The 72,089-nt window shown below is 37.1% G+C and overlaps 1 long non-coding RNA gene across 1 annotated transcript; it reads right to left on the bottom strand.

The window, feature by feature from the left end:
* Positions 1–35,693: 35,693 nt before the first annotated feature.
* LOC139039502 (uncharacterized) lies at positions 35,694–62,341 on the bottom strand. The gene is made up of 3 exons (XR_011492805.1): positions 62,151–62,341; positions 50,809–50,927; positions 35,694–37,258 (listed from the first exon to the last, which is right to left on the bottom strand). It is a non-coding gene; the product is annotated as an uncharacterized lncRNA (long non-coding RNA).
* Between the last annotated feature and the right edge of the window lie 9,748 nt (positions 62,342–72,089).

The following is a 72,089-nucleotide window of genomic DNA, read 5'->3' as shown; positions in this document are numbered from 1 at the left end:
TGATCTTCTTGCTGTCCAAGGAACTCTCAAGAGTCTTCTCCAGCACCACAGTTCAAAAGCATAAATTCTTTGGCACTCAGCCTTCTTTATGGTCCAGCTCTCACATACCTGTGTGACCACTGGAAAAACTATAGCTTTGACTATATGTATCTTTGTTGGCAAAGTGATGTCTCTGCTTTTTAATACTGCTGCCTACGTTTGTCATAGCTTTTCTTCCAAGGAGCAAGCATCGTTTAATTTCAGGGCCACAGTCACCATCTGCAGTGATTTTGGAGCCCCAAAAAATAAAGTCTGTCACTGTTTCCACTTTTCCCCATCTATTTGCCATGAAGAGATGGGACCAGATGCCATGATCTTAGTTTTTTTGAATATTGAGTTTTAAGCCAGTTTTCTCACTCTCCTCTTTCACCTTCATCAAGAGGCTCTTTAGTTCCTCTTCACCTTCTGCCATAGGGTGGTGTCATCTGCATATCTGAAATTATTGATATTTCTCCTGGCAATCTTGATTCCAGCTTGTGAGTCATCCAGCCAATCATTTTTCATGATGTACTCTGCATATAAGTTAAATAAGCAGGGTGACAATATATATCCTTGATATACTCCTTTTTCAATTTTAAACCATTCTGTTGTTCCATGTCTGGTTCTAAATGTTACTTCTTGGTACTGTAGGCTACAGATAAAACCACTTTCAGTATCTGACTCCTAGAGACACATGTAACTGATGTCAGTAATGACATGTGTTCCAAGGTCAACATTTGACCGAAACAAAACTGACCATCACTACTGTGAGATAGTTTGAGATTCTTTTCGATAATCTGTAGGAAATTTACTAATTTAAATTATTCTTTGGAGGCTTCAATCTGCATTTTAGTGATATAAATAAAAACAAAGGGCAGCGGTGGTGTGAAAGTGTCAGATGACTCTATACTATGTATTGTATCCAGTTAGAGCACTGACATTTAGCTCCATTTCACTTTTAGCACCTAAAGAAGTAAACCAATTTGTATATTTGGCTGACTTATGTATATATACTTAGCCAAGTGCCGAAGATTTATAAAAAGAGCATGAACTCTAAAGACCCCCCAAGGGGTCAATTAATAAATGAAATTTTTATGTTAACAATTACTATCTAGCTTTTCAGTAGGCAAGTACTTAGAGTCTCATGGATTTTAGTAATTTTCCTTCTCATTTGTTTAGTTTCTGTCTCTTTCATTTTTATTATCACCTTGCTAGGTCAAATTCTTACCATTTCAGAAATGTATCATTAACATAGCTTCGGAACTGGCTTGACTGCCTTCAAGCTTTCCCTGGAACTTCTGAATTAATTATCTTAAAACCAAGCTTTATATCATGATTTCACTCTGCTCAAAATTTGTTTTGGCACCACACTTACTAAAGGAGAAAATTCAAATTCTAACTTTCTTCTGCCATTCTAATTTCATGTCTACTTCCTCCTCTAACCAAACTTGATATGAGCTATCCTTTGAATCGTTCATGTTTATTGCTTTTGCTTTTATTTACACTATGTCCTTGCTCAGAATGTCCTTTCTTCAATTTGATGTCTCAAGTTCTAATTTAAGGTCAACCTTCTTCCACAACAATCTCTATTTTTTCTGATGTGCTGTGAAATAATAACCACCCACTTTGGATTATTGATTTATTTTGCTTATGGACCTCATAACCCTAGCTTGACTGTAAATTTATGGAGAACAAGAACTTGATCTTGCAAAATCTTTTTATTCCCCAAGTAGTGTTTGTCCACAATTAGCATGAAGAAACAATTCCTTCTTTATGAATGTTTGAACTGCTTTATTAGTATAGGGTTATCAGGAAGAATGCTCTTTCGTTGAGATAATTTCAGTTTCCTAAAGAACAAAGTCATTCAATAACTCATGGTGGGGATGGGCTCTCCAACCTGAACTAGACATGAAGGGCAAAATCTATGCACATGGCAGAAAAAAAGCATGGTCATTTTCTCTTGTTTTCCACTCTCAACAGTCTATTTATCTGATAAGGGATTCTTACTTAGAGTATCTGTCACATGAAAAACCCAACAGGGAAAGAGCGACAGCTGGCTTCAATGAATTAGCCGTAGTATATAACAGAGACTGTCTAGATCCTACTGTTAGCTTCCTGTTGCTATCCTCAAGCCTTTAGTAAAGTTATGCAGAATGTTACAACCATGTGTTAGATAAACTATGGGAAAATAAAGAAATGGTCATCTATTCCGTGTTAAAAGGTGAGTTTTTTCCCATTTGTCATCAGTGTGATGATAGCGAGTGGATAGAGAAACGTATCAATCCAAGAAATATGGTGTCCAGAGTTCCTCCTCACTGGAAGGCATCAAAATTAAGTCTTGGGGTTTACATTACTTTTAGTTTATTAATAAGAGTAGCATTTTCTCTTTAAATTCTTATTAAAAGATATATAATATTGAGGATGAATTAACACATTATTATTATTATTCACATACTGATTTAAGTGTATTTGTTTTAAAATCGATGACCTATAAAACAGATATATAAAGAGATATTTTCATTTTCTGCAATAATATCTGTTCATAAGCTCCTATTTCTGCCTACTTATGGAAGGAGTTTAAAATTTCCTAATGAAGTAATTAGTCACTTTTGGTTTAAGTTTTGATTAAGAGTTTTCCAATTTAAATCAGACTTCTTAGGTGAATACTCAGTTCACCTTTTCTGCCTATCTTTTCCTTTCTCTTCATGCAGTATCTGGGCACAGAAGATATCCCCTTAATGTCTTAGAATTGAGGGACACGGTACACCACTAGTCTGTGATTCTCTACCTCACATCATATTAAAAAATTAACTTTAAAAAAACAGTCCCAAAATGTAAGTGCCGAAACTAAAAAGAAAATCTACCAGTAATATAGGAGAAAATCTTTGTGCTTTGTCATCAGGCAGAGATTTCTTAGAAAAGACAAGTGCAGAAACTATTAAATAAAAATATTGATATATTAAATTTTATCGAAGATACAAAACTCTACCAAAGACTCTGTTGGGAACATAAAGAGACAAGTCATAGACTGGAAGATAATGTGTGTAAAACACTTATGAAAACCTGTGTCCTGAATATGTAAAGAATTATTACAACTAAATAGTAAGAAAAAAATAAAGAATGAGATGATTTACCAAAGAAGTGATACAAATGTCAAATAAGCATATAAAAAGATGCCAAACATCATTACTCATTAGGAAAATCAAGCTTAAAATCACAATGAGATACCACTTTTAATAATGGCTAAAATCAGTGACAGGCGATGTCAGTGTTGTGAGGATGTTGGGAGTATACAATAGTACAGCAGCTCTGGAAACAGTTTGTAGTTTCTTAAAAAGCAGGCAGTTTGTCGAAGTGAGGGAGAGGCTTCCAGTGTCTCCCCCCATCTCCATTCTCCAATGCTCCCATAGTGATAGTTGGAAGTGTAAATAGCCTTGGTCAGAAGACCAAGACCAATATTCTGCAATCTCCCTTACTAGGTACCCATGGGGCTGACTTCTTGTCAATGAAATGTAAGCAGGATTTGGGTGGGGATCCCAAGGAAGCTGTTTAAAACATAGTGTTCAACAGAAATATTAATAGAAAGAAGGCCACAAATGAGAGCCACATATATAATTTACATTTTTCTAGTAGCTACATTAAAAATAAGATGACATTAATAGTATACTTCCACCCAGTAGAGCCAAAATATTACCATTTCAACACAAAATCAACAAAACAAATTATCAATGAGATAATTTACATGCTTTTTTTTTGTAGGAAGTCTTCCAAGTTCTAGTGCATATTTTATACATTCAGAACATCTCAGTTCAGACTAACCACGTTTCAAACTCTCAGTAGCCATATGTAGCTGGTAGTTTCTATATTAGCGCAGTTTTAGATAAATGAGCATTTTTTGCTCTTCTGCTTTTCTTACTTCTTCTAAGATGAAATATATCTGTGTTGGCTGGAATTTCACCAACTCTGCTAGATAATGAATCTTCCTTAAGATTACAAACTATGGAACAGAAAGATAAAAGAAATCTCATTCTGGATCCTGTACAATTCCCTTACCAGCCATGGGCTGCCAAATTCTGCACATCTTTTTAATGGCTACAGTAATATCAGACAATATAAACCATAGTAGAATATACTCTTAATGATAAAGAAGACCACTAGATAATAACAGAATTTAGAAGACAATGTAGTATATCGGTTAAAAGTACACTTTGGGGAGCATATATCTAGAGGCAGATCCTGATATTACCATGTACTGATGTGTCATTAGGGTTAAGTTATTTAAAGCTCTGCAAAATTAAATTCTTGCCTTAAGTATTTAATGATGGTAATGATATCATTCTCCTAAAGTTATTGTAAAAGGACTAAAAAAGCTAATATATGTAACATAGTTAGGTATGTGTATGTGTACACATACACGTACTATGTGTATCTCATAGTAAGTTTAATGAAAGTGAAAATCGCTCTGTCGTGTCCAACTCTTCGCGACCCCATGGACTATATATGGAATTCTCCAGGCCAGAATACTGGAGTGTGTAGCCGTTCTCGTCTCCAGGGGATCTTTCCAACCCAAGGATCGAACCCAGGTCTCCCACATTGCAGACAGATTCTTTACCAGCTAAGCCATAAGGGAAGCCCAGTAAGTTTAGAGTCAGCTGTTATCCATTAGAAAAATATAATGATGCTTAACTTGTATACACCTAAGTGTAAGCTTCATCTATATAAAGCAAAACTGCCAAATTCTACAGGATGGTGGATAAATCTACAATCCTAGTTCAAGAGTTTGACACATTTCCCTAGAACTGACAAACGGAGCAGACCAAAAATGAAAAATTTGAATAAATGAATGTGATTAGCAAGCCTTGGATAAACTTCAAATTCTGTGATCCTCACATTTGAATCTGAGCTTCCTGGAAATTCTTACAAATATGAAAACATATCAGCTTGAATGATTTTTATTATTTGGAAAAGGGGAATGCTACTTAGTTTGGTTTACAATGTTACTTATATTAAAGGAATCGTGGTGGATGAAATATCTCTTATGCTCTGCATTTTCATTTCCTTCCATTACATTCACACACTAAATATATAAAACATGTATTTTAATTTGAAATTAATCATTAATTTCATGAATTGTTTATCACATAAACATGGCATTTATGGTTGCAAACTTTTAACTCACTTTGTATATTCCTTAGCAAAACAGCACGAGCAAATGAGTGGATAATGCATTCTTTAGAGGCTGATGAATGTTCTCTCCAGTGGAAAATTTCTAGCACACTTTTGTTTTTCACCCTCTGGGCAGCTATTTCCTTAGACTAGCTCCTAGAGAGACACAGCAGGTGGAAATAAACCCAAACTTCCTAAGTTTAAAATGCTTGCAACGATTCCTGTTAATAATATCTCCTTTAAAGTTTGAATGTTTTCCACCCCAGCTTTGACTGTCTTTTAAAACATTACTATTTGTTTGTTTGTTTCAATGAGATAATTTTCATCATTTGTGAAGAATTGCATGGAACAGGATTTTTATTTTTTAAAAATGTAAGCATTGGCTAACTATTAGACTAGAGTCAGAGAGATGGAAAAAGAAACAAGGTTCAGCTCAAGCTTACTAAACAATCTCAATGGTACAGGAACTCCAGGCAACTAAAATACCCTCTGGAGAGTAACATTTCATGCATAGGAAGAAGTTATTTACTTCATGCAGGAAAGTACTTTGCTCCAAAGAGGGGCCCTGGCTCACCATAATATTGGGTTTGGCCTATCATGGGACTAGACTTAAAATATTTTATGCTCTCAATTTATTTTCTCTCACATCTGGATTAAGGATAATTTTTCTAGGCCTGAATTATGGAGAATTTTTCTTTTCAAATATATATGCCATATTCTTGACTGTAAACATATTGGTCTAATTGCACCACATACCACTGGGAAAGCTAATTATTTAAGGTGTGGGTCCAAAGTAGAATTTCCCTGCCTTTATGTAAACCACAAACCCATATCTCTGGGGATTTGAAGTGCTGAACTTCACTGCCTGGCCAAGAAGCATCTCGTGCGGCACCCTCCCATGGGGAGGCTTAGGCCTTTGGCTGGGGGCTGTTTTCACAGGCTGGAACCTTTTTTCCTGCTTGTGGAGGTCTTCTTGGACCCAGGGGAATTGTGGTGACCCTTTGAGGTTGCAGAGGGAATTATTTGAGTGCTTCCTTTCAGTTTCTCTCGTATCCCCGTGCCTAGCAGGAACAGGGAGCCCTTTCTCTCGTCAAGGGCTTCTTTGGCAGCGCCTTAGGCCCAGCTAGTGCTAGACTGCCTCCCACCTATACCCTCATGCTTGCTGGAGCCAAGAGAGCAGAAGAGAGGGATTCCCTTCGAGCTCTGTGCCAGGTGTTTCTACAGTTCTGTTTTTGTTTTTCATACTAGGCAAAGATTACAAGCTTTTATTGTCTCAAAGTACCACTACTCAAGCTCTAAATTTAATGCATAAAAATAATCATGCATATCACCAAAATAGAAATAATATAGTTTTTATTTTAAAAAGACAATGACAAAGCAGATAGCAAGTATGAGTGCTTATCCAAGACAGATTTCAATTTGTCATGTATGGAATGAAACTTTATATATAACTTAGTATATATTCATTAGACACATACTCTGTACTAGATCCTGTCTTAAGCACAAAAACTGTGAAAATCAATATTACCTGGTCCTTCTCTGAAAATACAAGCTCTCCTGGAATATGTGTGTAAGGAGGTGCATGCATGTGTGCTAAATCTCTAGGCGTGTCCGACTCTGGGGGACCCTATGGACTGCAGCCCACCAAGCCCCTCTCTCCATGGGGATTCTCCAGGCAAGAATACTGGAGTGGGTTGCCAGGTTCTCCTCCAGGGGATCTTCCCAACCCAAGGGTCAAACCCACATCTCTTATGTCTCCTGCATTGGTAGGCAGGTTCTTTTACCACTCATGCCACCCTGGAAGTAAGGAGGTGACAGGTATGCAAATATATAATTATAATGGAATATACTATTGTAATTCAGAGAAAGAATAAAACCTGATTACTTTTGCCTTACAACAATTTCGTAGAGAAGGTGATACTGATGAGGTTCTGGAAAGGTAAGTGGAATTATAAGAAGGAGAAGAGAACTCTTTCTAGGAAATGGAGACAGTATGTAAAAAAGGAACAGAGACCAAAAATAGCCTGGAATATTTGAGAAATGGATAGTATTTCGGTATGAACAGCAGTTAGGGTTTAGTGGATGGAGTGATGCTAAGTGAGTCTGTAAAGGAAAATAATATCCAGGTGATAGTGCATATTAGATAAAACATTAAGGTTTTGGGACTTTGTTATTTAGGCAAAAGTGGAGGAGTAATAAGATCCTTTATTGATCACTTGAAATATGCCATATGTTGTTCTAACTACTCTAGATAAATTTACTCATATACTCCTCACTACATCCACGTGAGAGAAGGTCTACAGTGATTTTCACTTTATAGATGACCCTGAGCAAGCCATCAGTTTCCCTGTATCTTCAAAGTAATCTATAGGTACTACACAACCCCAGTCAAAATCATAGCAGGCTTATTTTGGTAGAGATTGACAAGCTGATTCTAAATTCATATAGAAATACAAATGTTATAGCATAGACAGAACAAATTTTAAAAAGAAGAACAAAGTGGGAAGATTTATAGTACTTAATTTCATGATTTGTTGTGAAACTATAATAGTAAAGGCAGTGTGATATTTGCATCAAGACTGATAAGTAGAACAGAGTCCAAATATATATACATACATATATGTATATATATGTATGTATGTATAGTATATATGTATTTATATATAGAGAGCCATCCTAGTCTTTTCCATAGATTGTTAGAATTAGTCTCAATCTCAAAGAGATAAGATGGAGATTTATTGGGCCTCTCTCCTTATTCAAATTTGCCTATTTCCTCCCCAGAAGTTTGTATAACAGAATGAAGGGCATTTATTTACTAAGTCAAACAAAGGTTCCATACACATTTTTCCCAGGGCCAATAGCCTGCTTCCCTTACACTTACAAAACTGAGAAGGGTCCATTAATATCTGCCCCAAATTGATGACCTTAACCATGAATGCTTGGTTACTTCTATTAGTATAAAAGAAAGTAAATTCTCATGGGATATCTCATTTCATTACAATTTTATTGAATGTTATATTCCAATTAACATTTTTCCCCCCAATTTATCCCATTATAAATGAATCACACAGAGGCTGCATTTTATTTTTTATGTTTAAATATTGTGCCTTGGGAGGCTGAATACACTTTTCGTTGATAATCACTGGTGAGGGAAGTATGCTGGCCCCTGCAGTAATTCAACAAATAGACTACCCAGAATTTCCTGTGGAAGACGTAAGCAAACAGAAGGTAGTCTTCTTGTGTTTCTTGTAACTAACTTTAAGAGAACCAAGGCAGTAATTAGAATTCATTTTCTCTCCTTATCAAGACCCTCTGCTGAGAAAGCCTTTACAAGAGATGACATTTTTAATCAGTGATTGATAGCACCCACAGCTTTAAGAACAAGCTGAAATGTTCTTAGTGACCTCAGCAGACTTGAGGTACTGAGTTATGTTTCAAAAGCTTGACGGTGCTAAGATGTCTAAGCTTGGGAAGTTTCAAGACCAACATTACCATGAATTAGTTGATGGTTTCAAAATGGAGATTAGCTCTGATGATGGATTGGAAGCTACAGGAAGAAAGAGTAGATCTGAGTTAAAAAAAGCTTTTTATTCTATTTTTTAATTGACCAAGCTTCTTTCATTGTCTGTAATCTTTAAAGTGGCCTCCTTGGATTTTCCCTGAGTTTCCCAATTTTGTCCTTGACCTCACATCATCTTTCTCCATCTCTCTTTTATCTTGGTGTTCCCATATGTGCCCATCTCTTAAAATACTTAACCCTTATGTGAATGACTCCAAAGTCTGTCTCTTCAGAAACTCGATTATGCTTTTAGCTACCTATTGTATGCTCCCGCATACAGTAGGGGGTAGGTACTTAAAACTCCACATGCCTAAAGCTAACTAACCACCCTGCCTTCCAAATACCTTGCTCTTTGTGAATGTCATCATATACTAGTCATATATGCCCTACGACAAAAACTCATCCCCTTTTCCTTATACTGCCAGAAAGCATATTTCTTCAAGTTGCCAGGGACCATATTTCATCATCCAATCAGGGACAGTGTTCTGTGGGTTGCTTCTCTATTACATTGCCACCTCAGCCGCAGCAGCATCCCTCACCTGGATTGTGCTGCTGCTGCTGCTAAGTCACTTCAGTCCTGTCCGACTCTTCGTGACCCCATGGACCACAGCCTACCAGGCTCCTCCATCCATGGGATTTTCCAGGCAAGAGTATTGGAGTGGGGTGCCATTGCCTTCTCCACTGGATTGTGCAGTAATATCTAAATTGGCCCGTCTGCCACAATTGTCTAATCTCTTTTTTAACCCTTTGCATTACTACAGAAATTAGCTTTCTAAATGAAACCTGATTTTATTGTGTCCTCATCCTGCTTTAATATTTAATGTTTCTTTTGACCACCAGTCTGGCACTTGGCACCCATATATTGTTGATGAAGTGTTTACTCACTTGAGGGAAAACTCTCTCGCCATCAGGAATGCATCTCAACTCACACAAAGGGGTTTCTCTTCCTATTTACATTGCCATCCACATTACAACTCCTATTTTTTTAAAGTGTTACCTAACCTTCAACTAATTTCATTTATTTTATTTAACAAAACTTTACTATATACCATGTGCTCACCTAAGCACTTTATAAATTTTAACTCATTTAACTCATTGAAGTTTGAAACAATCTAAAAACAAATTTCCCTGAAACTAAGTTGAAATATATATGCATGACACTACATAGAGACAGCCACAAAAACATTTTACTACCAAATATTATCCATCATCTATGTGAGGAATTCTTAGAAAACCTGAGAGTTTAGGATGTTGTCAGAACTTAATCTTCGGATTTGAAATTCCTTCTATTAATGTAGTCCCCTTCCCTGTTCCCATCTGGCAGGCTTCTACTTATTAACTGTGTATTGAGGATACTGAATTCAGTGGATTATAAACATAAATCACTTTAAACATAAATTGCTATATACTTTCTAAACATTGCTTTAAAAATAAGGTGGCATGTAATTTGAAGCATGTAAATTAACCTCCCTGTGCCTTTGTTTCCCTTCTTAAAGACAGGACAAATCATGTTACCTACCTCATAGAGTTGATTTAAAGTTTAAATGTGTTAATACATATAAAATGTCTAAAGCAGTAGCTGGCACATAGTAAGCACTCAATAAAATTGGCCATAATTTTTATGCTCCTATCTCCCTCTCTCGACCACAAGCTTCCTTGACTCCCAAGAGCTTAGACAGTGTCTGGCACATGTTCATACATGCTCAGTCATGTCTGGCTCTTTGTGACCCCATGGACTGTAGCCCACCAGGCTCCTCTGTCCAGGGGATTTTCCAGGCAAGAATACTGGAGCAGGTTCTGGCATGAAATATTGGTATAATAATGGATAAAAAAATCATCAAAATAAGGATTCTAGGAATTAAACAGAACTGAAGTTGATTTGAACACAAATGCCTTTTTCCATAAGGATTCCAAAATGCATTCAAATAATATTTTATTCTTTTAAGAGGCAATGACTATAGACAATATCTCTATGACAGAGAGTATAATATAACTAGATTCAATCACAGAGAGATTAAGTTTCCTGAGACTAATGGAAGAATTTGAAATGGCTACTTCATTGGAAAATAGTAAGAATTCTAAATACTTTAAGATGGCAGAATTAACTTTTGTATATCTTTTAATGGTTTTATGCCAGATATTTTTTTTTAAAGAGTGGCAATGGAAAAGATTTTAAAGATAATAATTGCACAGAGCTCTGCAGGATTGTATAAGATGCTTTTTTAACCAGGTGCTTTGGAAAGCAAGTAGATCAAGTTGCTTACTTCCCATAGGCATTTTCCAGGTACTCAGATGGCATCAGAGCTCAGTTGTATCACAATACAACAAAAAAGAAAAAAAACTTAAAAGTGTTTTCCACTACTACCAACCCCACCCTCCATCTCAACACCCTGCCCCTGCCCACCCCCCATATTCCAACAAATAAACAGAACTGCTAGGTGGGTATGGTTTAAGTTGTCATCAGATAAGTGTCCTCCATGACTGTTTCTTTGAAGGTCATGAAAACAAAGCAAAAATTAAAGAGGAAGAGTGAAATCAATCATAGTTATCTTTGCAAACAGTCAAATATTAGCCATATATAAACTAAACATCTAGGGGATAGTTCAACTTTTCCTCACTTTTTATGCATACTTCTACCCAAAGATTGAACCCTATATGGCAAGCTCAACCATTAGCCTACAAAAGCTGAATCAACAGAGTTAATCATCATAGAAAGTATAGTCACTTATTGAATTAGAGGTGGTCATAGGGTGAGAAAATGAGAAAACCTTAGCCAAAGTCAATGGTTTTGTGGTTGGATTTTTCTGGATTTATACTAATGAAAAAAAATGTGCTTCTGTCCAGAAGACCAATTCCAAAACAAATAAAAACACTGTCACACTAGCCTTAAAGATATGCCCTCACTTTCAATAAGGGCCTGGGAGGAGGAAGGTCCTTGGAGAATTATCTAGGAGTGGATGACATACAATTTTGTTTGCTAAACATTCTTGACCTTACGTCCTCTATAAAAATAGTTTCTTTCATTGCAGCTGAGAAAGCTGTGATTTTGCTGTCTCAACAGTCTATGCTAGGCTCCTTCATCTCGGTGAAGATGGGTGTGACTTTATAAAAGAAAAAGGTGGTGAGTTTAGCCATCTCCTATTCTAATGACTTAAATGCACTGCTTCCTCCTATCCCAATTTAGAACACTCAACCAAGAAAGTGCATCATATGATTCAAGCTCAAAGTTTTTGAGCATGTCTAGATCCAGAATATAAAACATTTCTCTATTCCTGTTTTTTTTGACCCCCTTTTCCTACCCCTGACTTATGAGGTTCCACACTGCCAGGGAGCCCTGTGGTATCAGGCTGAACATTTTGATGTAATCCCACCACTGTTGCTCTAGCTATCTAAGCTAGAGGATTTATTAGTTGTGAACATTCATTTTTGTTTTTGCTGGTCCAGTGCCAGTAAATAAGTCACCCAAACCATGGCTGAGTGTCATTTGATAGGAAAAGGCTGGGATCACAAGGAAGCCTTCTGTCTTTCAACTAAAAAAAAAAAAGTTGCTGAGGTAAGCAGTGTCAAGCCCAGCTGCATCAACATGATGGTGGTAAGACAAATGTGAGCTTTCACTGCTGGATATGAGGCTAGAGGACAACCAGCCTGTAAACCTTCTGCAAGCCCAGGAACAGCTGAATTAATGCAAGTAGCAAAGTAGCAAAGGATTGCTTTTTCAAACTACTTGCTCAGAGAAGGAAAATTCCCCCGCCATTGCCATCTCTCTAGTACATAAACACAGTTCATCTGAAAGGACTAGAGATGAAAATTTCCTGTACACACATAAATGCATACACACACTGTTGTTTCAGCTCCATTAGAAGAATCTGACGAAATTATCCCCCTCTGTGTGCTGGTGACCAGCTGGAAGGGTGTGGAGCAGGAAGACCAGAATAGGACATGGGTTTGTGAGAGGCCCTTAGCAGACCCAGGATGGGAGTAGCAAGGAGGAGGAGAAGCGAGAGGAGGTCTGAACTTGGGAGGGGACCTCTCTCTCTCCCTCTTTCTCTCTCTCTCCCTCTCTCTCACCACAGGCGCGCCAGCTCCCTGTGACTGTTGCCTGGGCGATGGTTGAGGGATTATAGGAATGCTTGGAGCCCAGTAACCTTCTTTTGGACTCCTGGATGGAGCAGAAGGGGGTGGATGGCTTTTTTCTTTCTGTTCGGTCCTTTCATATTCAGCAGATTAGAGCAGGCGGGTTGCTGTGGCGACGACACGGAGGCGGGCTCCCCGCACACCTGCCCCACAAACGGGGAGCCCGCCAGCGTGGACTTCGGCTCTCCCAAAGGCTTTTTTTTTTTTTTATTTGCTGTGAGAAACACAACAACAACAACAGCAAAAAGCTGAAGGAACAGTGAGGGACATGGAGGAAGGGAAGGGAAAAAGGGAGGGAGACAAGGAAGAAAACACACCCCGAGTTCAAGCGATGGCGGTGACTGTGATGTGCTTCCATGAAACAGAATAGGAATCCGTGTGATGCAGAGATGGTGCCCCAGAACCTCAGCCCAAGTAGCCTTGTGGGGCTGTTTGGGGATGACAGGAGGTGGGGAGACATATCCCCATATTCTGGAACCACCAACTACATAGAACATGGAGGAATGATAGCCTAAACGCAGGGAAAACTTGAAAGCTACAGCTCTTAACTTAAAGTAGAGGGCTGAGTGGAAAGATACTCTGTGAATATCCAAAACTAAGAGATTTACCATTTCTGCAGGCCAGCTTTCTAATGGAAAGGAATGCTTTCTAATGTGGAAAAAAATAAGATTATATGCTTTCTTTTTAAGTTGAGAGAGAGAGAAGAGGGGAAGTGGGGGCAGGGGAGAGAGGGGCTGATGGGCTGCCGAAGTCGAGAGTAGTCGTTCGGAATGTGCTGGCCTGACTCCAGATTCTGCTAATGAAGAAGTCAGCTCCACACAGTGTCCCGGCCTCACCTCTCTCACACACCCTAGTCTCTGCCTTCCGTCTGTCTCTCCCTCATCTGCCTCCTCCTCTTCCTGTCTGGTGATGGCTTTCTGCATTACTGTCTCTGTGTCCACTAACAAAACATCACAACGCATTAGCCCGTCCAAAGCACTGTACATGACAATATTTACAGAAGGTTAACTAAAATATGGATAGAGTGATTGATAGCGAACATGCCATAGACCTTTTGAACTTAGAGCATGCTGGCTGTGTTTGTTTTTTAAGCCTGATTCTCCAGGCTGCTTCAGCTATTTTATTATATCTCAAACAATCCACTTACAGGAAGAGATGATTAAAGAGAAACATTCTTTTAATTTTTTTTCCTCTTTTTCAAGCAACATGATTAGCAGTCAGTGGGCCTTATGTCTTCCACTTTCAGTCTGGTTAAAACCAAGAGCATTTTCTTGGGAAACTATGCTACAACAGATGGAGATGAGACAATTGACTGTTCCATCAGCACATATACAAATGACTGTATTCTTGTTCCTAAAGTCTTTACCTACCCTCATATTCACTCCAACTGAATGAATGTAGGAAGATGATCTAATTTCAGAGTATAGCTTTTTTTGTGTGTGGACGTATATATTTGTCTGTTTCTTTCATTGCGAGTCTATAAAATATTTTCACAAGAAAAATAGATACATGTTAGATCAGGGCTTGGCAAACTTTCTCTGTAAAGAGCTAAGTACTTTAAGTGTTGTGGTCCTTCCAGTCTGTAGCAACAAAGTTCTGTTATTGACAACATGTAAATGAATGGCATAGCAATGTTTCAATAAAGCTTTATTTACAAAAATAGGCAGCAGGTCCATTTGGCCTGTATGCCATAGTTTGCCAACCCCTGGCACTAGATCCGTCTTCTAGTTGTAAGATACTGAATAGGTTCGAAATCTCTGTAAATCTCTCAGAAGAATTTCACTATTCTGTATCATTCTTTTTAGTTCCTAATCTTACACTGATATTCAGTAACCAAGAACAAATAAGCAGCGAACTAATTCAACTGAAGTAAGTATCCAATCTGCTCAGAGACTAGAATCTCCTGATTCTGTGTTTAAAAAATCAAATAAGAATACACTTTAAAAGGATAGAGTATGTTTTTGAACTGTTGCTGTACATGGCTATTTAGTCTTATTAATATAATGCCTGATCCCTACGTATATAAATGATCATTTATATACATTTACATTTAGAAAGAGTAGAATTTGCCCTTCTTGATGGTCATGAATTTCAGATATCTATTTAGTACCCAATTTTCTACAGTCTTGTGCCAAAATGTCTTTTATCACAGAGAAGTAAGTAGTGCATTTAAACCTTGTTCAGTGGGTACTGTATGTAAAAGTGACCAGAACTCCCTGCCAATTCTCTCAGAGGGGAGGATTTGTCTCCAAAGATTCAAGCATTTTGCAGTGCAATTCACGTTAGAGAAGTCAGCAAGTAAGGAGTTGCATGTGTAATTCTATATTTCATTCTGAAAATGGTTTCTTTTCTAAATAAGGGTTTTCATTATTACCATCTCTGAAATTTATCCTTTATTTTTAAGAGTTTTATGTGTTATGTTTGCTATAATTTTGCATACAGACAGCAGTGAGGACTTATGTTCAACTCATTCCAGTGTATGAATTCCAGTGTGGATTGTAATGTTGAGGCCCCATATGTGGCCTTGTTCATGACTAAAGAGCCCATTCTTTGGGAATTACATTGATACCTGATTGTAGAGTTTTGAAAATTTGCTTTAGTGAAAACCTAGAGAAAGGTTACCTTTGTTCATAGAGATGGAATTTGTCCAGAGGAACACTGCTACTGTCTATCACTGGGCAATACATAAAAATTGGAAAGGCATTATGACAAGCAGAGTTATCGTAATCCACAGCATTCCCATAAGACTTGGTGGTAAGAAGAAACAAGAAAAGATGGGAAGAATGGATCTGAATTTCTTGAGGAACATCCCAGAAACACCCAGATTAGAAACTTGAGGAAAATCTAGGGTTTTGCTTTTGTTTTTGTTTTAGCCAATTTGCAATTAAAATTATGGCAATTCTTCCCAACCTGACAAATTCAGGAACTTCAAGTTATATTACTTACTATGGTCCTTCCCTGAGATGAACCAGCTTAAACATATTCCCTTGTTGCGGCATAAAGACCCAGGACTACTTCGTCTGGGACATCAATGCAGACAAAGTAGCCATTTAATCAGTAATATATGCTAATATGAGGATGATATAGGAGAAGGGAATGGGTTTTGTTTTCTGAAAATATGAAGTGTACTAAAAGGTTCCAAATAGGAGCTTCCTCTCCCCCTACTGACAGTTTTTAAAGAAGTAGGAAGATGCAAGAACTCAATCCTACTTTTCTAGTCAATTAGTATTAAATGTAAGGTTGAACTAAGTTAACCAGAATATTATGCATAAAAGCCAAGTGACGCTTTCATTTTTGATTTGTGATAAGCACAAAATAATTTGGGATTAAGATTAAATCTAGATAATACCTGTAATTTAGGTTAAAATGATGAGGAATTTTGAAATGGGATCCATTCCAATAAGTCATTTTCCAAGATGGACTTATAATGTCTTTGGACAGATATTTTTGATGTCACTGATAAAGTCATATATCAGTAAAGCCTTCCTCTTGGAAATATTATGGGTCTTTTGATGCTTTCCTGGGAAAATTTAAATTGTGTTTAGGATAGGGAGGATTGCATCTAAAAGTTATCATTTATGGAAATGGGTTATAAGACAAAATACAATGTTAGTGTGTTGGTATTTCTTTCCCTGTATTTTGTCAGGTGAACTTTGGGCAAGATACCCGGTGAATTATTGTCTAGTAGGAGGGATTGCTTTCAGCAAGTGCATACCACTTATAATCTCCCGATAATCTTCCACCCAGTTCTGTCACACAGTGGACTGAATTGCTACTGAGGGTCAGGATTATGCCTCTAATTGCTATTCCTATCTGTTATAAAAAATGAAAGAAATGTTTCTTCTTTTTGATAAAATCAGGACAAATGATAAGTAGTATGCCAAAAGAAAAACCACTTTTCTGTCAGTCCTAACACCAAATCATCAAACCACTTGCAAGGGGATCAGTTTGGAACTAAGAAATGAGTTTAGGCAACTGAAGCTGGATTCTTCAATTTAGGGGCTAAAACACTATTTTGAGTAATGTCTAATGGAGAATGTCTTGCTGGGGAAAAGTAGAAAGGGAAAGGCAAAGAAAACCACACTTACTGTTTACCAATTGCATGCCAGGCACATTTAAAAGCATCTCTAATTAAGAAATAGCTGAGACCACTCTGTTTACAGACATAAAAACTGGAGCTCAGGTGACATACAGAATTTCCCCAGACCTACAGTGAGCAAACAGGGATTCTAGGAAAATTTGTGAATTGGAAGTCTTTTGGCCAGTCTGTCAACAAGGGTAATGATTTCCTAGCTTCAGTAAATCTTGTACAAATGCAACTATTTGCAAAGGAATTTAAAAGACATCATCTCTGACAGTCAACCAGAAATACCTTAAGAGTCAAAGAATTCTCTGTTTCATAAACACAGAATTACAACTGACAACAAAATATAAATATGTTCCTGGTTCATTAATTTGCTGATAATATTACTGCATTAATGACCCCAGTCCAAGTTCACCATTTACTGAGACAGAGTGATATACATAAATAGCAACAGACAGAAAAAATACCATTGTTTTCCAGGAAGAATTAAGATGAAGAGCACATTTTTTTTTTAATTGTGTAATGTAGGCTTCCCTGATGGCTCAGTGGTAAAAGATTCCTCCTGCAGTGCAGAAGATGTGGGTCCACAGGTTCTTTTCCTGGGTTGGGAGGATTCCACTGGAGAAGGAAATGGCAACCCACTCCAGTATTCTTGCCTGGGAAATCTCACGGATAGAGGAGTCTGGCGGGCTACAATATATGGAGTCCAAGAGTTGGAAACAATATAGCGACTAAAACACCACCACTATTACAAAACTGCTATGATATAGGACATATTAAGAATGACCTAAAAAGGGCTAAGAATTAAGTGTGGTTCTACTAAAAACATAATTTAAATGATTTTAATTTTTGTTAAGAAAAAAGAATGACTTATTGGATCATACAGGAGCCACTGGAAAGAAGTCCATTTTCTTTAGTAAGGTGTAAAAACTATGCATTGAAAATATATTATCAACATTCCTTTAAAACCTCAATAAAAGGAGCAATAAATTTTTCTTGAAATATGCAGTGTCCAAAAATATGAAGTTAGAAGTTCTAAAGCATCTGTTCATTTCCTTGTGGGGGAGAAACAGCCAAGTGGAACTCAAACTGCTTTGTCCTTGAGATTCTAACCACAGGCTAAGTGAGGTTTCCAAGGACCCCACTAGTATATGAAACACATACTGCGAAGTTGTAAAATACTGGGTATAGTCCTGGTGACTTTGTCCATCGAGGCTACAGGTTCTGAGTGTGGAGTAAGGCTCCTGAATGTTCCTCTCTGTAGTGGGGAGGTCAGAGAAATGGGGTGGGTTAATGAGCAGTCTAAGCGCTGGAAATATTTGCCTCATTTCTCTTACCTTCAGACTCCGTATCCTTATGTTTTCCTTCTTCAATCTGAATCCCCTCACATGGGTGAAGCCTGTTGTCAGGTACAATTCAAAATCACTGAATTGATAGGAATAGTCTCTGTACTTAGGAATTGCAAAGAGTCTGGGAAAGAGCAAGGAAAAAGTTTGCCTCTAAAAATATTGCAGGCCCAGGGCAAGACTGCAAACCATATGTCTAAATAATTCAAATATGGAACTCAAGTTAATGACTTTTAAATTAAATGTATCTTCAAATCTTGAAAAAAAAATCTTTATAATGATCCGGAAGACAAGGTACATGCTAACAAGTTTGAGATTCCTTAGAGACACTGCAAGGAAAATGGTGGCTTTCAGAGAGTGGAAACTGGATCTCCAGTCTATTCGGGGCTGCTTCCTGCCTCATGAGGGTCCTTATACAGCAGCAGATATTCTAGTCTATTCTCACAAGCTCTGTCTATTGCTTTCCTTCATGAACATTCCCTTAGACCTAGTGCCAAGTACATTCCATCCTCCTGAGAGAAGGACCTGAAAAAGAGGCCAGCACAGGCCTGCCACAGGGAATTCTGGGGAAGAAATTCTGAAGTCTCGAGTATCTGGAATAAGTTTAGAAGCGGAGATGTAGATGACAGATGAGAAAGAACCCTTGAGCCTCACTCACCTGCCTTGGTGGAGGGGGGGGCATGGCTTAGGAAGGCCAGCTTTGGGCACTCCCAATATGGAGCCCAGGATAGAGGCCCTCTTGCTAGGTGGGGCCTGAGAGCAGTATTGGCAAGCCAGGCATTAAAATTGGACTAATATAGTTCTTCATTTATCAAAAGACTCCATCGCAGCTTAAATTTCATTAGATTAATATTGCTCAACTTTGTACTCACCCTCAAACCTGCATGTACAAAGATATGTAGCTGTTCTGGTAACTCAGTTTTTGATAATTGTAACAATCCCAATCATCATGTGATTTTTTTTTCTTTAGAAATTTTAGGATGCCAGTTCATTTTTAGAAACATATCTTCAACCATGAGACTTCTACATGTTTTTTTTTTTCATAGTAACTGGAGCAGAAATTTCTCTAAATATCTTCAAAATTTCCTCTTTTTAGACTTATTTCATTGTACTTTCCCCTTTCTGTTCATCATGTCTACTCATTTTATGACTTTAGTCTTGGCCTTTCCAAATCTTTGATCACAATGTTTGGTGACTTTCAGGTACACTAGTCTCCAAATGGTATAATCACTCCATTGTCCTTGTTTTGAATTACCCCTTCTTTCTCTAAATTTTTCCGAAAATCTAGTCTTAATTCCCAATACTGACTTTTCTTGTCCCAGTTTCAATTTCATGTTATATCCTTTTCTGCAATATTACCCTGTAAATCAACCAAGATTAGCTTGACTTTATGCCTCTTTTTTCCTAGACATAACTTTTTGTATTAATAACATTAAGTTTCTCTACCTACAGGTATAGTCATCTGTAATTTAAGAACGGCTATTCAAAAATTTAAATATATTCTTCCAAGTCATTTATTATTGTTGAACCCCCACTCTATAGCTCTGATTTCTAAAAATGGATTTGCAAATTTCATTAATTCTTTGTTTGGCATACTCATGCTCCTTACCAAGTACATGAGTTTGGGAAGAAAATGATTTCTCATTTTGTCAACAATTTTTAATGTGATATTGGATAAGACCTTTATCACTAATTGCAATCTAGTTGTATTAAATTTGAGCCTACCCAGTTCCTCTGTCACTACCTGGTATAGTCTATAATGAATTCAAGGTAGATAAATTATATTGTGTGATGACATAGCATTAATAGTATATGAATTTTGGTTTGGTTTGGAAAAGTAAATTAGGTGAAATAAAGCACCAAGTTCAGAGTAAGGGTGGGTCCTTTGGTAAAGTAGGTAGAAGAGGTACAACCTACAAAGTCTCACCTAAGTGTGGCCACTGACTCCTCCCCTGTCCTCCCCTCCCCTCCCTTTGAAGGTATTAAGGATTACTAGTCTTGGATTCCGGTCCAAATTTCATTTCTGACCTATAGAAATTTCCAGATTGAAAGTGCAAGTGAAAGTTGCTCAGTTGTGTCAGATGTTGTGACCCCATGGACTGTAGCCTCCCAGGCTCCTTGTCCATGGAATTCTCTAGGCAAAAATACTGGAGTAGGTAGCCATCCTCTTCTTCAGGGAATCTTCCCAACCCAGGGACTGAACCCAGGTCTCCTGCATTGCAGGCAGATTCTTTACTCTCTGAGTCACTGGGAAGTCCATGAATACTGGAGTGGGTAGCCTATCCCTTCTCCAGGGGATCTTCCCAACTCAGGAATCAAATTCGGGTCTCCTGCATTGCAGGTGGGTTCTTTACCAGCTGACCTACATTAGGACAAATTATCTCACCTCTTTGGGCCTCAATATCAGTAGACTATAAAATGGAATATTAGATTATCTTAAAAGTCACTTTTATAAACCATTCCTCACATCTATCAGGTCTTTTCTCCATTAATTACTAATGAGTCACTGAATGTTGGACCACAAAAATTGGAGCCTTATCTTTCTACTTCCACAGTTAAGATGCATTTTAATAGAATTTTAAAACACAGAGCATTTTAACAGAATTTCAGTCTTGATTGAAATTTGAATTTCTGTCTGTGGTTGGTTGAATCTGCAGATGCTGAACCTTCAGCTACAGAGGCTCAGCTATATGCGGGGACAGTTTATGAAAGAGACTCTCGCAAATTTTGCTATCTACATGGATCTGGGAAGCAATGCCCCTCAGATACCAACAGGCAACTGTATTTTCAGTTTAAGGACTTGAGTTACTAGAAGTACAGAGTAGGGCTGAGAACCCAGCAGCTTGAGAACATAGAATCAGGAATGGTGGACAAAGGGAGCGAAGAGGAGAGCATCAGAGGAAAGTGAGGTGCCCCCAAAGACATCCCAGCGAGGAACCTTCCTGGTGAAAGCGATCTGCCAGACATGGCACGCTTGGAGGCGGCCAAGTCAACATGACTGAGATAATCAATAGTTACTGTGATAATATTATCCATTTCTGTCTTTTGGTTTGGTAGAAAATAAAATTTAAAAGTACGAGAATATTTTTCTCTTGAGTCTGCTTTGCTCAGCCCAGGAAAGCCTGTCTACAACTAATCCTATGCTGCCTAACTGAGAGGCCCAAAGTGCTCCTTCCCACACTCTTTATCAGCAAGAAACTGTATGTCATCAATGCTCAAATCCAAGGCTAATTTCTTCAAGTCTTCGCTCAGGTGTCACGAGGCAGAGTTAACCTCCTCTTCCTCGCCTGCTGTCAGCACGTTACCACCACTTCTGTTTCTTTTTTTCATTCTGCTCTACATTAGCTGGAGCAGATGAGGTCCCTGTCTCCCTCTCACCTTGCCCACCTCTGCCTGCCATCTGCGTGAACACCTTAAGAAGGGCAGCAATCCCGCTCTGGTTCTTTTCAATCTGTGCTCTCCTACCCTCCAGGCCTTTCCTGAAGATTCTCTAGAGCATCATTGGTAAGGCCAATCATGAGCATAAACTGTGTCTTTTCCCTACTTCCCTGCTGTTATAATCCAAGCTCACCTTCAGTAGACACAAATAGTTCTGACTCATTAGAGCAAGATTGGAAAATGAAAAGAAGAACTGTACAAAGATGAATATTTCTCCATCTTGCTACATTTTGTGACAAACTTGGGTTCCCAGTCTCTGGTCTTTTTTTTTTTTTTTTTTGGTAGTTTTGGTAGGTAGCATCTTAAACAGGGATCTCCAGCCTGAAAATTGTCAAGTAGGTTTTTAAAATCTACATACCTCATCCCAATGCTGGAGATCCTGATTCAGGAGATCAGGGCTAGGTCTGGTATCCACATAGAGAAAGCTCCCTGTGAAACTTATGCACAGCACAGTATTAGGTGAGAACTTCTTATAACTTAAAGCTCAGGGCTTTGCAGCTACAGACTTGATTGTGACCTTGGGCAAGTTGTTTACCTTGTCTGAATATTATATATATATTCATTTTTGCATATTTAATGTTTATATGTATTATATATATATCAAAATTTATATATTATATATATATTTAAGTATCTGCTTTTTAATTGTGTATAATTTTCATCTGAGAACATTTGAATAGATGGAAATACCAGTTTGTTTCAGGGAACAAATTCCACTTTGTGCTTAAAGCAAACATCTGAAAACAAGTGCTAGTTTTATTGTTGTCATTGTTTCCAGTTTTATTGTGATTTAAGTAACATACAACTTAATTTTATTTACAATCAAAATTTAATTTGGTCTGATATATACCACTAATCAGTTTTGGATTTAACAAAATAACATAGTTTGTTCAGGTTCACCTCCCCATCAATCTCTGTTTTACACCATGTCTGCCTAGAATTAACACACCAACACTGACATATTTAACAATAAGTTAGTTTTTTCCCCTAAAAGATTGTTTAGAAGAACTCTCATTCTGTAATATTTGTACCTTTGAAGGAATATGCACAGATTGATATTTCTTCACACGGGTGAATATTTCTCTTTGTGAATCCACTTCCATTTACTTTCTCAAATGTTTCACACTTCCCAGAAACACTGTTTTTAGTACGTGTGTGTAGTTTGCATATGTGTGTCTGTGTGTAACCAGAGATCTCTTCTGCAATTGTGTTAATAGTTTTCTGATTCCCCAATTTGAACAGGTGAATTTTTTAAATTATTTTCCACTTCTTTATAAGCTTTCCTTTTCTGACTGAGGGCGCTCCTGCCTGATATTCTATCTAAATTTTCCCTATTCTTCAGGTCCCATTTTTTTTTTATAAAATTTTCTCTGATCCATTCTGCTCCAGGAAGCCTTTCTTTCACTTTTGTCTATGAGTTACTGTCTGTACTGTGCCTTGAACACGTATACTGTGTCATTGTTTAATATATTGCTTTATTGCTTTAGGAGTAATTTAAGAACTCTTCCTAATTCTTCTAAGCATTATACTAATGGAGTCTCTATGGAATATTTCTATATCTTCTCCTCATTGTCAAGCAGTACTTTGCAAATAGCATGTGCTTTTATCCTCTGAGGAGTGCAGAAAAAGGAATATTGTTCTTATATGTAGGAAATAATCATACAAGATAATATTCAAAAATATATCAGAGCATTTTTTTTATTAGGCAGAAACATAGGATCCCTTCCTATTAATTCTGACTATTTTGGCCTAACATGCTACACTGAGAAGTATCTTGCAAACTTAATCACAGGAAAAATCAAGATTATCTACCCTTGACATTAGGACTAACTTGGCTCATCTCAATTATTCAGATTAAGAGACCCATGTTGTGTCTTCTTCCCTTTCTTGTAAACAAAGAAAAAAAAAAAAAGACCTTTGGGTCTAATTCCCAGCATGCCATTTCAATCAATGTTCAATAATATTTACTGCTCTCCCTAAATGCTAAACACCTAGGTCTTTGTTTTGTCCTGGTTTGATCACTCTTCCCTCTGTCCAAAGTTGAGGCTACCCTGTACATTCCTAGAAGTGTATTTCTTATCTACTTCCTTTCCCAAGGCCACTTTACACTGTGGCCAGAGCTGCTCATGCAGTTCCTGATATTGTTCCTTGTTCCTTTTCGGGAGGCAGGGAAAGCAAGCCATCTGTTATTTAAAGGGTCACAGTTGCTAAGGGTGGGGGCGGGGAGGGCACTGACTTACGAGCAAGTGAGAGTCTTTCTCACTGAAACTCTGTGCAGAATTATCTGCTTATAAAGTCATTGTTCTCCTCAGCCCTGTAGTCTTAGCACCCATCCCTCTGCATACCGTGCAGTCGGCAATTGACAAGCAGCACTTGGTGAAGAAACCCGGGAGATCAGATGCTCTCTCTCCCAGGAAGCCTTCCCAGATCCACCAGTAGAAATGCTGTTTCCTCCTCTGTGCCCCGTGGCACCGGGCACCCCCTACTGTTACTGAATTCTTTGTATCCTATAGATTTATCTTTCTCAGTGATCTCTTGGTAGCAAGGCCTGTCTTAGTATTTTTCTCTCTAATACCAAGTAGACACAATGCTTAAAGAAATAATCTTGTGAAACTACTGTGTATCTTCTATAAAGATATCATTAGAAGCATTATTCATTACATTTCAAAGCATCCTTTTTTCTTTGTTTCTTTAATTAAAGTATAGTTGATTTATAGCAGTGTGTTCATTTCTGGTGTACAGCAAAGTGATTCACACACACACACACACACACACACATATATATATATATCTTCTTTTTCATATTCTTTTCCATTACAGTTTATTACATGATATTGAATATAGTTCACTGGGCTATATAGTAGGACTTTGTTGTTTATGTATTTTATATATAATAGTTTGTATTTGTTAATCCCAAACTCCTAATTTATTCCTTCCCCACCTGCTATCCCCTTTGGTCATTGTAAGGTTTTTTCCTATATGTATGAGTCTGTTTCTGTTTTGTAAATAAGTTCATTTGTGTCATGTATTAGACTCCACATATAAGTAATATCATATGGTATTTGTCTTTCTCAGCCTGACTTACTTTCTTAGTAGGATAATTTCCAGGTCCATCCATATTGCTGCAAATAGCATTATTTCATTCTTTCTTATGGCAGAGTAGTATTCCATTGTATATACGTAGCACATCTTCTTTATCCATTCATCTTCCAATGGACATTTCGGTCATTTCCATGACTTGGCTATTGTAAATAGTGTTGCTGTAAACATTGGTGTGTATATATATATTTTTTTTCATATTATAGTTTTCTCTAGATTATAAGCCCAGTAGTTATATTCACAGCATCCTTTTTAGAATATTTCTCAAAAAATCTCTCTGTAATTATATCCAAAATACATGTGTTTCTTTTAGACTAGATGCTTGCTTTCATTTCATAATCATTGTATTTTGTGTCTTACCAGTTACATTTGAACTCAACCATAGTAAGAACTCAGTGGCAAAAGCTTTTATATTAGCCTTAATTCTGGGTCCAGTTCAGGTACCTATGTTCCTTTGCATTTCCCACCTACTTCTGATATATGCTATTTTTTTTGTATTTATGTATCATATAACCTTCCTTATATATATTCTAAAGTCCCTCTTTGAGAATAGGTAGAGTAAAAGTAATCACCTATAAAATATGTTGTCAAATAAATTTGCTCATTCATTCAAAAAAATGGATCTAGGAATAAATCAGAACCAAATACAATACACTGCCTTAAATTCATTCAACTTGAAAAGTTAAATCAATGAAATTTGGGATAGATGAAATATGAGATTGAGGAATTAGGAGGTGTCAAAGTTCATGCAACTATTTGGATGATGCCATTTTCTGAATTGCAGAGAGAGGAAGAAGGCCAGAGTTGAGAAGGCTTTTCAAAATAATTGTAATGTAAGTAATAATAATGTAAATAATAATAATTATGACTTGTTAGTACATATCTGCCTGGGTCACAAAGCACTCTAACACAAGTAATAGTTACAAGAATAAACCACTGTATAGTGATCTAAAGCTCATAAAGTTTAGTTTGTTTCTTAAAGGATGTGAGTTCACAAGGACCAATATAATGTCATTCACATTTTGTAGATGAGAAATTTAAGTTTCAGAGGGGTTAAAGATGTAGAAGGAAACGTTGGAAGGAGGTCTTGGGGCTTATGATTTGCAGTCCTAAAGTCTACTCCTCATTGTTCTGCTTCTTCTAGAATCAGAAACATATCACAGTTAGAGTGAGGAGTACAGTGGTAAGATAGCTCTCTTGCTTTGTAAAACAAGACAACTTGTAAATCAGGTATTACAACTAAAGTTGTCCTCATTACTCAAAATTGTATTACCCAATGATGATTTTCTGTGAACTGCCTGGAACTTTGAGCTGCTCACTGTGGCTTTCTCTCAGTCTTCTGGGTAGGAGCCCTATTCAGTCGACATGATCCCTTAACGGCATTCTTAATTCTAGTTAGTTAGTGTTAGTCACTCAGTTGTGTCTGACTCTTTGCAACCCCATTGACTGTAGCCATCCAGACAAGAATACTGCATTGGGTAACCATTTCCTTCTCCAGGGGCTCTTCCCCCCCAGGGATCAAGCCCAGGTCAGGAAGAGCCCCTAGAGAAGGATCTTAAACAAAAGTAATAAAATGACATTTCTGACACAATTCACCTGCTTTTGAGTAAAGTATGAGCAACCTGTGATAAGCATTAAATACCAATTGATTAACAGGTAAATTTCATAGAGAATACTAATTGATGACCAAGCCTTGGAAATAATGTTAAAACTTCTGGCTAGAGATGTTTGTACACACCATAAGCGTATTATAATTATCAGCATGCATGTGTTTCAATAGAAATGGATAACTTCCCAGTTTGATCTTGGTGCCTCTATAGTAGATGACCAAAAAAGAAGAAATCAAACTCAGAGGAAAAACAGGGGAGTGTAAAGACCATGACATGATTATACTTCCATTGTATGGCCTATTCTTGGGAAGGACATTTCCTGATTATCTTATCCATATTCCTGGATCAAATACTAAGTGCAAACCCTCATTTGTCAAAAACCCCAAGTTCATACACCTTCTGATATGAGAGTATAATTATTGCAAGATGGCCACCACCATCAGAGTGTGCCTGTATTGTTCTCTATGTGCTCTCTTTAGATAGATTTTGAACTCCAGATCTGAGAAACAGATGATTAAGAAACACTTGCATGTGCTGATTCTTATCCCTGAATCACAAAAGACCATGGATTCATTAGATAAAATACAATGCTGATTTGGTTTTCAGACAGATTTTCTGGAACTGTGTGACCTCCACCAATCTTTTTTTTTTTTTTTTTTAATATAAAGTACCATACATTTCTGCATGCTTGGGCCAGGTTCTCTTAGTCAGTTCTGTATTTTTCTTACCACCCAGAGACTGAAGCATTTGGCATACGTGGGATCCTAGTATTTTAGAGCTGGAAGGGAAGTTCTCCCACCCTGGTTTTATCTGTAGGCTGGATAAAGGTTTGGGATTTAGCAATAGGCTTTGCTAGCTCAGCTTGTGAAAATCACATTCTTTATCAACTCCCCAGATGGTTTAGATCATTAAAAACACAACAAAACAAAACAAAAGCTCTTCAGAGTGTACACTGTGAAGATATTCTCTAATTTCCAAGAAAAATAAATATATGTTGAATTTCTCACAGATTTCTCACACTTTCTCAGTCTCCAGCCTGAATCGCTGTGCTGAATGAAGAATGTAAAGCCATCGTTTTTTGAAACTGCAAAGCTTTGTGCTGAATACTTAACTTCCAGCAACCCCTTTGCCTTTCCAGCTTGTCCTTCAGCCCCCAACTTGAAGTCAGTATTTATCATTTGGGGCTTAGCTTCGACTGAGACATGGATGTCTCTATTCAATGAATTTGGGGCAACTGACTCTCAATAAGCAACAAAAACAAAAAGGCTGTTTCAAGTCAAAGAGACCTCAAGAAACTATCCCACCATCTGCTGAGGAGAGAGAAATGAGCCTGTGGGCCGAGAGCTTTGATTGAATAGAATAAATAGTATTGTCATCTAAATTTTCTGCAAGACTCTTTGGATCAAAATATTATAATCACAGCAAATAGATGCAGCAAATAGATGCGGCCACACTTAATGGATACTCAAAGGGCCAGACCACTGCTTGGCTGGGATCGTTTACTGTCATTTGGAAGGAAAACTGGGGGGCTGATGGGATCGGGGTTGGAGGGAGACAGGGAGACCTGACGTTCAGCTGGCATGCACCAGTGGATAAATGGCTGGCATTTGCAGAGCTGCATTGCAGGGGAGCTTTTAGCAGTTTGCCACTGCCAGCTGATGTCTCTGTGAACATCGGTGCCAAGAAGCCAAAAATGAAAGCAGGTGCAGGGGCAGAGGAACTGAATGTTGGGGCGGGGGGAGTGGGGGATTCAGCAACAGAACTTCTGTTGTGAAAAACTGGTTGCCTTCATTAAAACCTAAACAATACCTCACTTTAACTCTGCATAACATTTTTAGCCCACTAGAGTCCTACACACACACTTAAGGCAAGCCTCTTACATTTATGCACTGGCTGGGCGAAGAGACGGTTTTGTTGGTCTCTCTCCAAAGCTGTGGATTGTCTGCAAGACTGCTGAACTCTGATTAGAGCGGCTTTCCATCTGAAGCTGGGAGCATCTGCTTCTGAAAGTGCCCTTTGCCGCCCCTCCCTCCCAAGTGCCCCCTCTTCAGAAAGTCCCACTTCTACACAACTGGGGCCTGGGAACAGGGAATATTCCTGGACTCGGCTTGTCTTTGCAGGCCCTGTCATCAGTGCAGCGCTCTGAAATGCTGCTTTCCGATGAGAAAGCAGACGGAACGCAGTGCTGCCTGCCATTTACATTTCCCTCAAAAGCTCTGTGTTCCCCAAGCCCACTGCAAATGACAGCAGGACAAGAAACAATGGGATAAGTGAAGAGGGAAAAAGCGATAGAAAGGTAAAGGTTCAGGACCAACTGAGGCAAAGAACTAAGGCTTGCCACAGGGCACACTACAAGTCAAGAATAAAACAGAAAAATGTCTGCTGCCCACTCTGCAGCCTTGCCTGGCTGAGCCACTCCCAGCAGGAATTTGGTCACTGCAGGGTGTGAAAGTCATCTTTCACGGAGATGGGACAAAAATACAGATCACAGGCAGCCGTATCTCAACTGGGATGGAGAGGGAGCAAAGCAGGACAAGAAGAAACTGTAGGCAATCTGTACTTGGTAGAAAATAGTGGGTTTTTTTTTTTCCCCTAATGGATATTAGTGCAATAAGAGAAATAAAAAATGTTTGTTTGCTTTTATAGGCTTTTAGAAAAAATAGACATACAAGTCTATTTGTATGTGACAAATAGAGTGTGTCTATTGTATGTGACATCTACAAGTCAGATGTTCCATACGAACTAGAAAATTCCATCTATTAAAACTATCATGCCACAACTTTGGGGTCAGCAATTTTAATTATAAGATGAATAAGTATAGTGACTCTTGGCGAATGGTAGTGAGAATTAGGTTTGTTTCATGACCTTAGGCTTGGGTAGAGTTTATATTCAATCTCTTTTGCTTCTACCACCAAGTGCTACTGTCTTTCCACATGTAAGCTTGATTATTATAAGCTTTTAAAACCCAGAGAAAGTTTAACAAGTCAAACCAGAAACATAAATGAGGTCACATGCCAAAAGAGTCAGTGGGTGAAAAGGAAGTTAGTTCATAAAGCAAGCAGAGTCTGGGTTTTAGTTGGAATGAAATTGAGTTGAGATAACAGGAGACAGCAAAGCAGAGAAGTCTGAGAGAAGTAAAATGCTCTAATGGGGGTGGGGGGGGTGGGAAATTGGCCAAGCCTAGGAAGAGGCATTCCAAAAAAAGAAACAGAGATAGCTAATAGTATAAAGCAAAGTTCAAGCTCCAGACTAAAAAAAATAGCATTTGAAAGAAAAAGACTTTTCAACTACAATATGTACAGATTTTTAAAAAGTATTCTTAACATTGTTGAGGATTTGAGCAAAATAAACTCAAATCTTGAAATTGAAAAAAATGTGAATTGAAAACTTTAAACTTTTTAACTTACTTGAATTTGTCTTGCTCAAGAATTGAGGGATATATTTATATACACAAGAACTTATTGTGGTACTTTTTAAATATTTATAGAAATTTTCTATTTGTAAAATTATAAGAGACTGGTTGAGGAAATTATAGTATATCCATAAATCATGCTTTAGAAAAATATTCTCCAGCATGGGAATCTTCTTGCAAATATATTTGCTTAGTGAAAAAAGAAATAATTGTGAAGTAATATATCTGAGATGATCTTAATTATATGTGAAGCACCTACCTTAAAATGTTAAAAGTAATCCGAATTCCAGGATTATGGTTGATTTTTATTCTGAATTTTCTTCCTACATCCTTTTTTTTTCAAATTTTTCAGATTTTAAAAATTTATATTTTTGAGTCTTTTTATTGAAGAGTACTCTGTATATGGAAAAGTACACAAGTAAGAATACAGCTTAATGAATTCTAAGAAATTGAAGACAGCCACGTAACCAGCACACTCATCAGAAAAGAGAATATTCCTAACTCCTGGAACTTTCTTCTTGCTCCTTCCTTATCTCTACTGCTCCCACCTCGTAAACTCCGTCTCTGCCTGTAACAAAACTCATGTATGATTTTTGCCTTTTCTGTAGGGTAAATAAAGGAATCTTTCATAGAGGATCTTTTGTGTCCAGCTTCTTCCACTCAGCATTGAAATAGATCTTGTTTTAAGCCAGGAGGAACTAAGAGCAAGTTGATACTATTTGTGCAGGGCAGTTTGTTATATCAGGGCTTCTTGGGATTGCTACCAGCCCCATTCCTATCCACCTCCCTCGTGTGTACTTTGAATTCAGTACTGGGTCTAAACCTATTGAGATCTCTCAGTTACATTTTTTTTTTCCTTTTCTGAAGTCTCATACTATGTGCATCTTCTATTAGGAAATTAATGGGTACCATATTATTTACTGTTGCATGAAATTTTCAATCATTTCCTCTATGTTTAATTTGTCATGTCTTGTTCGTATTTAACTACTAGTTGGATGCCTAACATGTGCCAGATACATTATGTCTGTAACATAAAGCTATCTTCATTTTACAGAGAAGGCAAGTAATTTTCCCTAGGTAGTAAATCTAGAAGGTGATGGAATACGCATCTCTACCAAGGTCCCTGGATGCTCTGTTGAATGGCCTCTCTACTATACTCGATTCTCTCATTTGCTCACATTTTATTTCTTCACTGGGTTTTAACATCCTGGAGAATAAAAAAATACATATTTCCCTTTCTTTGGATTTCCCCTCTAACGCAGTGCTTGACATGTAATAGTACAGTGTTTGATTACTGAGCAGAAGAGTGATGATTTTTTTGGTTTGATTTTCCTAGTAGCACAGTACTCTTTATAAATCTTTTTCTTTGATTACACTTTATATCATAATGCTCTACAGTGTTGCTCACCATCAGGGCCTGGGATTGTTCTCATTCCAGGCATTCTGTGGGAGAAAATAGGTTTAATAACTGGTGTGGCCAGTAACTCTAAGTAGCAAGTAAATAAGGTGAACCAGTGGCAATAGCATAACCAGTGTATTTGGCATCAAGAAGGTATCACCATCTAAACATCATCCTCCTTCATATAATAAAAATTTACCTAATAATTATGATATAAAATGAATTAAAGTAATGATCATAACATACCTGAAGAAATAAAATATATATTTCAGTAAAAAACTGGTAGTGATTTAAAACTTTTTTTAACATTAACAAATTTTTTATATGAAAAGGTGAAAGTTTCTACATAGATGTTAGTATGTTGTAAGAGTTAATAATATTATAGTTTAATTACTCAAGCTTTGATTGTATAGATTCATTGATGGCTTTGTTAAAATTGATCTTCACATGTCATGTTCAACATACAGAATAGGAAAATTTGTCAACCTATTTTTGTGTATAGTTGATAAAAGAACACATTTTATAAACTCAAAATGGATTAAAAATCTAAATGTAAGACCAGAAACTATAAAACTCCTAGAGAAAAACATGGGCAGAACACTCTCTGACATAAATCATAGCAAGATCCCCTATGACCCACCTCTCAGAGTAATGGACATTAAAAGCAAAAATAAACAAATGGGACCTAATGAAACTTAAAAGCTTTTGCAGAACGAAGGAAACTATAAGCAAAGTAAAAAGACAGCCTTCAGAATGGGAGAAAATAATAGCAAATGAAGCAACTGACAAAGAATCTCAAAAATATATAAGCAGCTCATGCAGCTCAGTACCAGAAAAATAAATGACCCAATCCAAAAATGGGCCAAAGAACTAAACAGACATTTCTCCAAAGAAGACATACAGATGGCTAACAAACACATGAAAAAATGCTCAACATCACTCATTATCAGAGAAATGCAAATCAAAACCACAATGACCATCTCATGACGTTCAGAATGGCTGCTATCAAAAAGTCTACAAATAATAAGTGCTGGAGAGGGTATGGAAAAGGAAAGGGAACCCTCTTACACTGTTGGTGGGAATGCAAACTAGTACAGCCACTATGGAGAACAGTGTGGAGATCCCTTAAAAAACTGGAAATAGAACTGCCATATGACCCAGCAATCCCACTGCTGGGCATACACACTCCAAGGAAACCAGAATTGAAAGATACATGTGTACCCCAATGTTCATCACAGCACTGTTTACAATAGTCAGGACATGGAAGCAACCTAGATGTCCATCAACAGATGAATGAATAAGAAAGTTGTGGTACATATACACAATGGAATATTACTCAGCTATTAAAAAGGACACATTTAAATCAGTTCTAAAGAGGTGGATGAAACTGGAGCCCATTATACAGAGTGAAGTAAGTCAGAAAGAAAAACACCAATACAGTATATTAATGCATATATATGGAATTTAGAAAGATGGTAATGAAGACCTTATGTGCAAGACAACAAAAGAGACACAGATATAAAGAACAGATTTTTGGACTCTGTGGAAGAAGACGAAGGTGGGATGATTTGAGAGAATTGCATTGAAACATGTATATTACCATATATGAAATAGATGACCAGTCCAAGCTTGACGCATGAAACAGGGCCCTCAAAGCCAGTGCGCTGGGACAACCCAGAGGGGTGGGATGGGGAGGGAGGTGGCAGGAGGGTTTGGGACAGAGGGACACATGCACGCTCATGACTGACTCATGTCAATGTATGGCAAAAACCATCACAATAATTTTTTTTTTAAAGAGCACATTTTATTGAGTTTTAAGTTGGCTTAAAGCTCAACACTCAGAAAACTAAGATCATGGCATCCGGTCCCGTCACTTCATGGCAAATAGATGGGGAAAGAGTGGAAACAATGGCTGACTTTACTTTTGGGGGCTCCAAAATCACTGCAGATGGTGATTGCAGCCATGAAATTAAAAGATGCTTACTCCTTGGAAGGAAAGTTATGACCAACCTAGACAGCATATTAAAAAGCAGAGACATTACTTTGCCAACAAAGATCCATCTAGTTAAGGCTATAGTTTGTCCAGTAGTCATGTATGGATGTTAGAGTTGGACTATTAAGAAAGCTGAGCACCGAAGAATTGATGCTTTTGAACTGTGTTGGAGAAGACTCTTGAGAGTCCCGCGAAATGCAAGAAGGTCCAACCAGTCCATCCTAAAGGAAATCAGTCCTGAATATTCATTGGAAGGACTGATGCTGCAGCTGAAACTCCAATCCTTTGTCCAACTCATGTGAAGAACTGACTCATTTGAAAAGACCCTGATGCTGGGAAAGATTGAGGGCAGGAGGAGAAGGGACAACAGAGGATGAGATGGTTGGATGGCATCACCAACTCAATGGACATGGGTTTGGGTAGACTCCGGCAGTTGGTGATGAACAGGGAGACCTGGCGTGCTGTGGTTCATGGGGTCACAAGGAGTCACACACCACTAAGCAACTGAACTGAACTGAATTTCAATAAGTTTCTTTCAGATAAATTAACATGAAATAATACATGGAATTCCAAATATTATTTTCCTACTTGTGCCTCCAGGATCAATTCCCACAGGTTTCAAATATTATAAGTCAAATAATTTTAAATACATATTTTATCCTTTTGTTTAAATATTTTCCTAACTATTAGTATTGAAGGAAATTAAGTTTGATAATTTTATGTTTACAACCACTGGGCTTTCATTGTCTAGTTCACATCTGCTTTTTAAATTCAGGAAAATATGTTATGATAGGGTCTATTTAAAACCTAAATTTTTAATGTCAGGAAGAGTTTGTTTGGGGCAAAAACAAGGAGTATTCTACTTTAGGCATGTGGAGTTTGAGATAAAAATGTGGCTAGTAAATAGTTAGAGATGATGGGATTTTGTGTGTGTTGCAGCCAGGAATTTGTTAACAGAATAGTTCAAATATGGAAATGAACATGATTACTCAAGAAATATGGAGAAAGGAAAAGATGAAAGGCCCACACCTGCTGGGAGAAGGAACCAGGAACTATTTCTGTTTCTCACTCTACATAGATGAGCACATGCACACATGCACACACATACCACATGCACACTCACACACACACACATGAATTTTGTTCCTTAGATTCATATAAACGTTTCTCTTTCTCCTTTTCATGTGTGTGGAAGCAATTCCCAAGTGTGTATTGGGAGATTTTGAGACAGGTGCTACATAGTAGCTTGTATCCAGTCCAACATGCCTATCTTCCCCCTTCATTTCATCTGCACTAAAATCTGAAGAATTAGCACACAAATACAGGTCTACCACTTTTTCTTGTAATTCTATCTGTGCTCATAAAGAAATAACTTTCCCAAGGGTAAATACTCTCCATTTCAGCCTCTATATTTGTCAATTAAGAGAAAGCTTACTCAACCCTATAATGATTTTTAGAATAAAAATATTTAATTTTAGAATTAAAAATCCCTTGAACAGTTTGTAAAACTGTGCCATTTGTATTAAACTTTAAATTCATTTCATTTTATGTTGTAAAGCTAATGTAAAGAAAATAGAGAAATATGTCTTTCAAAGTGCTCACTTTTGTAAATTCACAGATCAGCATACTAAATGCAAAGAGGAAATATTTTTCTGAACTTGAGCTGATCTAATCAGTTCATGGGTATTTTTCAACAAATAGGTTGTTACAACCCCTAAAATATGAATGTTACCATATAGGAGTAGAAGTGTTACATTGATCAGATCTTAGTGGGATTTCCTTTTAGTTTGTATTTTGTAAGAAAGCAGCTGTTCCACCTTCAGTTCAGTTCAGTTCAGTCACTCAGTCATGTCTGATTCTTTGCAACCCCATGAATCGCAGCACACCAGGCCTCCCTGTCCATCACCAACTCCCAGAGTCCACCCAAACCCATGTCCATCGAGTTGGTGATGCCATCCAGCCATCTCATCTTCTGTCGTCCCCTTCTCCTCCTACCCCCAACCTCTCCCAGCATCAGGGTCTTTTCCAATGGGTCAACTCTTCACATGAGGTGGCCAAAGTATTGGAGTTTCAGCTTCAGCATCAGTCCTTCCAATGAACACCCAGGACTGATCTCCTTCAGGATGGACTGGTTGGATCTCTTTGTAGTCCAAGGGACTCTCAAGAGTCTTCTCCAACACCACAGTTCAAAAGCATCAATTCTTCAGCACTCAGCTTTCTTCACAGTCCAACTCTCACATCCATACATTACCACTGGAAAAACCATAGCCTTGACCAGACGGACCTTTGTTGGCAAAGTAATGTCTCTGCTTTTTAATATGCTATCTAGGTTGGTCATAACTTTCCTTCCAAGGAGTAAGTGTCTTTTAATTTCATGGCTGCAGTCACCATCTGCAGTGATTTTGGAACCCAGAAAAATAAAGTCAGCCACTGTTTCCACTGTCTCCCCATCCTATTTCCCATGAAGTGATGGGACCAGATGCCATGATCTTAGTTTTCTGAATGTTGAGCTTTAAGTCAACTTTTTCACTCTCCTCTTTTACTTTCATCAAGAGGTTGTTTAGTTCTTCTTCACTTTCTGCCATAAGTGTGGTGTCATCTGCATATCTGAGGTTATTGATATTTCTCCTGGCAATCTTGATTCCAGCTTGTGCTTCTTCCAACCCAGTGTTTCTCTCATGATATACTCTGCATATAAGTTAAATAAGCAGGGTGACAATATACAGCCTGGATGTACTCCTTTTCTTATTTGGAACCAGTTTGTTCCATGTCCATTTCTAACTGTTGATTCCTGACCTGCATACAGGTTTCTCAAGAGGCAGGTCAGGTGGTCTGGTATTCCCATCTCTTTCAGAATTTTCCACAGTTTATTGTGATCCACACAGTCAAAGGCTTTGGCATAGTCAATAAAGCAGAAATAGATGTTTTTCTGGAACTCTCTTGCTTTTTTGATGATCCAGCAAATGTTGGCAATTTGATCTCTGGCTTCTCTGCCTTTTCTAAAAGCAGCTTGAACATCTGGAAGTTCATGGTTCACATATTGCTGAAGCCTGGCTTGGAGAATTTTGGGCATTACTTTGCTAGCGTGTGAGATGAGTGCAATTGTGCAGTAGTTTGAGCGTTCTTTGGCATTGCCTTTCTTTGGGATTGGAATGAAAACTAGCCTTTTCCAGTCCTGTGGCCAATGCTGAGTTTTTAAAATTTGCTGGCATATGGAGTGCAACACTTTCACAGCATCATCTTTTAGGATTTGAAATAGCTCAACTGGAATTCCATCACCTCCACTAGCTTTATTCGTAGTGATGCTTTCTAAGGCCCACTTGACTTCACATTCCAGGATGTCTGGCTCTAGGTGACTGATCAAACCATCGTGATTATCTTAGTCATGAAGATCTTTTTTTACAGTTCTTCTGTGTATTCTTGCCACCAGTTCTTAATATCTTCTGCTTCTGTTAGGCTCAGATAGTAAAAGCGTCTGTCTACAATGCAAGAGACCCGGGTTCGATCCCTGGTTCAGGAAGATCCCCTGGAGAAGGAAATGGCAACCCAGTCCAGTACTCTTGCCTGGAAAATCCCATGGACAGAGAAGCCTGGTAGACTACAATCCATGGGGTCACAAAGAGTTGGACACGACTGAGCAACTTCACTCTGTTAGGTCCGTACCATTTCTGTCCTTTATCGAGCCCATCTTTGCATGAAATGTTCCCTTGGTGTCTCTAATTTTCTTGAAAAGGTCTCTAGTCTTTCCAATTCTGTTGTTTTCCTCTATTTCTTTGCATTGATTGCTGAGGAAGGCTTTCTTATCTCTCCTTGCTATTCTTTGAAACTCTGCATTCAAATGGAAATATCTTTCCTTTTCTCCTTTGCTTTTTGCTTCTCTTCTTTTCACAGGTATTTGTAAGGCCTCCTCAGACAGCCATTTTGCTTTTTTGCATTTCTTTTCCATTGGGATGGTCTTGATCCCTGTCTCCTATACAATTTCACGAACAAACCATCTTCTCTTAGGTATTACAAAATTGGGGTGATTCAGAAGGGGAGCAAATAGAGAAAGAAAGTGAGAGAGAAGGAAAGTTAATATTAATGGACTCTACCACTATTTTGCACTTATACCTGCCTATACATATTTAATACTCTAGGCAATTTTCCTGTTAGTTATTATTATCCAATTTCAGATTGTGTAACTGAGTTCTAGAGACATTAGTAAATGTAATCAGTCATACAGGGTAAACTCAGGTTTGTGTTGACTCCAAAGCCCACTCTCTTTCATTTACATCATTGTGTACAAGTAAAAAATATGGCAGTATGTTAATCCAGAAGAAGATTCATCTATTCCTCCATCTCTTATTTAACACCTTCAATTTAATCTTCAAATCGAACTCTCTCTAGCTGTCAGTAGATTTGTTAACACTTTCTTTATACCTGATAGGAAATTAGACAGTTTGGGTTACAAGTCCCGCCATTACTCTTTTCATATGTTTCCTTTACTTACTGCTTAGCATAATACTTGGAACTGTCATACTGCATTTTTCTAAAATGTAAATTTATTTTATTATTTGGTAAATACAATTATAATTTGATTTTCCACTAGTCATTATTATTTGACAAATATAATTTCCTTGTATTATACTTTTAACTGATTACTGGTTTGTAACAATCTTATGAAAAGCTATATTTTTAGTAATGGTCTTCTTTATACTTTTTGAAGTGTAGTTGATTTACAATATTGTGTTAGTTTCAAGTATACAGCATAGCAATGTAGTATTTTTACACATTGGATTCCATTACAAGTAATTATGAGATGATGGATGTAATACTTCGTGCTATTCAGTATATCCTTGTTATCTATTTTGCATATAGTAGTTTGTATCTGTTAATCCTATACTCCTAATTTGCCCCTTCCCCTTTCCTTCTCCCCTTTGGTAACCACAGGTTTCTTTTCTATATCTGTGCATCCGTTTGTTTTATATATACATTCAGTAGTATTATTTTTTTAATAATGTATATCCACATGTAAGTGATATCATACAGTGTTTATCTCTCTGACTTACTTCACTAAGCATAACATTCTCTAGTACATCCACATTGCTGCAAATGGCAGTATTTCATTTTTTTTATGTCTGATATTCCATTGTGTATGTATACTACATCTTCTTAATCCAGTCATCCAGTGATGGGGAATTGGGTTGCTTTTATGTCTTGGCTATTGTAAATAGTGCTGCTATGAATATTGGAGTACATATATCTTTTAGGATTAGTGCTTTCTTTTTTTCTGGATATATGCCCAGGAGTAGAATTGCTCAATCATATAGTAGTTCTATTTTTAGTTTTTAAAGGATCCTCCATCATGTTTTCCATAATAGCTGCACCAATTTATATTCCCAGAAACACTGTATTGGGATTCTCCTTTCTCCATATCCTCTTCTTCATGTGTTATTTTTAGGCTTTTTGAATGGTTGACTTTTCTCCTTTTAAAGTGAGAGCTCTGAAGATCAGTTAGGAAATAGTTCTTATTTCCTGCTATTACCTCTGCATCTCTGACCTAACACAGGGTAGATAATCAATAAATCATCACTCTTACTACCCCTCAGGGTACTCCTCTTGCTCTTATCTTTTCTGCTTGCAACCACATGAAATAAAATGAGTTTGATATCACACAAAATATCTGATTTATTTTGTTAGCTAGTACAGGTGTCTGAGCCTTCAATGTGTATTATTACATTGAATTTTCACATTTCCAAGAGGTCGGTACTCTGATTATGATCATTTATTATTATTTGTCATTTAGCAAAACCAAAGCTTAAGAAGGTTAGCAAGAATTTTTTATTTGAACTCTGACCTTGACTTCTGAGACTCATGAACCCTTGTTCATATCCACAACAATAAACTGTGTTCTCTCAGAGAAGTAGGAAGCTGGCTACTTGATGAAGTCACCAGGGCTTAGCGGAACAATTGAATAACAAATTGAGTAAGAAAACAAAGGTAAAGCAAACAAAAAATCTCCTACAGAAAAATCCTCGTAAGAATAAATAATGGAGCCCTAGTTCTCTTTAGTGTCTTCTCTCTCTTGGCATCTAATTTGGTGGAAGGATGAGAAAAGCAGCAGAGAAGGTTGTGATGGGGCTGGAAGGAACTCACCAACTCTCGTCACTGCATCCATGAACCTGGTTAACAGCCAGTCTCTCCTGATTAATATAATAGTTCTGTTACTTCACTGTCACTTAGCAACCCTTCCTCACTACAGTTGGTAACATTCACATGACGTCTTTAGTCCCAAGTAGTAATGATACCTTCTGCCATATTGTTGCTGATATTACTGCCAGCTTTTGGCCTGGTCCTTTAACTTCTCTGTCACTAACTTGACATTCATTCAATAATTATAATCAGTTTTAGGTACTCTTCCATTAGAACCATCTCTAGTTATAATGCCTGATAAAGGTATATACTTCCTTCACTAAAGGGACAAAACCACTTTACACGAAAATTATGGGTTCCTGCTCTGGGTTGAACATTTTTTCAGTACTGCATGACAGGTTGAACTGAGGAAGATGCACCATTTCTGTTTTTTTCTCAGAGTAAAGGAAATCTGCTTCCCCAGGGTGCAGGCGTTATATTTTCTTCCCCTGTGTGAGCTTGGAGGATGATTTCCATTTCAGTGCTGTGTTTCTTTTAGAATGATCCTATTCAGTCAGGGGACTTGTCATCCTTTGTTCAAAAACCCTAACTTTACCTGTTAACTGGAGCTTTTAAAGCTGAGCCAAGAACAATGGTAGGCAAAAGGAGGAAGATGTGCATTTCTTCTCTCTTCCTCACTCTGTCTCCAGCCCACTTCTTCAGAGCTAGTTCCAGTCCAGACATGAGCTGGAGCTCCAGACGCTGAGCAAAGGACAGAGTAAGTAGGAATAACATGAGGCGGCCACAGAGTTGGCAGAAGTGAGTGCAAAAGAATCAGCAAACAATTACAAGAGGGAGATAACCGGAGAGGAAAGACCTGCCACTAGAGGTATGACTCTATATTCACACATGGTTTTTATATTCAGTGTCAAGTCACACATTCTCCCCTAAGACTTTGGTTTGAAACAGTTCTATTGCTGCTTCAACTTTGTGTAGATCACCAGCCAACCTATGTAGCCCAATGACTAATTTCCAGCAAAGCCTCCTTAGTGTCCCTAAAAGAAAAATCACATGTTAAAGGTCCTTCTGAATGCCCTGGTTCTCAGTACTGTCATTCTTTATTGAATTTATTTCTTATTAAAATAAGCAGTTTTTCAGACATTTTTTCTGATAGTATTATGGAATTCTTTTGGCATGGGTAGATGGGAGTGTCAATTGTAGCTACATATAGCTGACATGTGTTTTTATCTATTCTTTATTATCTCAATGCTTTCGTGCTATATACGTACCATAACCAACCTATTGACTATAAGAAACATGTAAGATAATGTATTTATAGTCATTGTTGATCGTATTTTTAGTAAGTTTTAGTATTCATAGTAAGTTTATAATGTATTTTTATATATTATTTTATATGTATGTTATATACTATTCATAAAGAATTTTTTTTTGACTGAGGAAAGAATGCAAAATGCAAAATCCAAAATTTTGATAACTGATAGCAATTTTGATAGCGATTTGCCAATTGCTTTCACTTTTGGGTTTTAGTTGGGATTTACATAACTTGCATTTTAATTCTTTGGTTCTTTGCTGTTTCTATTAACTCATAGTATTATTTTAATAAAAGTTATAGTACCAACCAAAAAAAAAAAAAAAACAAAAAAAAAGTCAGGGGTCCTTAAGAATTTAAAGCTAAGGAGATTGCTCTTATCCATCTATGGTATAAATATCATGTATAAATTAATATTACTATTACATTACCAACATTAATATTACTTAAGAAAAATAAAATTTAAAGCAAAATTGGAAGTCAAATACCTAGTTACACACTGCATTCACTCAAAATAAATGAAACATTTCTCTTTATTCTTGCTTAGTTTACAAGGCAAGGTGGTTTTATTTTCCAGACCTAAATAGAACCCAACATGACTGCCTTCCTAGCATCAGAAATTGTCTGATGTGTTCATATTGGCAGTGCTTCAAGCCTGAGGACAGCAGAGCCATTTCAGTCTGTTCTCTGTACTTAGGTGCCAAGAAGCCTTTAATTAGCTACTTATTCTAATTACTCTAAATAGAAACTTATCTGTTCATGTGTCCTTCTAGAGCAAAGGACTTGAAGTCCTTGTATTCCCACCCTGAGAGAAACCCTAAGACTCAGTGTTACTTCTGTGGCCAGAACAGAAAAAATAAGGAAAATACCAAAAGCCACAAGTCTGGCTCATGCATAATCCCATCATCAGTGCTCCATTTATACTGAAATGATTTGCTCAACAATCTAAACCAGATTCTGCTCTTTACAATTTGAATTAGGTCATTTTTTTTTTTAAGGGGACAAAAACTCTTTTAAAGTCAACTTGAACAGGGCAGAGTAGTTTTTAAAACAGTTGCCCAGTGACTTCTTCAGATACACAAGACGTGTAAGTAAATGAGAAAAAAACTTCAAAGAATTCCTTGGAGGAAGTGGGGAGGAACACGGTGAAAAATAAACCAATAAACAAAAAAGCACAACGGTCAGCTGCCGAGGGCAGATCTACAGCCTCTTCCTCCTGGTTGCTGATCTGTATGCCAAGTACAGCAGATGAATGCCACACCCTGCAGGACAAACTGGTAGGAAAATAGTATGGTCCTTTATTCAGAACATTAAAAAGATCGGAAATTATATATACTTTGTGGGATTTGGAGAATGACTTAAACCCTCGAGCATCAAGAAGTCTAAAACATGAATAAGATTAACTCTGAAAGAAACGTAAAATTTACAGCTCCTCGTAAAATACACTATTCATACATTACTTGTAAACTGAACTGATGAGCAAAAGCAGTAATAGGTCAGCAAAAGTACATTTCCAAAATTATTGGTTCAGGCTAGGCTTGTGAAATGAAAATGTAGATGACAGAACTTATATCATCAGGTTATTTTAATTTTGTACATGTTGAACAATATCCAAAAATACTAATCCGTTGCTGAAATTCATGAGAAGGAGTGAGAAGAGAAATATTCTACCTATTGCAATCTTCCAAGTGAAAGCGTTCACATCCTGCTGTAAATGTATCAGAATTATATCACATTCTTTAGTGAATACGCCCCCTCTTTTGTTTGGGTTTTGCTTTTAAATCGTTTTACAGAAGTTTAATGTTTGGCAAGAGCATGTTCCAGGTTTTTTCTACTTTACCCCCTGACTTACATGAACAATACCAAAGATTTAAAAAGGAATGGAAAAACTCAAGCATATATTCCATTTGCCACAACAAAGTTTGGCTTTTTAAAAAGTGTTCTTTTATGTGTTTGGTGTTAAGTTGATAAGTTACAGAAAGAATTTTTGCCTGTTGAGATACAGGGAAAAGAGATTAAAGTTAATTATTTATGTGTTTATTTTTATTATATTGTGTGCAGACTTTTAAAAACCTGAAGAGTGCTGGAACTACAGTATTTTATATATGGAAGTGTGCCTATGTGTTCTAGTTCTTACATTTTTAGTTTCATATAACCCTCACTTCATTCTTATAATTTGTATGGAAGATATTCTCATTAAACTATCTTTTGGATGTAATAGAGTTTCTTTCCTAACAGCTAAAAATTCTCTAAACTTCCACATTCTCTGTAAAGCAATCAGAAGCAGAATCATGAGTCCTCCCACAGGACAAAATGACTAAGCATTTCTTCTATGAGGGTTGCCCATGACCTCCACCTAGGTGGGACTCATTCCTGCCTCCTGCTGGTTGGGGAAGAAGATCAACTCCTGTCAATCACTCCGGTTTTCTCCAGATTGCAACCACCATGCACATTAACACAGAATTAGTCCACACTTATTTTGACCAAATATGATAGCATTCCATATTGTATTTTCACTCCTTTGACCATACTCTTTGAAAATGCATACCTTAATTTCCAACAACAGGTCCTTTTAATTTTTTTGAGGCTGCATTTGTTATAACTTTTCATCTGTCTCTTTTCACTGAAGTCAATTTCTCAGATATAAAGATGCCAAAACTACATTATGCCTACAGTGCTTTCATTTGTGTAAATAGCTCTTTCTTTTTCCATTTAAATTAATAGTGGATTATGTTATTGTAGATGGTTTCCTCCAAAGAACATCACAAAAAATGAAATATACTAGCTATGGCATTCATTGAATTTTAAAATAGGTAACATGAGTTTGAGCAAACTCCGGGAGATAGTGAAGGAGAGGCCTGGTGTGCTGCAGCCTTTGGGGTTGCAAAGAGTTGAACAAAACTGAATGACTGAACAACCAAAATGCTGCAATTGCATAAGAAAAACGAGGAGGGTTGTAGGAGTGGAAAGGCCTATTGCATAAGTATATAGGAAATCTGCTAACAACGTGAGAGAATGCAAGCAGGATGTATAAACTGCAAAGCCAACACCACAGCTTTGTGCTAGCCAAGATACATAGAGATTTACAATTATCTTTTCACCTGATAAGATTCCAAAAGGAAATAAATAATGACATTGAGAATTACTTCTTTAATGAAAGAGGTAGCTAAAATTGAAGTCAAAAGATCACACAACTCTTTGCTAACCATAAGCAACTGCCTTAGGAGAGCTTGTACAGAAATATAGACTATTTTTATACAAGTCTTGAGAGTATGAGCTGAAATTCTCTTCAACGTCTCTTAAGTATGTTCCTTCATTCCCTATAACTTTTAATAAGATATGTGTATGTTGTAAAGCAGGATAAGAGAATATAGTAGGTAAAAAATAACAGGCTATACACATTTAAACATCACGTACCTTACTGGCTTTTCCTTTTAGCTTCTATATATTTTTCTATACTATCAATGTCATGTTATTTTCATTGTCTGAATTCCACATCCATCCTTTAAAATTTTAATTCATTTAATTCCACATATGTCAGAAAGTAGAAATATTATATAATAGATAAACTTGGAAATATATTCAAATGAAGTGCCTGTCTGAATGCCCTGGGTCCCTGTTTCCTCATCTATAAAAGGTGAAGTAAAGTAATATAACCCAAGGGTTTTTGTTTAGGTGAGAAATTCTGTAATGCCTTCTTTGCATGATTACATTCAGTAATAGAGAAAAAGGAGGGGATTATAGTAACCAGTTGCTACTTTCAGAAATGACTTTAAAATGGAGGCTCAGGTAGTTGAGTAGAGACAATCACCAAAACTTAGAGTCCTCTGCCAAAACCTGGAGACTAGGTGAGAACTTAATGAAAACAGTAAGCTCATCCTACCAAGCAATAATATTGGCAATGTGAAAGAGCAAGGAGCTGAACCAGGTTTCTGTGAACAGGATCAGTATCATACTCTGGGTATATAAAGATGGACCACATAGTCAGGTAGGTCATAACCCAGAGAACAAAATAAAGGAATAAACATAGAACTCTGTGTGATTGTGATAAATACTGCACTAAAGACTAGGACACAATGCAATGGAATTACATAGGAAGGAATGTGCTCCAGGCTGGGAAGGATTCACAGGATAGAAGACATTTCAACAGAATCTTAAAGTAGGTGATTAGGTGAGAGGAAATTCACACTAAATAGTTAACTCATTGGAGAAAATTTCCACTTCTCAGCCTTCTTCCAAGTTGTCTTGGATCTTTCTGGTTCTTTAGTTTTTCATATGAGTTTTAACATCAACATCAATTTTCTATGAAATTGCTATCAAAATTAAAAAATGAATTTACCTTTAATATGCATGTTTTTCTATTCATGAAAACAGTGTAGCTATATAGCAGTCTTATTTTGGATCCTCCCACAAAATTTAAAATTTTCCACTCAGAAGGACTTGTAAATGTTTTATCATATTTGTTGCTCTTTTGAATGGAATACTTAACTATATTTGAAAAGATTTATTTTAAATTATTAATTGTGTGTTTAACATTGTTTTTTATATGATCTTATATCTAGTAACTGTGCAGAATTTTCTTATTAGGTCTAATACAGAATATAAGTAGTTATGATAGTCATAATTGTATGATTCACTTAGAGAGTACTGAACATTTTCTACGTTAAGGATAAGATCTGCAGGAGAATTTTTTTTTTTTCTGCATCAAGACTGGATGTCAAATTGTAGTCACACTCTTCTTTTTAATTTTCTTATTGTAAAGTAAACAGATAAAAAGAAATATATAATTTTTAAAAGAATAGTAGCAAAGTAAACAGCTATGTAAGTACTGTCCAGGTTAAAGAATAGAGCAACGGCCATATCTTTAAAACCCCTGAATCCTCCTCTCCAATTATATTATCTGTACAACCCAATAAGATAAACACAGTCATATGATTCATGATAATCACTGACTTAATTTCCTTTAAGTATGTATCATACATTTATATCCTAAAATATACATTGCTCACTATGGGGAATATAGTCAGTAATTAGGTACTATCTTTGTATGGTGACAGATGGTAACTAAACTTAACCATGGTGATCACTTTGTAATCTATATGAATATCAAATCAGTGTGTTGGGGCTTGCAATTTGTCTTCCTATATTGTCATATTGTCATTTGGTAAGCAGTTCTCAATATTGGTGACATCAAAATTATCCATCCTTTTTTTTGGTTTATGCATTCTTCAGACTTGCTTAAGAAATATTTTCCTGCCCCAAGTTTGTAAAGATACTCTATATAACCACAAACTTATTTATTGTATTTGTATTAAAAAATTTTACCTGCCAATTTATTTTTATACATTTTGGGAAGACAGGTCCAAATTTATTCTTCCATATAATATCCAACTGTCCTAACTTTTTATGAAAAAGTCCATCTTTTTCAACTACCTGTAATACTATCTGTCATATTAAGTATCTGCTTATGTTTGGGTCTATTTCTGGTGATTTTTTCCTACTCTATTTCATTGGTCTCTTTGTCTATCCCTGAGTGAATGATATAGAGTATTAATTACTGTAGTTTTGTAACAATTTTGATAAAAAGTAAGTCCCTAATATTTCTTTTTCCTCAGTTGTCTAGACTATTCGTGCCCTTTTAATTTCATATAGGCATTTCAGAAGCACTTTATATTGCTTCAGAAGATAAAAGAGGAATAAAAGTAAACTATTATTGTTATTTTAATATCCATAAAACCAATGTGCAAAACCATGACAAATTTTGCAGTATAAATTCTTTCAATTCATAAATCAGTTATAGGTCTTCCTTTATTTTACATTATTATCTAATGTCACTCTACATGACTTTAAGACTTACTATGAAATTAAAGAAATCAAGATAATGTATTGTATTAAAGACTATCTAGTTATCTAGATGTAGAGATCAGTGGAGTCCAGAAATAGACCCACAAAGATATAAACAAGTGATATTCACCAAATGGGCAAATATAACTCAATAGAGAAAGAACAGCATTTTCCAAAATGAGAGTTGCTAAAACAATTAAATACTTGTATGCCATACACACACACACACACACACACCTCTCAGTCTATACCTCACAACTATATAAAAATTAACAAAAATAAATAAATAATAGGCCTTTGTGTAATATCTAAAACTATAAAATGTTATGCACATTATTTGTCAGGAGAATGAAAATTACAGCTAAAATGAGATACCACCACACACCTATTTGACTGGATAAAGTTTTAAAATATACTTATCATAACAATGGCTGACATGGATGCAGAGCAACTAGAACTTTCATATATTGTTAGTGGGAATGCAACATGGTCCAGACACTTTAGAAAACAATTTGGCAGTTTCTTATAAAGTTAAAAATACACTTATCATACAACCCTGAAATCCCACTCCCAGCTATTTACTCAAGTGAAATGAAACCTTATGTTCACACAAAAACTTATATGTGAATGTTTTTAGTGGCTTTATTTGCAATTGTACAAAACTGGAAACAATCCAAATGTTTGAACTAGGAATCCATTAAACAAACTGGTACATCTATATAACAGAATACTACCAGAATAAAAAGAAATGAAGAAGTAATACAACAGTGTGGATGGATCTTAAATGCTTTACTGTAACTGAAAGAAGTCAGACTCAAAATCTACATCCTGTATTATTCAATTTATACTACATAATGGAAAAGGCAAAGCTATATGGACATAAACCAGATCAGTGATTTCCATGGGCTACTGGAAAAGAGTTGACCACAAAGGGGTTGGCCAGTGGCTTATTTGGGAAAGGAGGAGGGTGATAGAACACTTAACTATCTTGATTGTGGTGGTGATTAGAGACCTGTAAGTATTTGTCAAAACCCACAAACCAGTACAGTTTAAAAAAAAAAAGTGAATTTTATTATAAGTGTTTTACAGCTTAATAAAAGAATAAAAAGGAGTCCACTTCATCTGATTTTAATAAAGTCACATCAACTTTATTTAGGTTAGTGTTGGTATGAATATCTTTTTTCTGTTTCTCTTTCTGTGACCTTATATTTAAAAGATCTTTTTAAGACTCTGATTCTGGGAAAGACAGAAGGCAGGAGGAGAAGGGGACAACAGAAGATGAGATGGTTGGACGGCATCACTGACTCAATGGACATGAGTTTGAGTAAGCTCCAGGAATTGATGGACAGGGAAGCCTGCATGCTGCAGTTCATGGGGTCGCAAAGAGTCGGACATGACTGAGTGACTGAACTGAACCGAACTTTCTGTGACTTTATATTTAAAATATCACTTATTTTAAAACTATTTTTTCTTTTTAATACAATTTACAAATCTTTATCTTTTAATTGGTCTCTTTAACTCCTTTGTACTTAATGGAATTGATGATCTAGTTTGGTTTAAGTTTACCTTCTTGTTATTTGTTTTCCATTTGGCCCATGTTTTTATTTTTATTTCTTATTTATTACATTCCTTTAGATAAATCAAATACATTTACTTAATTTTTCTCCATTTTTTCTATTTCCCTTTTTTCACTCCACCTTTCTTCTTTGCTTTATCAGATTTGCATCTCCAACTCCTTTGTGGATAATTACCCCTCATGATCTAATTGTTGGGGCTCATCCATGTCCCCTATCCCCTTCAGCTACCAAGGCTTCAGGGAGTTTGCAACTCTGTCTTCAAATTCTTCTCTTGTTTTGGGATCTGGAATTTTGTCTTGACTTTTAAAGCTCAGGTGCTTAATTGCATTTAGTTCCATCTTATGCAACATTTCTATGTGTTTGCAGTGAGAGGGGCTCTTAGTTTCTTCATTCTCCGATATGAAAAATTCAGAAGTGAAAATGACTTTAAAGCTGATTTGTGCATTTGGGGAATTTAGAATAATGTTATGTGGCCAGAACATACAGTTCATGTTCAAGGGAGGATGGTGGTAAATAGCAATGTGGGGATAAAGAATCAGATCATGAAGAGCTTTGTGTATCATTCTCAGGATTAAGGATACTCTTGCAAAAACAATAAAATATACCACACACACAAAAAAAAGAATTTAAACAGAGGAATGATATGATCAAAACTGTATTTTAGATAGGTTATTTTGGCTGATCTGAAGGATCAAGATTAACAGCCACTGATGTTTATGGGAAGCCAAGACCTTTGCTACTTCTCTTTAAGCAATTCTGATTCATAGGGAAACTTTCCAAAGACCTTTATACATGTTCCTCAAACGTTCTCTATGGTTTGATTGAATTATCCTGAATTTATGCTACTTTTGTCATCAGGAAAAAAAAAAAAAAGGTGTTTGCAATTTGAGGAAAAAAAGGAAATTCAGGATCTCTGCGTCTTAATTGAGACGTATTTATATATATTCAATAGGATAAAACAAAAACAAAACTAAGGAACCAACTGTGAAACTATATAACTGAAGCAGGTGAATAGTGAGGAAACAAAGCAATGCCTTTGCAGTGATAGTGTTCAGAAAGGCAAGGTAATCCGTGCTTTGCGGCCCTTCGTGGAGCTCACATCAGCCCTTCTTTATGGTATGAGCCTCCTTTCAGATTTTTGGGGGAACTAATTCCCGGCACCTAATATTTCCTTTGAGAAAAGGTGCCTGGTAACAATGGGCTATGAGAGTGGACAGAGGTGTTGATTTCATCAGGCCCCACCAGAGTCACAGAAGGATAACTCAGGGCTGCACCTTCTAAGTACAACCTTCCCTTTTGACTCCCACCCACACTGGTCTGCCCTTTTTCTGAACTCATATTATACCATGTACCTTGGCATTTGTTTTCTAATTATTAAAACATAATTTTCTAACGAATACAGTTTATTAGGGTTTTACTAGACTCCAGGGATACATTATATTCTATGTACATAAGTATATTAATGTGTGTAGTTTCATTTATTTTTAACAAAACTCTATGAAGTTAAGCACCACTTCCCTCAATTTACAAAAGAAACCACAGAAGTTCTTGAATAACTTGCCTCAGATAACCCAGTTTATTCATTCACCAGCAAATATTTATCTAGTATCCATATTTCAGGCTCTAAATTTAAGTGCTTGGCATATATGTTTAATTTAATCCTCACATCTCTGGAAATAGGTATCATGATCATTGTTATGCAGCTGTGGAACCTGAGATACTGCGTAGCTTGCCCACCATCACTTATCTAGTAAGCATGAGCTTATAATCGATTACTGAACTTCTTCAAAGCCCATCTGCTAAACCATTCCTTCATAATGGAATCTATTCCTGTATTATCCTGTACTATTCCTTACATGGCAGGTCCCCTGATACATTACTGAGTTGCCTGATACATTACTGATACACTGCCTGATACATTACTGAATATAAAGAGAAAATGTATTGATACAAGAGAAGCACCAAAATATATCTATTTAATCATAGCAAGAGAAATCCAGGGAGACATAATGTATAGATATCTCATTATGTGACATCATTTAGGCTTAAAAGTTTGATAAGAGGTCATCTTTCCAGACACCTCAAACAAAATTATTTACATGTCAGCCATTTTTAATGGAGACACTTTTAGCAAAAATGAGCTTACCTTCTTACACCAAGTGATCAATATAATTTACCCCTAAATAGGATCATTGTCAGGAAAAGATTTTTAATTTGCTATAATGTAATGACACTAATAAAATAATTTTATAATAACATCTCTGAATGAAAGTATTTAACTCTTAACAGCTTTAGTTTATTCATTCTGACGATAAACATGTCCTTCTGTGGTAACATTTTAAAATTTACTGTTTCTATTCTCTTTGTTTTGGGAAAACACATTGGGGCCCAAAATAATTATGTGTAAAGTAGATAAACTCTGAGTAAGAGCCTGAGGTTACCAAACAAGTCTAAAGGATAAATATAATGACTCTTTTCAGCATTCAAGGGGATTTTAAATTTCCTTTCAAGCTTTTGTTTGTTTGTTTGCAGACAGGAAGCAGGACCAGATTAGAATTCCCAGAAATCTGATTCTTGGTCAGGGGAGTTTTTTTTTTTTAATCTCATTTTTATTTATTATCCTACTTATAATGATATGCACCTTGTAATGATTTGCACCTTATGTGGCCCAAACGGTAGAGAACCTACCTGCAACGCAGGACACCCGGTTTCGAACTCTGGGCTGGGAAGATCCCCTGCAGAAGGCAACAGCAGTCCACCCCAGTATTCTTGCCTGGAAAATTCCATGGACAGAGGAGCCTGGAGGGCTACAATTCATGGGGTCACAAAGAGTCATTCACGACTGAACAACTAACACTAACGAGTGCTTATCAGCAAACATCACCTATCAGACGTTATTCTCCTTCTTCTCTGTTCATTTCTTCTCCTTTTTTTCTAATTCACTAAATGTGAACTATGAATAGAATGGGGGTACTGGGATGGGGAGAGCAAAGTGGAGTTGGTGCTAAAAAATTAGATGCCCAAGTTAAAAGTCAACTATTAATTATCATTTATATATAATTTCCTATTTCAGTTGAAGGCATTGGAACTCTGAGATCAAGAGATACTACTAGTTTGCATGGCTAATTGGAGGTGGGACACCGAACAAGAACTTCACAAATCCATTCCCCTTTTCCTTCAAAGTTACTATTATTTGCATATTGGAATCATTGCAGATTTCATTTCCTTTTGGAATGGCAGTGCAATAATGCTCTATAATTTATCCTCATTATTTTTCATCTTTAGATCAGTCTAATTTTTAGCTGTCAACAGGATTTGTAGAAAATAAAAGATAAGTATAGTTCATATAAACTAGTCAGTTATAAAATATTTTCTACTCGCCTTTTCACATGAGGAAAAGAGGTCCATGAACTGTGAAATACAGCATTAAACTTTATATCAAAATTTTTAATGAAAGATTCCCTTACTCAAGATATAGTTCTTTTTTTCTTTTTTTTAAGATATAGTTCTTGAGCACTGTTGTGGTCCCTAGTGTTCTTCTAGGGACTTAAATATGTCAATAAGCAAAATCAATAAAAATTCCATTCTGGTGGAATTTACATTCTCACATGGAAAGCAATAATAGACAAAAATATAATATGAAAGTAATTTTTATTGGATATCAGAAATGTTGTGAAAAAAATAGAGACTGAGTAAAGTGAATGGGAAAGAAAAGGAGGGAGAGAAGCAGGAGGAGGTGCTGTGGAGGTTGTGGTTTCCAAAGCTAATCTGCTTATTTCAATATTGAATTGTCTCTAACTTTTCCACGGATGTAAATAGTGTCTTCTTAGCTATTATATTAAACTCCTATGTCTTAGACTTTTTATTACAGTCTCCATAGGGCTGTACCTTATGATAGGAGTTCAATAAATAGTTGATGATTTAGTACATGGTTATTTATTTAATAGATAGTCTTCTCTTAAAACTATGTTCTGATTAAAATTGGCCTTTGGAAGTGACATATTAAGTGGACGTTAAATGTTCATTTAAAAGTTTAGCTTTTTGCTTTATTAGCTAAAGCATTTGGGGATTAAGGTTTAGCTATTTTTTGGGTACCAAAAATTTTAAAGTTCAGATGTTTCCATTAAGCCACAGTCACCTATTAGTTAGGGTTCCTAGCCCTTTACATTAGCCAGAAGTCAGAGGCAATGATGGAGATGATGGAGTCCAAAGAATGATGACAAGCTCTGTTTCTTGGAAGCTATGTCAACAGTCCATGAAAGATATCCCGGAGGTTCAAGTCAACTACAAAAAGAGCACAACATACTTGTCTGTATTGTGGGATTATTAGGCTTAGGTAAATACTTCTTGTTTACATGGCTATTTAGAGACAGGACTAAAAACTTCGTCTAGAAATTTGTTTAAATATTCCTTCAATAATACTGTTATTTGCATAATAGTCATTGCAGGTTTCATTTTCTTTGGCATTGAGCAAAACCTACAAGTGATTTTAGGCTGAAATCAGAGTTCTGTCTGGCAGTGAGCAAGATAAAGTCTATGCCATCACTGCTCCTTTGAAACAATAAACACACTCTGATAGTATAAGTTGAGATGGAAATCAGAAAAAGTCAAAACATGGTGCATTTTTAAAACTTTTTCATTTTATAATAATGGCAGTGGTGATACTGTCTGACATTTGAGTATTTACTATATATCAGGCTCTCTTTGCATGTTTTACCTGCATTAATTCAATAAATCCTCCAAACATTCCCACAAGGCAAAATCTTTATTATTTCCAATTTACCAAGGAGGACATCTGAGACAGATAGGGAACTAGTTCAGTGATTACACAGAAACAGAGAGCCATGGTATCAGTCCATTCTCAAATCTTCAGTTCAGTTCAGTTCAGTTGCTTGGTCATGTCCGACTCTTTGCGACCCCATGAGCTGCAGCATGCCAGGCCTCCCTGTCCAACACCAACTCCCAGAGCCTACCCAAACTCATGTTCATTGAGTCGGTGATACCATCCAACCATCTTATCCTCTATCGTCCCCTTCTCCTCCTGCCCTCAATCTTTCCCAGTATCAGGGTCTTTTCAAATGAATCAGCTCTTTGCATCAGGTGGCCAAAGTATTGGAGTTTCAGCTTCAACATCAGTCCTTCCAATGAATATTCAGGACTAATATCCTTTAGAATTGACTGGTTGAATCTCTTTCCAGCCCAAGGGACTCTCAAGAGTCTTCTCCAACACCACAGTTCAAAAGCATCAATTCTTTGGTGCTCAGCTTTCTTCACAGTCCAACTCTCACATCCATACATGACCACTGAAAAATCCATAGCCTTGACTAGATGGACCTTTGTTGGCAAAGTAATGTCTCTGCTTTTTAATATGCTGTCTAGATTGGTCATGAGTTTTCTTCCAAGGAGTAAGTGTCTTTTAATTTCATGGCTGCAGTTATCATCTGCAGTGATTTTGGAGCCCCCAAAAATAAAGCCAGCCACTGTTTCCACTGTTTCCCCATCTATTTCCCATGAAGTGATGGGACCGGATGCCATGATCCTAGTTTCCTGAATGTTGAGCTTTAAGACAACTTTTTCACTCTCCTCTTTCACTTTCATCAAGAGGCTCTTTAGTTCCTCCTCGCTTTCTGTCATCAGGGTGGTGTCATCTGCATATCCGAGGTTATTAATATTGATATTTCTCCTGGCAATCTTGATTCCAGCTTGTGCTTCATCCAGCCCAGTGTTTCTCATGGAATCTTAGAATCCTGATAATCAAAATGCTATACTTGGGCCGCAGCACTGCCTTCCCCTGGGAGTTTTGTCAGGCAGAAAACTCAAGTCTCACCCAGATCTCTTGAATCGGAATCTGAAACTTAATATGATCCTTACACGGTCCTTATGACGGTTAATCTGAGAAGCACTATTCTACAACATCCCACATAACTGTTTTCTAACACAGGGAACTCATTAACACACTGTCATCCTATTCCTCTCACTGAATTCCTTTCACTGAATTTCCTTTAAAATTTTTATCCATATTTCAGTTTCCTATGACTTCTGCCTTTTGGTCTTCAGGTTTTCTTTTCTTTCTTTTTTTTTTTTTTTTGCTTTTTTCAGTCATTATTTATTTCTTTGTTAAAGTATTTTAAAGATCATTGTGTTTGTTCACTTAATAATCTTATTTTCAAAGACTTTAAAGGTTAACTCATCTTATGATATTCCTTTAATGTTTGAGTACAGCTATCAGTTTAGATCTGAAATCACGGCTCTCATCTTCTGATTATGTCTTCAACCCTGAGCTATACTCAGGTCAAAACTTATCATTTTCAAAAAGCATCCAGTTTCTTTTAATTTTTAAGAAGCCCTGCTTTCTGTCCTGGATGCATTACAGTATATAAATTTCTTCTAGATATGAATTGCATCCCAGAGGTGGTCAGTTAACTTCCTAATTCTGGGAATCTTTCTTCCATCCCAGATATTCTTACTGGGTCCCTTGCATTTGCTTTTTATATTTGAGAAATGGTGGTATGATATCATTCTGCTGCTGCTGCTGCTAAGTCTCTTCAGTCATGTCTGACTCTGTGTGACCCCATGGACTGCAGCCTACCAGGCTCCTCCGTTCATGGGATTTTCCAGGCAAGAGTACTAGAGTGGGGTGCTATTGCCTTCTCTGTGATATCATTCTATATTGCATTTAATTCTAAAAATTCTCTAGCTATACCTTTCACACATTTTCCTGCTGCTCATGGTAAAGTAAAAAGTTTTGTTCTACACTATAGTCTTTTTCTTCCTGACCTGTCCATTAGTAAATTGACTCAAAACTTCTTTGTTTACTAAGCACCAAGCTTACTGCTTTAAAAAATTAGTAGAACAAAAATCAGAGATTTGATTCAAAAGTCAGATATTTCCCATTTGGAATATTTCCTTTTTCTGCTGTATTTTTAAAAATTTTACAGGCATAGCTTAAGACTTTTCATATACTAAAATATTTCTACTACCATGTGAAGACAAATTCAGAATCTAGTATTGAAAATCATATTCTCTGTAGATCTTCTTTCTAGTAATCTAAAGGAAAATGAACATCTAGGTAATCAGAAGTCTTTTAAGAATCCAAGATTTAATAGTTGTCAAGCTTTATAGTGTAGGAGTATCACCAAAGAAGTAGTTAAAATTTAAATTTCCAGAACCTTAAACTGTTAACCACAGGGCCTTAGGAATGGGCTAGGAATTTTTATTTTTAATAGGAATCCCAAAAGACAAGTAGTTCACAGACTACAATTTGAAGATCTACATCTTTAACAGAATTTTTCAGTTTCTTCACCCAACTGGTCAGCATCTACATCATGCATATTTCATTTTATTTGGCAGAAAGTTATCATCATTAATCGGTAGGCACTGGATACCTTCTCTACAATAGCCCTCACAACAGATACCTAATAAAAATCATGTTAAATCTTTCCAAATGAGAAGATTCATATTTTTGTCATTGTCATTCAGCTTTACCAAGAAAAAGCTACTAGAAAAATGACATCAGCAGTAGGGGCAGGCCACAGAGTTCTCAGTGTTCCAAGAATTTCTGAGGATATATGTCTCCTTGACACGTTATACACATGTACAGTGTCATTGTCAGTAGCTGTGTCTTTTAATACAAATAAGGAGATATAAATGTAAAATAGGAGGCTGAAATCTCATGTCCTCTCTCCATGCCCATAATTTTCCATTTCCTTTCTAAGACATTTCCCCTGATAAGAAGCTTTATGAAAGAGCTTTACTGTATATATGAATAGTCCAAGTGTATAAACCAGACTCAAATTTATTACATATATTTCCAGATTTAAATGGGTTGAGAAATGGGTCAAACAGTCATAAATACCATTATGTAATTTACTATTACCTGTTTTTAGAGATTGTACTTAAGTAACTCTTGCTTTACCTCGATTCAGCAAAACTCTTGATGAAACAAAAACGAAAAACCTCTCCCTGGTAAATTAGTCCCAAGTATTGGAGTATGCTGGGACTCTGAATTTATTCAGGTGTTATCCATTTATTTAATGTTGGGTGAGCACAACAAAGTGCACATGTGAAAGTTACGGTTTAATTGAAAAGCATATAGCATAACTTAACTAGACCCTGCTGTATCAGGCTAAAGGTAGCAGCATGTGGGGCTAAGCTTTTTAAAAATCTAATTATAAAAAGACCTATGGTAAAGTTGAGCCAATGCCTCCAAGCCAATATTTAGTCTTTTCAATAGGTAATGACTATACATTGGATAATTTACAAAACCTGGCACTGTATAGCATTGATACAGACAAGTTAAATACAATACACACACACACACACACACACACACACAAGACTCTCCTTACAAATCACCAGTCACTTGATTTACAAATTCCTCTGAGTACATATAATCTAGTTCATGTGTCTTTTGGCTCTCCTTCAGGATTTTTTACTCTTAACCTAGGATAGATAAATAAGATTTTCACCTGGTAGAAATCACCCTCTTATTCATCACTGGAAGTTTAGGTCAAAATATAAACTCTCTGATATGGCAGGATGGCCTTAGTGTTACAAAGTTGATAGACACAATGAGTAAGAAACATTCATCCAAATAACCTAAAATAATATTTATTGGTGGATTTCCATGATCAAATGGATGCTCTATTCTGCCTGTTTCCCATAGATTTGTAAAGGAGTGGTAACTCAGCTAAATGTGGGAGTTAGAAGAAGCAGCCAACTTTCATTAGCTTTCTCTGATGACAATTTTTTTTTCTTCATAATCTACAAAGACAGTGGACTGGGCTGTCTTGTTAGAACTCAAAACTGGGAAGTTTTACACACACTTTGTTTAGTATTCAAAACTTGCTTTCTGGCAGATTTAATTATCTTGATTTTTGTTCAAAAATGAGCTTCAAGAGATTTGAAGTAAGTCAATTCTTAAAAGGTAGTGTTAGTTGCTCAGCCATGTCAGGCTCTTTGCAACCCCATGGACTGTAGCCCACCAGGCTCCTCTGTCCAAGATATTTTCCAGGCAAGAATACTGGAGTGGTTTGCCATTTCCTTCTCCATGGGATCTTCCCAACCCAGGGATCAAACTTGGGTCAAGGGCTCTTCAAACCAGAGCGTGAGACTCTGTGGCCCCTGGGGGCTGAGAGGACACTTTAGATTAAATCAAGTGAGTGCTGACTTGCAAGACAACCGTCTTGAGATGTTTGTGTGTATGTGTGTGATGTATCTTTAATTTGTCTGTATCAGTGCTATACAGTGTCCTGTTTAACTTTGTTAGTCTTTGAGCATTTCCTTTATTATTCATGTATGTGCCTTTCACTCTGTAATGAACTTCCTCATCTTTCACATATGTTAAAAGTTTGTGTCTAACATTTGTGAGTTTTGATTGTGGAAATCTCATCTTGCAACTGGTAATTCCAGCCTTGGTTTTTCAAAAGTACTGATTAATATTTCTCAAATGAAGAATCTCTATACTTAACAACTGTTAGCTGTTATTTGTTCCATTTACTTGTAAAATATTTTTTGCTTCATATTGGGACCAAATTTAGCCCTGAGTTGGCTCTTAAAGTTTTAGACAAATACATAAAAATAGATATCCTCATTCATCACATCAGGAAATCTTGCTACCATAGTTAAAGAACATTCTTACACCCACCATGATGGATATGTTCAAACATGAGAATTGAACTTAATTACTGTAGCTTTGTAGTATAGTCTGAAGTCATGGAGCCTGATTCTTCCAGCTCCATTATTCTTTCTCAAAATGGCTTTGGCTATTTGGGGTCTTTTGTGTTTCAGTACAAATTGTAAAATGTTTTGTTCTAGTTCTGTGAAAAATGCCATTGGTAATTTGATAAGGATTGCACTGAATCTGCAGATGCTTTGGGTAGTATAGTCATTTTCACAATATTTATTTTCCCAATCCAAGTCCATGATATATCTCTTCATCTGTTTGTGTCATCTTTGATTTCCTTTATCAGTAACTCATATAAAAGTTTTTGGGTACAGGTCTTTTGCCTGCTTAGGTAGGTTTATTCCTAGTTATTTTATTCTTTCTGTTGTGATGGTAAGTGGGATTGTTTCCTTAATTTCTCTTTCTGATCTTTAATTGTTAGTATATAGGAATGCAGGAGATTTCCGTGTATTATATTTTGTATCCTGCAACTTTACCAAATTCATTGATGAGTTCTAGTAGTTTCCTGGTGGCATCTTTAGGATTTTCTATGTATAGTATCATGTCATCTGCAAACAGTGAATTTTACTTCTTCCTTTCCAGGCTGGATTCCTTTTATTTCTTTCTCTTCTCTAATTGTTATGACTAGGACTCCTAAAACTATGCTGACTAATAGTGGCATGAGTGGACATCCTTGTCTTGTTCCTGATCTTAAAGGAAGCACTTTCAGTTTTTCACCATTTAGAAAGTTGTTTGCTGTGGGTTTGTCTTATATGGCAAACCTTTTATTATGTTGATGTAGGTTCTCTCTACGCCCACTTTCTGAAGAGTTTTTATAATTGAGTGTTAAATTTGGTCAAAACCTTTTTCTGCACTGTTAATATTAAAATGATTTTTTTTTCCTTTATCTACAAAACAGAAATAGAGTTACAGATGTAGAAAACAAACTTGTGGTTACTAGGCGGTAAAGCAGTGGAGAGGGATAACTTGGGAGATTGGGATTGACATATACACATTGCACATGCATGCATGCTCAGCGGCAACATACACACTACTATATATAAAATGGATAACAAATAAGGACCTATTGTATAGCACAGGAAACTTAACTCTAAAAAAGAGTGAATATATGTATGCTACTACTGTTGCTAAGTTGCTTCTGTCAAGTCCAACTCTGTGCGACCCCATAGATGGCAGCCCACCAGACTCCTCTGTCCCTGGTATTCTCCAGGCAAGAATACTAGAGTGAGTTGCCATTTCCTTCTCCAGATATATGTATATGTATAAGTAATTCACTTTGCTGTATGCCTGAAACTAACACAACATTGTGAATCAGCTATCCTCCAATCAATTCAGTTCAGTACAGTTGCTCAGTTGTGTTTGACTCTTTGCAACACTATGGAATTCTTAGGCTTCCCTATCCATCACCAACTCCCGGCACTTGTTCAAACTTATGTCCATCAAGTCAGTGATGCCATCCAACTATCTCATCCTCTGTCATCCCCTTCTTTTCATGCCTTCAATCTTTCCTCGCATCAGGGTCTTTTCCAGTGAGTCAGTTCTTTGCACCAGGTGGCCCAAGCATTGGAGTTTCAGCTTCAGCATCAGTCTTTCCAATGAATAGTCAGGACTGATTTCCTTTAGGATTGACTGGTAGGATCTCCTTGCAGTCCAAGAAACTCTCAAGATTCTTCTCCAACACCACACTTCAAAAGAATCAATTTTTTGGCTCTCAGCCTTCTTTATGGTCCCACTCTCACATCCATACGTGACTCCTGGAAAAACCACAGCTTTGACTAGACAAACCTTTGTTGGCAAAGTAATGTCTCTGCTTTTTAACGTGCTGTCTAGGTTGGTCATAGATTTTCTTCCAAAGAGCAAGCGTCTTTTAATTTCATGGCTGCAGTCACCATCTGCAGTGATTTTGAAGCTCAAGAAAATAAAATCTGTCACTGTTTCCATTGTTTCTCATCTATTTGCCGTGAAGTGATGGGACCAGATGCCATGATCTTAGCTTTTTAAATGCTGAGTTTTAATCCAGCTTTTTTCACTCTCCTCTTTCACTTTGATCAAGAGGCTCTTCAGTCACTCTTCACTTTCTGCCATAAGCGTGGTGTCATCTGCATATCTGAGATGCAGATATTTATTGATATTTCTCCCAGCAATCTTGATTCCAGTTTGTGCTTCATCCAGTCCAGCATTTCACATGATGTACACTGCTTATAAGTTAAACAAGCAGGGTGACAATATACAGCCTTGACGTACTCCCTTCCCAATTTGGAACCAGTCTGTTGTTCCATGTCCAGTTCTAACTGTTGCTTCTTGACCTGCACACAGGTTTCTCAAGAGGCAGGTAAAGTGGTCTGGTATCCCCATCTCTTTAAGAATTTTCCACAGTTTGTGTGATCCACACAGTCAAAGGCTTTGGCATAGTCAATGAAACAGAAGTCGATGTTTTTCTGGAACTCTTTTGCTTTTTCGATATTCCAGTGGATGTTGGCAATTTGATCTCTGGTTCCTCTGCAGTTTCTAAATCCAGCTTGAACATCTGGAAGTTCTTGGTTCATATACTGTTGAAGCCTCGGTTGGAGAATTTTGAGCATTACTTTGCTAGCATGTGAGATGAGTGCAACTGTATGGTAGTTTGCACATTCTTTAGCATTGACTTTTTTTGGGATTGGAATGAAAACTGACCTTTTCCAGTCCTTGGGCCACTGCTGAGTTTTCCAAATTTGATGGCCTATTGAGTACAGCACTTTCACAGCACTATCTTTTAAAGTGCTGTACTCAATATACTCCAATAAAAATTATTTTTAAAATAACATTAAAAAGAAAAAGAAATTACTAACACTATTATACAACCACTACCCATCTACTCTTCTAGAAAATAAAGTAAATGCTGTAAAGTGGGAAAAAAAAAAAAAGAATTTAACTTAAGCATAGTAGATTTGGAGATGGGATGTAAATCACATATTTTGCTCCAACCATTTCCAATAAACCTGCCTTGGGGAAAAGAGGAATTAACCAATAAGTGTCAAATCAGTCTCTATTTTGTCTGTGTATCTTCTCTTAGCATACTTTAGAGGAATTATGACCCTTTGTAAGCTGCTCCTTGAGTATAGCTCCAGACTAATATACTGAATATTGTTTTAATGACAGGCAAAATCATTTTTCATTCTTTAAAAATAATGGTCAAGAAAAATCTCTAACTTAAAGGTCATGTTGATGGCTTCCTTAGTGACTCAGTGACAAAGTGTCTGCATGCCAATACAGGGGATATAAGTTTGATCCCTAGGTCAGGAAGATACCCTGCAGAAAGAAATGGCAACACACTCCAGTATTCTTGCTTGGGAAATCCCATGCACAGAGGAGCTGGTGAACTAAGCCTATGTCTGCTTAATTACTCAGTAGTGTCCGACTCTTTGTGACCCCATGGACTCTTAATGATTCACCTTTTCGGGAAAAAAAAAAAAAGTTTTTAAAAAGCTAGCAAATCTCAAAAAGAAAAGAATAATAAGGGCAGACTAGACCCATTAATTTTGAGGCATAGAGTCTTAGTAATGAAAACATGGGGCATATACAAAGACAGACCAAGGAAACAAAATAGAAAGTTAAAAAATACTGGGGGAATTTCATATGTGAAGAAGATGTACCAGAAGGCTTTCAGGATCTCAGTTCCCTGATTAGGGATTGAACCTGGGCCACCGCAGTGAAAGTCCAGAATCCTGTCCCCTAGTCCACTGGGGAGTTCCCAAGATGACATTGTTAATCAATAGCCAAGTGTCAATTTATTCAGTAGTCTTGAGGCAGCTGGATAACTATTATTTCTCATAATCTGTCCCATAATAAATCACAAATTAATTAAATGTTTAATTATAAAAATTATGCATGTGATAAAATGAAAAAGTTAAAGGCTTTTCTATGTATGACTCAAAATTCAAAATAAATATTAATAAAAGAAAGCAAGGCACAGTGGGCCATATGAATATCAAAATCTTTTCATGGCATCAAGAGCCATAAATTGAGATTCTAAAGAAAAGAATACAGTTAAAGTTTATCTTTAATTCCATCTTCCTCTCACTCAGTTACCACATATATGCCTCTCCTGACATTGAGGAAACCATTCATTATTTATCCTACCAGAGTTTTCTCTTATGAAAATGCAAGAAAATAGGGGTAGATTTTTGTACATATTCTATTTCATACAAATAATATTCCGTATGTACTATTCTGCAGCTTGCAATTTTCATTCCATAATATACCTTGGAAACCTTTCTGAATTAGTTCATATAAAATTTTCTTATTTTGGGGGGTAAATGTCTGATACTCTATTGTATGAATATATTATTATTAATTTTATAAGTACCTCATTGATGGGCTTCCCGGGTGGCGCTAGTGGCAAAGATCCCACCTGCCAGTGCAGGCAATGCTGGAGACAAAAGTTCAATTCCTGGGTCGGGAATATGCCCTGGAGGAGCGCATGGCAACCTACTCCAGTATTCTTGCTTGAAGAATCCCATGGACAGAGGAGCCTGCAGGGCTATAGTCCATGGGGTCTCAAAGAGTCAGACACAACTAAAGTAATTTAGCAGGCACACACCTCCTTGATGGTATTTTAGGGGATTTTTTAAAAAATATTTTTCTTACAAAAAATGTTAGAAATGCAGCTATTGAAAACAGTATCTCAACACAGCTCTTAGAGAGATAACATTCTCATTTAGAAAACAGGCTTTACCAGAGGTGTTACAAATATCTTGAAGACATATCCTAATTAAGCTACTAAAGAAATTGTTGATAAGATATAATAGGTTCCCCCCAAAGAATCTTACAAGCAAATTTACTATGATATGACAGGCAGTGTTAAGAGAATATCTCATATAAAGTGAATATGAAATTATAATCATTATAATGATCAAATTACAGTAATTAGTACATAGAGCAGAGAATTTATCTGTGCCAATTCCACATACTAAAATAGTTTAGGCAATAGTTATCTTATCAGTCACAATCCTTCCCAGAAAAGAAATAATGACAACTCTATAACATTCTATTTTCAACTTTGTGGCACAGAACTTGTTAAATGTTATTTTTATTTTAAAATGATGGTAGCAAAGATAGGATTGTGACATAATGTATTATAATGGATTCATTTACTCATTGTGACACATCCACCTATTAATTATCTCAATCCATTCTACCAATAGGCTTAACCTGATTACTCACCACAGATAAGCATCAATATTTCATGTGTATATTTCCCAAATTTTTCTCCAAAGATGTTTCTTTAAGATGTAAATTATATGCTTTAAGATGTATATATTATATACATATATATGTATATAACATATATTTTATATGTCTTAAGATACATAAAATTTAAGATATATAAAATTTGGGTCACCTCTGGCTTAGCAATTCAGCAGTGATAAGAAATCATATCCTTCTAGAGGGATTCTTGGTGGTAAAGATTGTGGTGTTTGTTCTGTCTCTGACATTTGGTTTTATGGCTTTTGTGGCTGTAGTAAGAGATAAACTTTCCTGAAAGGCATCTGAGAAACAGGAGATCTGTCTGATTGATGTCTTGCCTTAACTTTTCACAGCTATCAAGAAAGCCATTGTCCTGGATTTTCATGTGGCATCTCAAGCATACACTGTTTTCAACAGTAATTGCTTATTCTTTGGAAATTTAATACTCTATCCTTATGTTTGCTGTAGCTACTCCTCAACTTCCAGAGCATGAGACAGAATAGCCTATTTCATATTTTCAATTTCATGTCAAGTTATCTCAGTCGTGTCCAGCTCTTTGCAACCCTATGGACTGTAGCCCACCAGGCTACTCTGTCCATGGAGTTCTTCAGGAAAGAATGCTGGAGTGGGTTGCCATGCCCTCCTCCAGGAAATATTTTCAGTTGGTTCAACATTAATTCTATCTTCAGAATTTCACAAATCCTTGATGATATTGAAAATTTAAATCATGAGAGACTCTAATATCTAAGGAATGTGTTTCCAAAGATTAAAGTTGAACAATGGCTAGCAATACATTTATGGCCAAGAAGAATGGCTCATTGGCTTTTCAGAGAAAGTATTTAGGTAAGTATGTATTGGGCTTTCACATTCAGGAGACTGGAACAGAAATAATCAGATGGTCAGAACTAAGTAGGAAGAAACTGAACTATAATGCCATAGTCAAAATGAAAAAAAGCATTCTTTATTTTGAATAATGTGTGTGCATCCAGAATGGCAATGCCATGTTGAAATTGGGGCATTGTTCAATATTCAATGCTAACATGATTTCAGATTGGAAACTACCATATTATGGGGAATTGTGCAGGTTCAGTTCAGTTCAGTTGCTCAGTCGTGTCTGACTCTTTGCAGCCCTATGAATTGCAGCATGCCAGGCCTCCCTGTCCATCACCAACTCCCGGAGTTTATCCAAACCCATGCCCATTGAGTCAGTGATGCCATCCAGCCATCTCATCCTCTGTCGTCCCCTTCTCCTCCTGCTCCCAATTCCTCCCAACATCAGGGTCTTTTCCAATGAGTCAACTCTTTGCATGAGGTGGCCAAAGTATTGGAGTTTCAGCCTCAGCATCAGTCCTTCCAATGAACACCCAGGACTGATCTCCTTCAGGATGGACTGGTTGGATCTCCTTGCAGTCCAAGGGACTCTCAAGAGTCTTTTCCAACACCATAGTTCAGAAGCATCAATTTTTTGGCACTCGGCTTTCTTCACAGTCCAACTCTCACATCCATACATTGCCACTGGAAAAACTATAGCCTTCACTAAACAGACCTTTGTTGGCAAAGTAATGTCTCTGCTTTTTAATATGCTATCTAGGTTGGTCATAGCTTTCCTTCCAAGGAGTAAGCGTCTTTTAATTTCATGGCTGCAATCACCATCTGCAGTGATTTTGGAGCCCCAAAAAATAAAGTCAGCCACTGTTTCCACTGTTTCCCCATCTATTTCCCATGAAGTGATGGGACCATATGCCATGATCTTAGTTTTCTGAATGTTGAGCTTTAAGCCAACTTTTTCACTCTCCTCTTTCACTTTCATCAAGAGGCTTTTTAGTTCCTCTTCACTTTCTGCAATAAGGGTGTTGTCATCTGCATATCTGAGGTTATTGATATTTCTCCCGGCAAACTTGATTCCAGCTTGTGCTTCTTCCAGCCCAGCATTTCTCATGATGTACTCTGCATATAAGTTAAATAAGCAGGGTGACAATATACAGCCTTGACATACTCCTTTTCCTGTTTGGAAGCATAAAACTAATCACAAGAAATCAAAGTAGAAAGAACAGAATCTCTGAAGTGAGTCTGAGCCCAGCTAAAATTCTAGCTGTGCCATTTGCTAGCTAAGTGATTTTGGACCAATTACTTTATGTTTCCCAGTCTATTTCCTCATTGTAAAATAAGAACAATGGAAATTCCCTTAGAGGGGTTTGGGTAAGAAATTTTTTATAAACATCTTTTTTAATTTTCACTGAAATATAGTTGACTTACAAGTTATGTTAATTTCAGGTGTACTGCAAACTGATATACACATAGATACATATATATATATATATATATATCGATATACATACTTTTTAGATTCTTTCCCATTAAAGGTTATTGAAATATATTGGTTATAGTTCCCAGTAGGTTGTTGGTTATTTATTTCATATATAGTAGTATATATATTTTAATCCCAAAGTTCTAATTTATCCCTCCTCTCATTTCCCTTTGGTAACCATAAGTGTGTTTTCTTTGTGAGTCTGTTTCTGTTTTGTATATGAGTTCATTTGTATCATTTTAGATTCTACCTGTAAGCATTATTGTATGGCATTTGTCTTTCTCCGACTTACTTCACTTAGTATGGTAATCTCTAGGTCCATCCATGTTGCTGAAAATGACATTATCTTTATCCTTTTATGCCTTAGTAATATTCCATTGTGTTGCCAAGCACAAGACTGTCATATAAAAGGTACTAACACCTTTGTATCATCTTTCTCTTTTACTTTATCATTACTAATTTTCCATGGAAGTGGGAAACCATCCTCAGCATTCACTTGTTTCTGGCATTTTTGCTTATATTTATATACTTTGGTGATTTAATGAAATTTCTTCCTTTAGCCCTTTCAGAACCAAATCATCTCTAACAGTGTTATGTGTGTGTGTGTGTGTGTGTGTGTGCTAAATCACTTCATTCATGTCCAACTCCTTGAGACAGTGTGGACTAGTAGCTCGCCAGGCTCTTCCATCCATGGGATTCTCCAGGCAAGAATACTGGAGTGGGTTGCCATGCCCTCCTCCAGGGGATCTTATTGACCCTGGATCAAACCCACCTCTCATACTTTCTGCACAGTTTTATATGTACCTTTAATTATCACAACACAAAAGATGTCTTTGAAAGAAACTTCCATAATTATCACCTGAACACAGGATTTTACTACCTTATTGTCACTAATACTTTCAATAATATAAGACAGAAGTCACTTTGCTTCACTTAATCATATTTTCCTCCTTCTCTCTTTGATATAGGTGTTGGTCAATAGATCCTCAAACTATATAATATTTATGTTATTTTTTCCTGCATCAACTTTCAAATGAGAACAATAGAAGTCACCTCATTTATTCATACAGAGATCATGAGAGTATTTGTGGAAATTTCAGCCATTTTGGAATATGTGGACTCAAAATTCAACATTGTTTCAATAAGGAATTAAAATGAAATTTTAGTTATAGGAATAGCAGTTGTAGCATTTTCACGAATACAGATATGTAAGACTGGGTGATCATTGGAAGGACTGATGCTGAAGCTGAAACTCCAATACTTTGGCCACCTCATGTGAAGAGTTGACTCATTGGAAAAGACCCTGATGCTGGGAGGGATTGGGGGCAGGAGGAGAACGGGACGACAGAGGATGAGATGGCTGGATGGCATCACCAACTCGATGGACTTGAGTTTGAGTAAACTCCAGGAGTTGTTGATGGACAGGGAGGCCTGGCGTGCTGTGATTCACGGGGTAACAAAGAGTCAGACACGACTGAGCGACTGAACTGAAAGACTGTCTAACTATATGAGAGGTTTTAGCTACTATAGAAAAGCAATGGAAACAGACAAAAGAAAATCAGCTTGCCTCAAAACTACAAATATACACTGGCTTAAGGAGCCAGTGAGTGCTCCTGAGTCGGGGAGACAAACTACCAGCATCCTGCTTTGAGAAAATGATTCTGAGAAAACTGTGAAATTCCACAGGTTAGGCAGAACCTGATACATTGTGAACTCCAGCTAAAATATCAGGAACTAGAATCAACCTAAAATTAATTCTTTAATGTGGAAGTTGTAGTTTGATCCAAAAGTGAATATATCTTAAAAGGACACAATTCTAATATTATTGGGTTGGCCAAAAAGTTTTTCTGTAACCTCCAGAAAAACCCAAATGAAATTTTTGGCCAGTCCAATATATGTGATGAAAAGAAATATGGTAAGGCACCATTTCTTCAGGTTCCTTCCCTTACAGTTTTGCCTCTTCTGTCTCTATCTCCCCTCCTTTCCCTCCCCTCACCTCTTCTCTTTCACATAAGATTGCTTATTTGAAATGTCTTCTGAATTACTATGGCAGAGAACTTGAAAACTCTTGGAGACATCAAATGCTGTTGCTTGATGGGTACCTCTGGTTGGTCTGACTTCAAATCCACCAAATTTAGCAGCAGAGACACTACAGCCTTAATTGGGGATATCTTACTTTTCTGTGGGCACTGTAATGCAGACAATACCTGATGTCTGAGGAGGGAAAATGAACAGGGTGTAAGTAATCAAGCTTATTTTGTCAGGGTGTGCAAAAGCCCTGACTAAATGGTCAGCCAGTCTGAGAGGGTTAGGAGAAGTCCAACAAATGTATACAGAGACCCAAAGGAAATAGGAACCTGACGCAGAGGAAGCAACAGAGGAAAGAAAAACAGACAAAGATGTAGCAAAACATGTATACTCAGCAGTGCAGAAAAACATTGGTTCATGTGGACTTGTGGAGCCTTGGTTTGAATTAGCCATGGACAAAAATGCTCTAGTCAAAAAGCTGACTCTCCTACATCATGATTTGGTTGCAGTTCTATCATACTAAAATAAGCCACAAACTGCTCACTGGGTTTGTAGGCAAAGTTTCTTTTTTCAATGATGACTGTATTCAAAGACAAACATGAGCATCAGACTCAGGAAGGAAATTTACATCAATCAGCTCAATTCATTTATTCTGCAGACGAGAAAATCCAAGCTCAGAGAAGATCAATGATTTTCCCACTACCACTTTCCTAGCTGGAGCAGAACAAGGTATAGAAAGTCCTGGTTCTCACTTTAGGGAGATTCCCTTCACATGTCCTCCACTGTACAAGTGTCACAAGATGTCTCCTCCCTCCCCTCTCTATCCTCTTCATCTCCTCTCCTCCTCTTTTCTCTCCCTTTACTGAAAGGAAAATATAAGACCATTGACCAGGAACCTCCACTCATTAATTACTATAAATTTCTCACTCTATCAAACCCAACTAGTGAAACCCAATTCAAGAGGAATATATACAAATTACACTGATTTGCCTCTTGGAACCATTCACTGTCTTGTATTTCACACCCTTTTGTAAGGAAGTTACCCTAGAATGGCATGCATGGTTACTTCATACTTTCACATCAGTTCAGTTCAGTTCAGTCGCTCAGTCATGTCCAACTCTACGACCCCATGAATCGCAGCACGCCAGGCCTCCCTGTCCATCACCAACACCCGGAGTTTACTTAAATTCATGTCCATCAAGTTGGTGATGCCATCCAGCCATCTCATCCTCTGTCGTCCCCTTCTCCTCCTGCCCCCAATCCCTCCCAGCATCAGGGTCTTTTGCAATGAGTCAACTCTTCACATGAGGTGGCCAAAGTATTGGAGTTTCAGCTTCAGCATCAGTGCTTTCAATGAACACCCAGGACTTATTTCCTTCAGGATGGACTGGTTGGATCTCCTTGCAGTCCAAGGGACTCTCAAAAGTCTTCTCCAACACCACAGTTCAAAAGCATCAATTCTTCGGCACTCAGCTTTCTTCACATTCCAATTCTCACATTCATACATGACCAGTGGAAAAACCATAGCCTTGACTAGACGGACCTTTGTTGGCAAAGTAATATCTCTGCTTTTTAATATGCTGTATAGGTTGGTCATAACTTTCCTTCCAAGGAGTAAGCGTCTTTTAATTTCATGGCTGCAATCACCATCTGCAGTGATTTCAGAGCCCAAAAAAATAAAGTCTGACACTATTTCCACTGTTTCCCCATCTATTTCCCTTGAGGTGATGGGACCAGATGCCATGATCTTAGTTTTCTAAATGTTGAGCTTTAAGCCAACTTTTTCACTCTCCTCTTTTACTTTCATCAAGAGGTTGTTTAGTTCTTCTTCACTTTCTGCCATAAGGGTGGTGTCATCTGGATATCTGAGGTTATTGATATTTCTCCCAGCAATCTTGATTCCAGCTTGTTCTTCTTCCAGCCCAGTGTTTCTCCTGATGTACTCTGCATATAAGTTAAATAAGCAGGGTGACAATATAGAGCCTTGACGTACTCCTTTTCCCATTTGGAACCAGTCTGTTGTTCCATGTCCAGTTCTAACTGTTGCTTCCTGATCTGCACATAGGCTTCTCAAGAGGCATGCCAGGTGATCTGGTATTCCCATCTCTTTCAGATACATGTGTGCTATTCTGGTTTCCCACTTGACCTCCAGATGAACAATAATACCTGATACTAATAACAGTGTCACAATAACAACAACAAATAATATTCTTATGACTCATCCTCAACTCAGAATTTCAGAAACTTCAGCCCTTTTTTAAATATCTCCCCCTCTCCCAGGTATTTCTGGAACTCTCCAATGGGTACTTATATGCTGATGTATGGAATCCCTACTCTCCAATCTATTTCACTCATTTTAACTTGGGAGAAGTTGTCACTTAGCCACTCTGAATGGCTCCAAACTCCAACTTCTGTAGCTGATCTGTACTGACACTTCTTGAGTTGATAAACCAAACTTTCCAAGGCCACCCCAATGCTAAAGCTACCACACACTCCCCTCTGTCCTCTAGCTCTGTACTATGTTCTAATACAGAGCCCAAGAAGGGCTTCCTGGTTTTTGCAGTGTCCTCCCAACTGAAATTTTTTTCTTGAAACAATTCTTTCAGTAGCAAACAGTCTAGGGGCAGATGCCATGCTACCTGTGGAATATCCCAGACTAATCGGCTAGGACGTTGTGCCTCTTGGATTCCAGTTGTCTGCTTCTAATGTCTCTTTCCTTAAGGTGATTTATTTACCAGAAGATTTATTTGTGATCCCTTTTGCAACCAAGATTCCCAACAGATGTAGCCTAGAGCTACATAAGATTTGATATTTCATATCCATAAGATATGATGGAATCCAAAGCACATAAAGATGTGTGGGGTAAAGACAAAGGGCCAAAGAGGGCTGAAATGCAGTCCACACTCCACTCACTAAAGCATGCAATCATGATTTTGTGTGCCAAAGAGTGTATCCTTTTCTAATTTACATATTGACTACTGCCCTGCTTGAGTTCTTAGACCTAGACTTCAAAAAGGAACTTCTGCTATAAGGAGAGCAGGGACCATAACTTATATTTTTTTTGTATAAATATCATCATATGACTGAACAGTTGACATACAAGCTAGATAAAATCAATGATGGGGCAGATGGTTCTGATCTAGGCAAACTCTCTGGCCTTGGCATCTTAGAAAACAATATAGAGATAAGAAAAGAAAAGGGTTCCTTAGAGTACAAAATACTGACTTTCTTTCAACTTCTAAAATCAAACTCAGACCCCACAGTATTTATTTACTATTCCTGTACTGAAACATTGACACAATGCTGTGGTCAGGACCATATTCTAGTATTGTTTTATCAGGCAACCTTAGTCCTCCAGGCATTAAATGGTCCACAAACAGTATAATATAATGCCATGTCTCCCCTCCCTTATCATGTAATCATTTCACAAAATAGAAAATGTTTTTCACGATTCAACATAAAATTCTAGTGCTACTATGATTGTTGATAAGATGACCAAGAGATGTGAAGAGTCTGGTGGCTTTCCTGCAGTGAAAGCCAGAATTTCAGAACACAGAGTGGTCTGGGCCCTATTTCCCTTCTTTACCCTGGTCTGTGAGGCAGCACTACCTAAGTAGTGAGGACTATCAGAATTCAGAATTGCATCTTCAATTGTCTGATGCTAAACAGTATCTTACTGTATGTAGTCAGCAAGCTTTCACTTTGATCTTGTTTTTCACAAATCTATATATACTTCACTCCCCTCAAAGTTTTTTCAGTTTACCATTAAAGTTCACCGATTCAGCAACTTGCCCTTCACAAAAGTCTTGGAACCCACATACAAACATTAAACCCTGCTGCACAAAAAGTCAGACAGTCCAGGCAAGGAGCTGAAGTGGTTCCCACCCTTCACACCCACCACACCCCATCAGCCAACAATAAATCCCCTCCTGACATAAAAGTCCCTTCTCCCCCACTCACCCGAGAGTAAATCCCTTGTTGGCAGAAAGCCAGACTGAACAGATGTGTCTGCCACCACTTCCTGGGGTGGGGTCAGGCCGTATCAGCTTTGATCAACCAGAAGGAAGAATTTCCAGTGTCACGGGCCGTCTGTAAAGAATGTCCCCAGGCCCACTCTAAGGAAAAATGGGACCCAGGATTAAAAAGCAAGGAGGAACATCCCAACAGAGCAGAGCAGCACAAAGGATTCATGCATCTAGAGAGTTGATGTCTTGGTCATTCTTCTCATTTCTTGGACAGTAGTACAAGTGCAAATAAATCCACCTCTCATGTCTGGAAGCTCTCTCTGAAGAACGGAAATGCCTTAGTGATTTTGAGTTTAGTCTTCCCTACAATTTAATCATTCTTTCTAGCTAAAAACACAAAGGAAAGACTATCAACCCTTATGCAACTCAAAGATGCATTGTGAGGGCTTCCCTGATAGCTCAGTTGGTAAAGAATCTGCCTGCAACGCAGGAGACCCCGGTTCAATTCATTGGTCGGGAAGATTCTCCGGAGAAGGGATAGGCTACCTACTCTAGTACTCTTGGGCTTTCCTGGTGGCTCAGTTGTTAAAGAATCCGCCTGCAATGTGGGAGACCTGGGTTCAGTTCTTGGGTTGGGAAGATCCCCTGGAGAAGGAAAGGCTACCCACTTCAGTATTCTGGCTTGGAGAATTCCATGGAGTGTATAGTCCATGGGGTTGCAAAGTTGGACACGACTGAGCAACTTTCACACAATAAA

Source organism: Odocoileus virginianus, chromosome 18, assembly GCF_023699985.2.
Source record: "Odocoileus virginianus isolate 20LAN1187 ecotype Illinois chromosome 18, Ovbor_1.2, whole genome shotgun sequence".
In the NCBI taxonomy this organism is placed as follows: domain Eukaryota; kingdom Metazoa; phylum Chordata; class Mammalia; order Artiodactyla; family Cervidae; genus Odocoileus; species Odocoileus virginianus.
The sequence above is the reverse complement of the archived record's forward strand: the minus strand, read 5'-3'. Positions and strand labels throughout refer to the sequence as shown.